This window comes from Falco rusticolus, chromosome 5, assembly GCF_015220075.1.
Source record: "Falco rusticolus isolate bFalRus1 chromosome 5, bFalRus1.pri, whole genome shotgun sequence".
NCBI classification, from domain to species: Eukaryota; Metazoa; Chordata; class Aves; order Falconiformes; family Falconidae; genus Falco; species Falco rusticolus.
Genome location: NC_051191.1, coordinates 38,873,389 through 38,945,477, shown reverse-complemented (window position 1 = coordinate 38,945,477; position 72,089 = coordinate 38,873,389).

Sequence of the window (72,089 nt, the reverse complement as noted above, 5' to 3'; positions counted from 1 at the left end):
TGTCTGTAAAAGAAGGAGGTGATGTTATTAATGAAAGAAGCTCAAAAAAAAAAGCTTTGTAGCATCTACAGAGGAATATAGGAAGAGTTTAGAAAAGTGAAGGAAAAATCTTATTCCTGAAATCTTTCATTTATAAGCTGACAGTGGAGATACTTAAACTCCACAGGAAATTCAGTTTAGTCTTTTTGCCTTAGTTTTTAGAGAAATGAGTTATACATTCATACTCTCCATACAGGTGTGCCTACTTGTCTGCTAATCCTTCTAATAAATTTAATGGCTTAAATTATGATTAAATAAAAAGTAAACATGTATAGTAAATTTCTCATATCAGATCAACCTCTGAATCTGATGATAACACTTGGCTTTTTAACAGTAGATATGAAATTGTGTTACAAAGGAGGTTAGTATTGTTTCCGTAGTGTCATAGATCAGAGCTTGAAAGGTCATCTAGCCCAGTCTGCAGATCCAAGGCAGAATCAGCTATAGCTAACCCACCCAAGACACATATTCATCTAATCTGTTCTTAAAAATCTTCAGTGATGGAGAGTGCATACCTTCCAGACAATCTACTCTATTGCAGATCTGTCTTCAAAGACGTCATTCTCTTTAAATGCCTCCCACAGTCATCTCTGATGAACTCCAAGCCCATTACTTCTTACTCTGTCCCTCTAAAAAAAAAAAAAAAAAAAAAAAAAAAAGGTTTTATTTTCTTCCTCTTGCAGCTCCCCTTTACACATTAGGAAACTCTTATCATATCTCACCTCAGTCTTCTGTCTAGACTAAGAAACTCCATTTTTCCCGGTAACTCTCATTGATCACCTCTGTTACTCTCCTCTAGACTGTCTCTAAATGGCAAACGTCTCTCTTTAAGCACAGTCTCTTAAACCTGAGCTTCCAGGTAAGGTCATAATGCCAATGGGTGGAATGAACAGAGTAGCTAACATGTTTCACAAATGTTTCTTTTATTCATACATAGGTACATGAGGATTACTTATGTAGAAAAATCACATTAAATAATTTGAAATCATATACAGATCTTTTGCTGGTCTGTGTTAAGGCAAAGCTGGAAAGGAGAAATTTGTTGAAGTAGAAATATGATCCTGCCTGATACTATATGTGTTAGTCTTAAGTGTAGATTATTCTTCCTTGTTGCCCTTCAGGTATCAGGGCAAGACAGCTTTTTGTATTCAAAAGTGAACGTAAACTAAATCACTGATGAACACCATGAAGATCAGACTAGCCGAAGAATATTTGATTCAGCAATTAAATAGGGATTTTAAGGGCCAGCAGACAACTCGTAGGTGAATCTGGTGGGGTTTTGGATCTAACAGAGTTCTCTAATACCACTTGGCTAGATGTCCTCATCCTCAGGTCCACCCACTAGTGAGGCTCACACATGCACACATACAGACACACGCATAACTGATCACAGCAACCAACAGGGAGAGAGCAGTGCCTGAACCAGTAACCAGGTGAATACAGTGAATGCAGACAGCCCAGTCCATGTGCAGCTGCTCTGACATCTGGTCACCCCAGCAGCTGCCTGCAGACTCTTTCACTTTGGTGGCTCCTAGACGACTAAGTCCTTTGTAGTCATGGTCCCTTGTTGGCAAGGGCACCTAGCATTTGCCCAGGCTCAGAACAGAGAGGACACTCACACAGGGATAAGGTTTAGTAAGAAGATAGGATAAACAGAAATGATTAGACACAGGGTTGGCCAGAGAAGCGTGCTGACCATCAGCCTGACTAAATTTACCCATCCAGTTTTATTCCTTTCCCCTGCATTTTCCCAGACTCTTTTTCCTCTGATTCACCTTTATCCTTCCTTTTCATTGCCTTAGGTCCTTTCTCCAAAACATCCTGTAATAAATTCTACACTTTTCCACAATCTCCTTAAAACACCCCATAGTAAGATTTATATGATCCCAAAATTATCTGTGCTCTATTCCAAATTTTATCTTGCCTGTGCTTTCCAAAATAAGTCCTATACTCCTTTAGGCAATAATCTCCCTTAGGTTACAAGGCAATTGGGAAACAAAATTCTCCTGAGTCATCTTTGGTGGGTTTCACAACATGAAAATGGTCCAATCATTCTCTTCTGAAGGTTTCAGCTGCAGCTGCTGCATAATGCACCATTTTCACTGAATCCTTTAGTAACGTTCTGCTGCTGCCTTTGCTCCCCTTATCCTTACCTTCTTCTTTAATTTGCTTAGCCTTTAGTCAGACAACCTAACAGTATATAACCAGCTCCCCTCTCTGTTATTTGCGTTGGATTTTGGCTATTTCCTCAAGGTGTATTTAAGCTAGTAGACTTTTCTCATTGAAATACTTTCTTTATGAAAATGAACTTCAATGGGAAAAAAGTAGGTTTTGAGATTATTTTTCCCAAACAGAACGCATATATATATATGTGCATCCATATGTGCATAAGGGGAAACCATATTCAAAACTTTTAACTTGTCAGACAATGTCTAAACTTCTTGTCCTCTTTTAAGACTCCATGTTATGAACTGCTGAAAATGGAAAGAGAAAACAAATATTGGCAAATCTTAACAGTAATCAATAACATAAAATTTGTACCTAATAATTTCATGATGAAAGTATATTTTGAATTGACATGAAGTGCAATGAAATAAAATTATTCTACCTTGTGTCTGAAATAACTACTTTCTACAAAAATATCTGATGTGCTCTTCATTCTTACACAGTCAATCCATTATATGTAACCATCTCCCCACCAGTGAGAACAGTAAGTTTCTCTTCACTCCCTTCTCAGCTGATAAAGGATAAGTTGGCTAACAGAACTCCAGAGGAAAATTGAACTCATGTTGCTGTGAGTATCTTGGGTCAAGTTGTCTGCTCTTTGTATGTGTTTGTTTCCTCCCACCTACTCTAAAATCAGCCTAAGAGGTAAGGCAAACTTCTCTATTCATCTGTTTCTCTAGCTGATAGACACATAGGTTAGTACAAGTGAATGACATCCACTGAAGCAGAAAATATAATTTCTGACACAATCTTGTAAAGCAGGAATTTGACAAAAAAAGCTGTATTCTCTGTTCCAAATCATTGAATGGTTTGGGTTGGAAGGGACCTTAAAAAGCATCTAGTTCCAACCCCCCTGCCCTGGGCAAGGACACCTTCCACTAGACCAGGTTGCTCAAAGCACCAACCAGCCTGGCCTTGAACACTTCCAGGGATGGGGCATCCACAGCTTCTCTGGGCAACCTGTTCCACTGTCTTACCACCCTCACAGTAAAGAATTTTTTCCTAATATCTGATATACACCTACCTTCATTCAGTTTAAATGTTCCATAATCATTAGTTGGCTCTCCTTCTTCCCCAAATGATGAAGATTACAATAAGGATATAATTAATTACAATGAGGAGATATGTATTGCATAACTACATTTTAATGAAGGTGTCATTAAGTTGATCTGAGAAAGAGCACAATTTATTCTTGTGTTTGCTTCTTGAAGTTTGAATCTTTATGCTGTTCTGCAAACACTATTGACAGATTTTCTTTAAAGGTACAGAGCAATTTTTTTTCTTTTGTTTGAAAGCTAAGCTTTTCATATTTCTAAGAGCTGGCCCTGTAATGAGACAAGTAGTAATATTTGCAAAACCTACCACCAAAAAGGTTTTCATTTGTTCTTTTATTTGCTTTCTTGGAGCTTAAAGTCATTAAACTCTAGCAGGCCAGAGGTTACAATGCCAGAGGCAAAAGTAATGGATGAGAATGTAATTAAATGTTGATGTTAAAACATTCTCCAGACAGCTGGCAAGATTAGGAATCTGTTCTACTTTGATTTTTCATGTCTATTGGTGTTATGCTATTGTTATGTATTTCTATTCAAAATACTAAAATAAACTCCATTTTGTTAGGTGTTAAAAAAACGTTCTTATAAGATAAATTGTTCATTATAGAGGCACTGCCTTCTGTAAGTACCGCATTTTAGAAATCAATTACAACAAATGGATTTTTACAGTGAGTCTCAACTTGACAGATTACTTTTGAACATCCCCATACAAGAATTCTCAGCTGTACTCTGCGTTATGGAAAATACATCTTAATTTTATAGTTAAGATTGCATTTAGATCCTTGGAGATATACATATTTCTTTGTTTACTGGCAAATATTCATTTCTTTTGTGTTTAGAAACATTCCCAAGTTTCCCCAACTCTTGAAACAACTCTGACTCTGAAAAGCTGAATTTTTAGGCTCATAGGAGTCTCATAAGTGCAGAGCTGGAAGTTCTGCAATGCAGCCTGAGTACTTGGACACTGATTCTTCACTCAGGTTTCCTATCTCCACACCTTCCATCTCCTCCTTCACCCCAAAACCTGGAGACCTTTTGTCAGAATTTGGAATAAATATCCCTTAACACCTTCTACATACCGTGTACTAAATGTGATGGCAGTTGCAATCTTGTTTGAAATCATAATTCAGTTACTGATTCATAGCATAATCAAAACTTATTTTTGAGAGAATTGAAGTTTAAATTTCAAAGTCTTTTTCAAAGGCTGTGCTTGAAAATGAGTCATGTTAAGTGTTCAACACAGCCCAACAGCCCTGTCTCTCTCAAGTGCTTACTCATTGTTACAGAATTTTATTTTTCAGATAGAACTTTAATCTTATTCCCAAAAATACTTAAAAACAGATCTACAGGCAACTCGTTTAGACATGACAGTCAATTAAAAATATTAATTACAAATATTTACTTTGTGCTGCATGCAGTTTATCAGCATTCAATGGTACTATTAAATGGCTGACACTAATCACCTGGAATTCTCAGTTCCACACACTAATGGCAGCATTTCTGTTTTTAAGCCCATGGATATTGAAGCTTTGTGATATGAACATGTATTTGTGAAGTAAAAGAAAAATAAAAGATCTGAGAATCACAACATGTAATTATGCCACCATTCAAGATCAGGACCAAATATTTCATAGTATTTTATAGTTACTAGTAACAGCAGGTTTAACTGTTTTTTTCATCCTTGCCTTTGTTGTTTAGATCACTTGGATGTGTTTCATATTGTTGTTTGCAAAAGCTTAGTATTCTCTCAGATGTTCATATGCCTTCAGATCACTCCTCAATAACACTCTCACCTTTGGCTGATTGATTAACGGAATTTTGAATCACATATTAATTACGTATTTAAGCAATGAAATTTTTGGGTTTTTTTTTTTATAAGGAAGTGATTTTTCATTTTGAGTGAAATCTATAGCTCTGAGAACTAACGGAAACTTAGCAAGGCTTAATAAAATGCTTTAATGGTTTGCCAGTGTAGACTTTATATTTAAAGCAAAGAAATTACATGGTTAGGTCTCTTTAGAACTGCGGTCATAAATTACTAATCTTTTAAGTAAGCCTTGCAGCTAAACAATTATGGATTATGTTGTTTAGGGTAAAGGAACAAAGGAAAAAAAGGAAGAGATGCTTTGATTTCCTGATAATAGCAATTAAATAGTTTTATCATCTTATTTTTCTTTCCACTCCATTTTTTTGCTGTAGGCTTCTCTCATTCTGTAGAGACCTCAAGGGGCAAAATCTCAGCTGCTGGGGTTTAGTAAATTTCTCTATTTAAACAAAGGATGGGAAGTGTAATTTCCAGCTATAAGTTGGAACTCAACAGAGTTCAAAGAATTTGCCCCAAAGAAGCAGGCATTCACAGACTTAATAAGAGGGAAAAAGGAAAAAAAGAAAAAAAAAAAAAAAGAGAGAGAAGGAAAAAAAAAAAGAAGGAAGAAACACCCAAACTCTCATGAATTTTGCTTTGCTTTTCCAAACATAATGCAATAAACAGATCAAGAGGACTGTTGTTTGTAGAAGGTATTAAATCATTCTGTAGTACTGCATTCTTCTTTGGGCAGGTAGAAGGTTCACATGTAAAGGAAGGGCTGGGATTTGCTGGGATTGTCAACTTGTTTTGAAACCTGCACTCTACATTTAAGTATCTTAGAGAGGAAGGTGTCTGGACACTGGCTTTGTCACATACAGGGGTTGTGTATCCATATTATCCTCATGCAGCATAGAAAAAAATATCTATTCTTCTTTTATCAGCCTTTGCTGATCCCTGCAATATATGCAAAATATTTAATACCCAGTTTTTACTGGGAAAAATATAGGTAATAGTAAGACTACTGGAAAAATAATGACAGATGTGTATACGTATATGTTTTTCATCAAGATTATATGTTTAAAAAGCTTATACATTAAATTAACAAGAAAGGTTAATTTTCTTAGGTTGATCTTATGCTAAGTTAAAAAAGGAATTTATTAATATTGTTCCCCGTCACACCCACGTAACTCATCTTTGTGTGAAATCATCCTCCCTCCTCTCAGTTTCAGGTACACATACCATTTTTCTTAGCTGGTCTAAAAAATCTTCAAAGAGAAGATACTTTTTTCTCCCTTGTAATTATATTTAGTTTTGGTTTTGACAGGTTTCTCTTCCTTGATATTGTCAGCCTGGGTTTTTTCTGTGCCATTTTTTGTTGGAACCTATGTGAACTATTTTTAGAAATGCATTTTACTGTAGTCTGTTCAAATAAGCACTGCAAATATGCTAGTGAGGTCTGGGCCTGGATTTTACATAGACAACTCACTCTGTATGCACTTTTATTTATATTTTTATTCCTAATCATAGAACCACTGAGCTGATATGACTGGAAAAGACCTTTTGGGTCATCACTTTTGATCTTTTTGCACATAGGGTTTTTTTGGTGTATGTGTGTGTGAACACATGAACACATGCACACATATACACAAGTATATATACATCCCTAAAATTTAATGTAATCCTCTGTCAAGCAATTGCAGCAACCATACCTCAACTTTCTCTCTGGGAATAACTTCATTACCTGATTTTTTTTAATGCTAAAAGAAATCAGATGTAGTTACCTTTTTTTTTTTTTTCAGTTTTAAGTACAGTTATGCTCTCTCATACACTGTATATATTCTATCCCTCTCCTTCGAAAAACTATGTTTAAAACAGGATTCTAAGATATAGTTGTACTCTGCATCTTCTCTTTCTAGAAAAAACTGATTATGTGACAGAAAACCCCATAAAACAAGAAATATTATAGAGAATATGATTGTGGGTGGCCATTCAACCACCTGATACTCTCATTCCATCTCCCCCACTTTCTACACATTTCAGGTATTAATGACTGCAAGTAATAAAACTACTTAAGAAATACAATTTTCTGGTACTGCCTTGGAAAAGGACAGAAAGTTCCTCCATTATTCCTTCACAGTAATGCAGGTTTTGCTCAGCTATAGTATAAAGCAGCTTTAGAAAGGAAAAAAAAATCTCAAAAGAATATTCTTTTAATAATAATGGTACTCACAGATTACTGGACTCAATGCGACTGCTACTTACAGAACAGGAGATTTAATACTCTCGCATTTTCAGTTTTTTCTTTGAGCCCTTGATAAGCTAGGAACTCTCTTTAAACAGGAAGCATTTAATACATTACCCAAATAGAGGGTATCATAAAGGAGCTGGCTTAAAATTGCACCAGAAACTGTAATATAGGCATTTTATGACCTGAGGAATTTGTATTTATAAATTAAATATTCTAGACATATCATTGTTTGAAACATATTTTTTTTCCTGCAACTTTTAAAACTAAATGTTAGAAATAACAAAAATTACAGTCTGGGTAACAGTATCTTCCTCTATCAGGATGATACAGTAGTCAAGATTGTTCAACTCCAAAAGTAATTCTGTATTTATCTAACACAAGTCTATTCTGAGAAGCTGATCATCATCTTTCGTTGATTTGTTGTTTAACCTCAAGCTTGAAGGCAAAGGTATCATCTGAAATTCTAGCATCACAGAACAACAGAATGGCTGATTCTGGAAGACACCTCTGGAGGCCATCTGATCCAACAACCTGCTCAAGCAGGGCTGACTAAAGCTGGTTGCCCAGGCCATGTCCAGATGTCTTTTGGGTCCCTCACTTCATAGCTTCTCTGGACGTGTTCCAGGTCTCAGTCACCCTCAGTAAAAAAGTGTTTCCTGAAGTTCAGACAGATGCTTCTGTGTTTCAAGTTGTGTTCATTGCCTCTGGTACTGTCACTGGGCACCACTGAACAGAGCCTGGCTCCCTCCCCTCATTGAATCCTTCCTTTGGGTATTTGTACATATTGATGAGATCTCCTGGATCCTCAACTCTCTCAGCCTTTCCTTAGATCCTTAATCCTTTTAATGGCCCTTTGCTGGATCCCCTTGAGTAGCTCCATATCTCACAGCCCACGACTGGACCATTCAATACTCAATGCTGAGCGGAGAGGAAGGATCACCTCCCTTGACCTGCTCACAATGCTCTTCCTAATGCAGAATTAAATTCTTTCATTGTTTTATAACAAAAATAAAATAGTTTAAATGGTGAAGGGCACCCTCAGAGTGCTTTGTTTCATGTTTGAGGTTTTTTTTAATTCAAAACATAGCATCTGATTAAACTTCAACATGATATTTTATTTCTCATTTTTTTCACTTATTTTTATGTATGATCAAATGATTTAAGCATACAGTTTTGCCATGTTTCTGGTGAAGCAAACCACTTTTTCCTTTTATGTTTTAGGAAAAAAAAGTGTTGTCACAAAATATTACCTCAAGCAGTAAAATATGAAGACTATTGTTTTTAACAAATAACAAAGAGATGCTGATGCAAAAATAATGTATTCATTTCCATGTCCAGCAGGGAGTATTGTCTAAGTTACAGATGTATTGTGTTTGCTACCACACAATTTTCCCTGTTTTCACAGAAATCTCCTCAGCCTCTTCTAGTGGTTAAGTTCACAATTCTATTAGCTCTTCATCATGTTTCCTCAGCTCACATGCTCTTGCTCCTAAGCTCTCCGTCTTGTTCCCTTTCAGCCCTACGTGCATATCTCCTATCTGGTTACTCCCATTTTTCCTGATGCTTACTTTATCTCCCTTACCTTAGTCTCTCTAGTGTAGCATGGGACTGGAAAACCATCTTTTACACACTGAAAGCACAACAGGCTTTGAGAATCAGCTTGATAACGATTTATGTGCACTAAGAGCTGGCAGGGGATGAAGTACATTTAGCAAGGATCAGCTTTTGTGAGGAGTGAAAAAAGCAGTCTCTACTCAGCATACATAAACTGAGTTTGCAGAAGTACACAGTGTTTTTGCTAAAGACTGTAGGGCTTGGTAAATTTAACACCCAGTGAATCATTTCCTGCCTATATAATGGCATATTGTCAAATGCTCTGATTCATCTCAAGAATTTTGGGGTTTGTTTGGAACATGGGCAAAACAGCACCTTCTCACCAACAGCTGATTTTATTGAAAAATATGAACTTGAGACATTGCTTCTTGCATATACTCAGCTTACTTTTTGGTTTTTTGCCCAAATTTAACAAATTTACTGTACAAATCCAAGCTATGTAACAGCTCAGTGATTTGTGGCTGTGTTGTTTTAGAAAACTTTCCAGATATTATTTAAATATTATTTTAATTATTATATATAACTTTTAATCTAATATTCTTGATGCAGTTGTCCAGAGAACAACACTTTCATTTTGCAATGATTTCTTAAACTTCAAAATATTTTTTTCTCATCAAAGCAAATAAATACCTTTTAAAAAGTATTTAAAAGTACAATTTCTTGCATCTTTTTTAATCGGAACTGGTGGTATTGATTTGGAGAGAAAAAAAAATATTCTGTATGGTGCTTGGTGGTCACTTCTGTTGAGAAATAAATTCACACGCTTTTAATCACTTCATTAATGCATAGGTCCTGGGTAGAGGAAATACACATTCAAGTCTCTGATCTTCTTGTATCAAAAGGATCTGATATGAGAAGTGCTTCACAGCAGAAAAAGTGACATCTGAGTTCCTCCATACTCAGGATGGATGCTTTGGTTAGTTGTCCCATAAAGGATGGTAATCGCTTTCTTATCATCCAGAGGAAATTTCTAAAAATCAATAGGATCTTTGGAAGAATGGGGTTTTGGCTTGATTACAAATGCTCTGATGTTTCTTGCCTTTAGATTATGGATGTGCTATTCTGCCTGTTAAGAGGACACAGATTAATTCCTCTCAGAACACCATGGATGAACGTCTCGCTGTCACAGCCACAGTCATGCTTATTTCTGAGTTAACAAAAGGAGGATTTATTGGAGTTCACAGAAGAGAAAAAGAAAACAAAAAATTAAGTAGCTGAATGGTGCCTGTGACTAGGGCAGAAACTTCTCTTACACAACCTCATGTGTTGTGTAGCTAAGCCTTTATTTGGTTCATCTCATTGTCAAAGTTTTAGTGACAGTAGTTGGATAAGTACAAATGTAAGTGAAAGGAAACCCTTCCTTTCCAGTGCCCTTAATCGCTTGGCGAAGTGGCAGAGAAGACAAAATTGAAGTTATAATTCATTCTTTTTCTTCCTCAAGCACTGAACTTTTTTTTACTTACTGGATTATATATTTGAGAGCCTCCCCAATCTTACCCTGTTTTATTCCTAAAAATAAGTTATTATCAAACTGGAGAAGACTGTGTGCAGGTTTTGTGGATTTTCCATCAAATGAATGCTAGAAGAACAAATTAGACAAATGTGAAAGATCTAGGTACAGATAAGCATCTCTGAGACAGAACATGGAATACATAAACTCCTAAGGTCCCTTCCAGCTGTAAGATTTGATAAGGAAGAATGATAAATTACTAACTCTTCCTTATTCATCCAATTGTATTATTTTTTGTTTGGAATATGTGCAAAACAACAGCCACAGATGAAAACCTGAACTGTTCCAGCACAGAAGCATAGACTTTCAGCCTTCCAATACAGAAAACCAGACACCTTACTGATAAGTTAATCAACCCTTCCTGATTCTGGGTAAAGACTGCCTCTCTATTTCTGTTCTGTTGGGCTGATGAGGAGGTGAACTGATATATATTTCAGTTCCTTGCCAGTTTGGTATCAACCTTAGCAATGCCTTTCACTGAGAATTCACAGATCCAAAAGCTGTCCTCAGTACTCTATTTGCTGGTACTCAGTCCAAGAGAAAGCATTCAGAATTGTCAGAGAGAAAGGGAATTTTTTACCTTTCCACACATACCAACACATAGTTACAGAGCTGATCTTGTAAAGTAGAAGTCAATGATGCTGCAATGGTAACCTGTAAGTGGTCAGGCAGAAGCATGCTTTGCAAACAGGTGGAAGAGTTACATTCCCAGCTACTCATTGCCAGCTCTCCTCACTAGTGATTATCACTCCCTTAAATTTCTCAGCACAGCTGCTCATGTCAAAATTGCAGTCAAAGTGAGTTAGGTTAAGTTAGCAGGTTTAAATACAAGATTTTTCCTAAGACAGAACACTGAAGCTGTCTAGGCAGCAGCAGAGCTAGCATATCAGAGTGACAGTGAATTCTGCCTGTGCGTCAGGATGGACAGAGGCAGTGATAAGCAGCTGGAGATGTCCGTAAGGTAACATAGATCTAGAAAAGAATGTATGTCCAAAGAGTAATGATACATTATCACATTGAAAACAATGTATTTCTTTTCCCTTTTTGTTCACCCTTAGCTTTCTCTCCTTTCTCAGTATCATACTTTCTCTTAGCTAGATCAGCTGTTTGTGCTGCTATGTACTGAACCAGCTAGCCACATTCACTGACTTAGAGAGAAATGTTTTATCTGTGGTTACTCTATTGTTCATGTTATGTTTATACACTGTCAGATCACCTGGGAGGCATTGATAGATTCTCGATTGCATTACTGTTGAATTAACAGGCCACAAGGGTTTTTTCCTGAGTTTATGCTTATACATCGTTTTACTGCTGGCTGCAGGAAGATGGGCATGATGTCTGCTTGTACCAAGCTTACCCACTGATTTCTGTTTAGTAAACCGAACTGCAAGAGTTAGTTTGTGCCAGATGAGTACTTCACTAATATGGTACTACCTCATCTTGCTGAAGGATTCACGCTAGATTTAAGCATCATTGAACCACAGTATTTTTCTTCCAGGATCTAATTCACAGCATGGGCTCACGTCTCTGAATCTGTTACACTGATGGGATGGAGAGATGGAAGAAAGGAACATCATCCAGATCTTGCAGCAAAGCATTAGTAACAGAAAGAGTGCCTACAGAAGGACTTTCACTAGCTGCAGTGAACTAACTTGGCAGACCACAAATTCAAAAAGAGGGAGTTCTTTTCCATCTCACTTTTCTTTTCCTCAGTCTTGTCTGCATAGTCCTTGCGCAGCTCACCTTGATGTTTAGCTGAGGCTTTTGTGAGTTACTTCATTTCAGTAGCTCAGCAAAACTGCTAACAAAACCGTAGCCCAACTGTAGCTTATCAGCTTTTTGCCAAGCTGATAAATAGAATTGGCTCAGCAAGGTATCCTCCAAGCTATATAACACAAGGGAGGGAACGATGCTGACAAGGAGGGGAATGAACAGTGAAATTGTCACTTTTGCTGGCAGGAAGTCACTCAGGCATCTCTGCTGCTCAGGGAAACGCACCAGAAGACTTTAAAAAGGTGGCACTGCTCCTGATCACCTGGGACATCATCCAAGTCCCATTAAAATAATTAAGTTTTCATAGTTATTTAAATGACACCTGGATCAGATGCTGTATAAACAGACTGGTAAATCACTACTAGTAAGTTATTAACATGTAAATGAACTTTGATCTTTGGTATGGGTGTACATTATTCAAGGATGGTAAATAGTTAAGAATCAAATGCACACTCCAAATTTATGAAGCACTTTGTATGTACCTAGTAACCTTCATATCTAAATCTCAAAGTAATGATTTAAGAATCATCTTTGATTAGACATCATCACTACTACTTATTTGATAATTTTAATTCTTTTTCTCTAAATTTCCTCTGATTAATGGGCTTGAATTTTGCAAGGTATTGAAATTTGTAATAAGCATCTTAAAAGTAAATGTATAACCTTTTAAATATTACAGACAGACTTGTTCTTCAGATGGTAAACTGAGGTGTTAATAACCTCCCTTGCAGACAACTTAAAAGTCTTCTCTGTTAACACAGCCTGAAAGAGTTCTTTTCTTTCACACAGCCATTTCAATTTCAGTGCTATTTCTCAACATTCCCAGCTTTTTTAACTCATGCTATTAATAGCTGACAAACAGCAGAAATTCACCATACAATGCATGTGAGGGAACGCATTATTGCATGCAACTGGTTTTCCCCATTACTTTCTTTTTCTCTTTGCCATGTCAGTTAATACTTGGATGCTACGGTCATACTATATGTGGTCACAGCCAAAAAAAAAAATAGCATGACACTCACATGATTCAAAGGGCTGATAGTGAGTTTTAGGATGAATACTGCAGACTCAACTTATTGCATGTTCTACTGCTGACTAGACTTTTCACCTCATGCAAACCTGAGCACACTAAATAACCTTGGAAACACACCTTGGAAACAATCTAAGATAAGCAACATAAAATGTGGAGACGGCTAAGATATTTAGGACCGAAGGGGCTGCAGATAGACACTTATTCTTAGACATAAAGTGTTTCCTGTCATGTTCCTGCCCCTAAAAATTTCCCTAGTAAAATGTACTTGGCACTTACCTCTATTGTACTATAATGTAATTTGTATTCATCGAAATTTTACATATATTATTTAAGGTGGCAGCTAGTGTAATCCAAAACTATGTAAGCTAATAATTTAAATTGTGCTATTGAATGTGTTTAATGTATGAAGTGCTATTATTCAATAATTTGGCATGTTTTTTGCAGTGACTATAGAAACTTGTTTAGTGATCTTAATGTTATTATGTGTTTAGCATTGTTACTACTTTCATCCTATAACTAACTTGTGGAGTTATTGCAATTAAAATTCTCTATGTCTATTAATATGGAGATTGAAACTAGTAACTCAGTCTGTGTCTTTGTCCAGTTGCTTATTGAATTCTGTTTCCATTTGTTTAAACACCTTCCTTCTGTTCTGTGTATTTTTGCACGTAACTGTCCAAATAGTAGGACTAGTAGTTTTGCATGCCTCTTTGTTTAGTATATGGAGTACGCTGGAATTTTCAGTACCTGAAACTCTACAGCACTGTTATCTCTAAAGAATATTACTGAGTGCCTTTGTATAGGCTGCATACCTGACCAAAGAAATCCACATTACTCTTGAATTGATGTCATTTAGCTCTAATGAGATATGACAATGAAAAATGAGGATGCCTTTGAACTACTGGGAACTCTTCTTATCTTTTAACCTCACTCTAGTTCCATGTTGAACAATTTCAAGCAAGCCCAGCCCTGTGGCACAAGTTTTTTTTCTTTGTAGCTAGAAATAAACTCTTTCCTTTCCACTAAGATAAATTCCATAATTGATAACAAACTTGATCACATATCCCCCCCCCCCCCCGATTATTATATAAACATAGAACTGTTTATCTTGGAATTAGCTTGGAAGAGACCTTAAAAACCATCAAGTCCAACCATCACCATCAAGATGATTGTATATTTATTGGATATGTAAGCCTTGTATATTGAATTACTGTGGTGTGCCCTGTCTCCTGCCCTTTCCATTTTTCCATCATTTTTCCATCATTTCTGAACAGCTGGAAAGTGTTTTTTTCTCATTTTAACTGTTGTAACTTCACCTACTTGAAAAATGCTTCCATATCACAGCATCTCTCTCCATAAAAAGCTGAGTATAGGGAGTGTTATTCTGCATGATGTGAGCATAATGTAAACATTTGAAAGGTAAAGGCTCATATTTAATATCCCCCTGTTGCCTAACATTAGTCTTTGTCTTATGTGTAGATAGACAGAAAGGAAGAGGAAGAAGGAAGATACTGTTGAATCATAGAACTGTAGAATCATTGAGGTTGGGAAAGACCTTTCAGATCACCGAGTCCAACCATTACCCTAGCACCACCAAGTCTGTCACTAAACCATGCCCACAGACAAGGCATCCACACATCTTTTAAATACCTCCAGGGATGGCGACTCTACTACTTCCCTGGGCAGCCTGTGCCAATGCTTGATCACCGTTTCAGCAAATAAATGTTCCCTCATAGCCAATCTAAACATCCCCTGGCACAACTTCAGGCCATTTCCTCTTGTCCTGATTCACTTGTTACTTGGGAGGAGAGACCGATGGCCCACCTCACTACAACTTCCTCGCAAGTAGTTGGAGAGAGCAGTAAGGTCTCCCCTGAGCCTCCTTTTCTCCAAGATAAACATCCCCAGTTCCCTCAGCCGCCCCTCATCAGACTTGTGCTCCAGACCCCTCACCAGCCCCGTTGCCCGTCTCTGGACACGCTCCAGCGCCTCAACGTCCCTCTTGCAGTGTGGGGCCCAAAACTGAGCACAGGATTCGAGGGGCGGCCTCACCAGTGCTGAGTACAGGGGGACAGTCACTGCCCAGTCCTGCTGGCCACACTGTTTCTGACACAAGCCAGGATGCCGTTGGCCTTCTTGGCCCCCTGGGCACACTGCTGGCTCATGCCCAGCCGGCCGCCAGCCACCCCCCCAGGTCCTTTCGCACCGGGCACTTCCCAGCCACTCTGTCCCGGCCTGTAGCGCTGCGTGGGGTTGTTGTGACCCAGGTGCAGGACCTGGCACTCAGCATGGTTGAATCTCATACAATTGGCCTTGGCCCTTCAATCCAGCCTGTCCAGATCCTTCTGCAGAGCCTTCCTACCCTCAAGATCAACACTCCTGCACAGTTTGTTATCATGTACATATTGAAACTATCCTTAAAACCTGTAAAATTAAGTGTGACTTTTCAGTTGGCAATTTTATTACATCAGCTTCCTAAAGGTATAATGAAAGTGTTCTGAAATGCAACAGTACTAAGACCTCAGGAAATGTGATGGAATTCATGCCTGTATTCATAATTATGCATCATGAATGCAAGAAATGTAACAAGTAGGATTTTGAATAGTCATACTGGAAATTATTGAAACTTCAGTTTGAAAGTCAGAATAACACTTGTGAAAATAGCAGCATAATTCACAGCCTTTGTGCAGATGCATAAAGTGGCAAAATATTTTAAATAAATATTCAAATATATTTTTTATCTTAAATATAACATGAATATCCATATAAAAGCAGATACATCAAATCTGAATTTATACAGGCATACACCTACATATCTATATATACATAAACCTGTGTCTACATCTCTGTGTGTGTATCTCTAAATGCTTGTATATATGTGCAGTCATTTGTGTCTTTAGACTTCTACACAGCAAATAAAAGCTTAAGGATGGAAGATTGCCTGCAGAAATTGGAAAACGCACCAGCAAATTAAAAGAATGCAAACTGAAAATGTTTCTTTTTGTGGCAATAATAATTCTGTAACAGCTATGTCAATAAATACATTGTAATTCTATTATATATTTATGTAGCTGAGTAGCTTCACTCAGCAATATTTAAAATTAGCACATGCACATGGTATGCTTATATTTTGCTACTATTGTATCTTGTGTAGATAAAATACATTAATTGTTATATTAGAATAGCATTGTCATGGAATAGTAATCCTAGTTTCACTCCAAATTATTTGACTACAATTATCTTCAATGTAAAGAATACTATCTAGGCAGACGTGCCTGGTCATAAGTAAATGTTGCAAAATACATAGCATTATTTACTCAGATAGCAGTGCTTAGGTACTTTTACTTGAACTACATGCTGGCTGAAGAAATATAAAGAGAGGCTAATGAGCAATGGCAAAATGTGAATTTGCTGGAAGGCTTTTACTGGAAGAAATGAGGTCTCTGATGTCTCTTCTTATTTCCAATCTTTAAGGATCTAAAAGAACAAAGAGCATATTCATGGAATTCAGTGATAATCAGCTGGAAAGGAATATTGAACACAGTTGAAAGAGTGAAAACAAAGAGAGGAGATGTTAGAAAATAGCATCTACAGTAATATGAAGTCAGACATAAATATAATGCAAGTTAACATATATACAGCTAGACTGAAATAAGGTCACTGCTGAAGGAGGTTTCATCGTGCTGGATACTACCAGAAAGTATTGAGACATCATGGAATATTATACTAATCAACTACAGGAAGCATTTAGACACAGGGGCATGCTTTCCACAAAGGAGGGAAAAAAAAAAAAAACCAGAAGGAAAAAAACCATACAGCATAAACTGTGCTCATGATGTCACCTCAGAAGCTATCAGCACAATATGATTCTGCAACTGCAGAATTAAACAATGAAGACTATATGTTGATATTTTCTTCAACAACAGCACAGACCTCTGTCCCATCTTCAAAGCTACTTTTCCACTTGCACTCTGATCTGTTTAGGTTATGATCTCTTCAGAGCAGGGAGTTTATTTCTGCAGAAGCCTTGATTGCAGCAATATTTCAAGACACTCTCATATCATCACCATAGGTGCTGATAATTATGGTATAGTGTTGCTTCTTCCTCACACATTATCACACTATTACCTAATGATACCCCTGACACTACAAAGGCCTATAAAATCAACCTGTAGTTGACTTAACATAGTTAATATTTTTAAAATGTATATTGTATGTACTTCTAAATATTCATCTTCTGTCATTTGCACTTCCAGGTAGCAAAAGCCTTTTTGATTTTTAGTAGATTGGTAAACAGTTTTTCCATTACAAAACAACTTTTAATTATTCAAAACCTGTTTCTGTTTGATGTTAGAATTAAATCAGAACCTTTTGAAATTTAAATTTTAGTGGATAAAATAACTAGAGGAACTGCAGGATGCTGGAGGACAGCCATCATCAGCACAATTATTTGGGTCATAGGAAAAAGAGTTTCAAGTTCCTTCCCTGCTAAAGTTAAAATCAGAGCTGCATATTCTGCATGCATGTCTCTTTACCTGACAATTCTGAAACAGAAATCTTCCTTGCTGGAGTTCCTCATGATTTCACAAATAGGAGGCTAGCTGTATCTAAAGTGTAGTGAATAGGGTACTCTGCTAAACTAAAGCTCAACTAGGTCAGTGTCACAGCACTCTCAAAACTAGCCAGCTGCAACAAGGTCTTTTACCATCACATACCAAATTAACTTCAATAAGTAGTTCCCACACTTTGCCCCAGCACAGCCACCAATCCCCCACAAGGTTTGTATGGTTTAACTACTGTTCATGCTGTTTCTTCATACTCTTCAGGACAGTCCACCCTGTTTCTTGCCTCTACTGTATCACTTCTCCTTGACTCTCCTGCTTCTTCCAGGTCTCCCTTCATTGACTTCTCCTCTTCCATTGGCTATTTAACCTTTTAACAGAATCAGCCACAGCTGCACCCTATCTACATCAGCCAACCTGCTGCCCCTCAAGCCAGCCCACAGCTGTATATTATCAATGTTAATTAACCCAGCTTCATTCCTCTACAGGTCAGGACTTCACAAAGTTTTTGCTCATCTCCTGCACATCCATTTTGGTTTCATTCAGTATTTGGTTTCCCCTCAGCTATTTCCCTGGCCTGCTACAGACTCATATAAGATTGATAACCAGGGGCATTTAAACTGCCCCTTGGTGTTTAATTTTGGGCAAATGACATCCTTTCTTGCAACCCAGAACAGCAGCCTAGCCACTTTGTTAAAATCTTGTCTAAGGTACCACTGATTAGGACTGCAATTGTTCCCAGAACTCTATCTTAGAAATATCTAAACATTTTTTGCTCAAACGTCCATGAAAACTGGTGCATTATTACCCAAACATACATACAAATAATTAATTATTTAAAAAAAAAAACCAAACCACCACAAAATACCAAAAAACCAAATTCCTCCCTAATTCCACTGAATAGAGCAAAGGAAATAAATCACTTCATTTTTTTCATAACTTCCTGCTCCCTTCTCTGTCCCCATTTACAGTACCATCTGCAACAGGACAAAATCTTCCAATATAATTTAATAAGTGACACTTAAATATATGAGATATTGCAACTGCCTAGCAAATGCTCAGGCTTTTCAACTCTTTTGTATCTCATGATTAGTCTTGAATGGCAAAGAGTTGCTCTGAAGAAAGGTGGTGATAAAAAAAATCATAGAGTTATAGTGGATGACACCACAAATATTAAATATATTTACCCCAAACTTCCATGGCTTCTTTATCCATAATAAATGATCTTAAAGCACGTTACAAAAAAGCAGAGAAGAGATCACATTCTAGACCACAGCAAAAATCATCCAGCCTGTAGTATTAGACCTATAGGAATAACATATAAGCTGCTATAATTTTTAGTGTAGCTATGGACACACTGAAATAATTTATGTTGTCTCCAGATTCAAACTGTTTCTTTGTGTACATCTCCTTTTGCTAGATGAAATCTTCTTAGTATTTATTCTTTCTAATCTGATATTTGGGAAAATATCTCAGTGATTTATTACGAGCTCCCTAGGAGTGACCCATAGCAAAGCACAATGCCACGGGAGAGGGCAGGATGCAGTGTTTGTCGAGCAGCATGTCTGCAGCAGTCAGATCTGCTGGGGAGAAGCAGACTGTAAGTGCACATGTCAATGGGGCAAACATATTTTGAAAATTAAACTAAGCATATTCCAAACCAGCATGACATAGCTATGGGTCTTTTTTCCCAAGTAATAAATGATAAGACAAGAGGAAATGGCCTCAGGTTGCACCAGGGGAGGTTTAGACTGGATATCTGTTCACCAAAAGGGTGGTCAAGCATTGGCACAGGCTGCCCAGGGAGGTGGTGGAATCACCATCCCTGGAGGTGTTAACAAAATGCATAGATGTGCTGCTTAGGGACATGGTTTAGTGGTGGACTTGGCAGTCCTGGGTTAATGGTTGGACTTGATGATCTTAAAGGTCTTTCCCAACCTAAATAATTCTATGGAAGGAGTCCAGATTCACCAGTAGCAAAAGTAGGAAACACCCCTGCAGAAAAAGCCTTGATGAAACACTTTCAAGGACAAAAGTTTTTTTTACTGATGAGTTATCAAATCCCCTAAGATGTCCTATACAGCTATACAACTGGCAATGTTGCTTTCGATATACTTCTGACTGCATCACTATTTAGTTTTCTTCTTCAGTTTCTAACAGCACTCTCATGTGTATTTAAAGTAAATGATATGCAAGCGGGTGGACAGCAACATGAGAGGCAGATAGAATCAGATATGGTATTCATAAAATAAAATTCAGACCTTTTCCAAGTTCCTGACAGACACTTAAAAAGCTAATTCTATTTTAACAGTTTAAGAGGTTTTCCTTCCTAAATAAAGTAGAAATAAATTTAAATATTTGAGACCAGCATAGATGACAAAGTGTCAATAACTCTTTGCAAGGGAAAAAATTAGTAGTCCAGGAAATATTTGAAGATTAAAATTCTTTTCAATGCCGCCACTGGCAAAAGGCAGATACAAAAGAATTTTAAGATCAGAAGCAACCAGAAATCAAAATTCAGGGGAGTGGGGTTTGATGGAGAACTTCAGGTGATGATGAGCTGGAGGAAGGGAAAGGCATTATGTAAAATCCAGCTATCAGATTAAGAAGAGGAAGAAAATGCTTTTATTTTCTTTGATGTTGTGTAGCATTTCTCTTGAGGGCACTATAACAACTTGAGGACATTGCAGAAGCAGCATACCACAAACCGATCTCTCGAGAGCAAATTTGTAATGTGGTGCCTTCATTCTATCTTGTGATAACAAGTGAGATTTATAAATTTGAATATAAAATACGATTTTATAAGACTATTAATAAGATGGGACTTTTACAAGGGACCATTTTATTTGAATCCTTGAATGTGCCTTTTCCTTAAATTTCACCTGGGTGGTTTAAATTAAACAGAAAAACTTTTATCTTCTTTTTCACCATATCAGGATGTAATGGGTTTTTAGAAAATCTCCCAGTCTTGATTTGAACCTATCAAGAGATGCAAAAACCTGTCACTACCATTGATAGATTTTCTTCCATAATTGATGAAAATGCACAACTTATTTCCAATGTGAATATCTGCTTTCAATTTCCAGCTACTGGTTCTTGTTACGATGTCTTCCGCTAGATAAAAGAGCTCTGTAGTACTTAATGTATTTTTTTTTCCTGTGAAGATACTCACACACTGTAATCAAATCACCTTATAATCTTCTTTTTGATATGTTCTATATTTCACTTTAAGGTACTTTCTCCAGCGCTTCCATCATTTTTGCTAATCTTTTTTTCACAAACTTTCCCTAACTTCTATCCTTTTAAAATACCTAGAGACCAGAATTATACGGAATGTCCTGATAACACTCCCAGAAATGGTAAAATTAACTATGAACTCTAATTAACTTTTCTCTTCCTTCTCTTAGAAGCAGAAAACTTCTTATTGCTATAGCGTTGTTCTGAAAACTGGTTATCTTGCCACTATTGACACTCAGATCTTTTCAACATCTTCTTTTCAGAAAAAGAAAAATAAATCTTAATCTACAGCTGCAAACTCTGTTATTAAATTAATAGCTTTCTATCTGGCTGCATTATAGTTCATTTGGTTATGAACAGTTTATCAAACTATCCAGATATCTTTATGGCATTTACATTCTCATTATTATTTACCATTGTGCTAAATTTTATGCTTTCCATACATTTTGTTGCTGGTGATTAGATAACTACTTCCTTATTATGTCTCACTGAACAGTGTTCTGTGAATGTGGAACCCCATTCTCCTTTACAGTGATGATTAACCAGTGATGGATTATTTTTAAGAGGTCAGCTAACCAGTTCTTGATCCATTGAGCATATTATATTTTATGATACTGTACTGTGCCTACTACCTGGATTTATTCAACAGTGAAAATTAATGGCATGGAAACCTTCTTAGAAGTTCTTTCAGCTTCAGATTGTTCTAGCCTGCCTTCAACAAAGACTGGTCTCTTCATTAAGGAGACATCAGAAATCATAATTATGTAGTCTTCTTCTGCACTAGAAGGTAATCTATCATTAAAACACCATAATAACTTGTTTTCAGACAAACAAGTTTGACGCTAGCAACATAAAGGGCAATTTACAATCAGGCTTTCCTGCTTTTCCCTTCATGGGATGAAAACAATGGCTAAAAAAAAAATTCTAATTAAAAATTCTTCCAACATCTTGAAAATCTGGAATTGTGTCTGCATTCTGATGTAATATTCCTTTTATCTGTTCCAACAGATTATTACCAGTGATTTTCTTAACCAGCTTACAATTCTTATCAGTCTTGCAATTTCATCTCCTCTGTTTTTGATTGAGGAAGACAATGGATCATAATCAATCTATCAGAGAGCTCCTCTGTCTCTCAGCAACAAGGATGCATTGAAAAGAGGCTCCACCCCATCTTTAAGTTCTTCTGGATTAATTGTACTTCTTCAAGTAGTAGTGTTCAGCATAAGAAAGATCATGTACCTATATAACCTCTCAAAATTGCATCATCCTTCAACTTTGTGAAAGTTGATGAAAAAAAGAGGACTAAACAGAAAATTAAAAGTCTGTTCACCAATACAAATGTAGAAGTAATAATTACAAAATTATTTAGGAATATACTAGTTGCATAGTTCTGTTTTCAAAAACTGGTGACACTAAGCAAACAACATTTGCAAGATATTTTGAAAAGAGTATCTGGGATACTTTTAACTTCTGGGGGAAAAAAAAAAAAAAAAGCGCCAGTGTCCTGTTGGTATTAAAAGGAAAAAAACATTATACAGTTAGAGCATGGATGACATTTTTAGGCTTAGACTGGTTCAGGTACTACAAGGAGGAATATTCAGGTCACTGAGTTTTAGAAACCCCTCTCACCAATGCATCAATAGTCATGTTAGCTTACAGCACAGACCAACTAGTCTTCACTTGATATGATAGTGGTGCTGCAAGATGCACTGAGACTGTCCATCATGAGGACAGAGTAACATCTGCTGATGCGTTTTACAGCCTCTGGTGTTTTGTACTTCAGGCAATGCCTGAACCAGAAGTACTAATTTTGTCCAACCACCTTTTGAAGTACTGTGGACTTGTAGTAAATTGAAAGTACTTAAAGATGGGGATCTATAGTTTATGTAATGTAGAAAACCTTTACATTTGTCTTATTTACATGTGCTATACTGGTTTCATGTTATGCCCGTAGTTCACAGAGGGAGTGAACAATCATTGCCATTCATGATTTTTGAGATCTTCATCGTATTTGTTTGTACTATCTCATTTTGAGTCTGCAGAATCTGTTTCTTTTATAGAAGCTGTTCTTGCCATATTCTTTCTCTATCTTTCCTAGTGCAGTTCTGCTCTTTGTTTTAGTTTAATTCTTGTAACTTTACCACGTTGAAAAATGCTTCCATATCACAAGGTATCAGAATTATTTCAAATGTGGATGCATGATTGGTTTGTACAGTGTTGTAATGATACTGCCTCTGCTGTTGGCTGATCTTTTCATAGCTTCTTTCCGGCTCCACCTTGCTGTTAGAAGGTTTTCTTTCATGGTCATGGTAGCTAGAGACCTGTCTCTTCTTTATTTGTATAATGCAGAAAACATTCACTGATTACCATATATCAGAAGTGTATGGAAGTTTCTTATCATTCTCTTGCACAGCCAGCTAAGAGAGCAGGTTCTCCTAGAGGACTGTGTTACTGCCTTAGCCAATATAATTTCTCTGAGCTCCTTTCTCATAGGGTAGATCAAAAAAGATTAGTAGACTTCATGGGGGACCGTGGCCATTAGACAGTGTCAGTATATAATACCTCTTAAGATTTCTGAGCTCTAAAATAGATAACTGTGTTATCTACAGATTGGATAATTTGTCACTGCCATTTTTATGCATAGCTTAACTTTTTAAAAAATGATATTAATTTGCTGATTTTTATATTAATGTTAGAGAACATTTTCAAATCTTCATTTGCAGTTCCTATTTTCAAATCAACTTAAGTAAGCACTAGAAACAGGAATGTATTTTATGTCTTTTAAGTCTGTCCCCTGCCAACAACATTGCAGGCTGATGCATCACAAATACTATTTTTGTGTAATCTCTACTATCCAAAAGGCATACATTTTAGACAAATAAAGCAGTGGGATTAAGTTAGTGGATGAAAAAAAAGGCAGTAAATTCATTATATTTGAAAATATTACAGGAGTGAGCAAATTTCATTGCATTTCTCAGACATTTCAATCAATATCACAAGGAAGGATTTGATCTGTATTCCTTGCACTTGTTACAGCCTTTGTCATCAGGATGATGAATTTAGTTCCAGTGCCATGTATATTTCTTGAACTACAGTGGTGTGCCCTCTCTCCTGCCCTTTCCATTTTTCCATCATTTCTGAACAGCTGGATTTTTTTTTCCCGTTTTGTTTAACTGTTGTAACTTCACCTACTTGAAAAATGCTTCCATATCACAGCATCTCTCTCCATAAAAAGCTGAGTATAGGGAGTGTTATTCTGCATGATGTGAGCATAATGTAAACATTTGAAAGGTAAAGGCTCATATTTAATATCCCCCTGTTGCCTAACATTAGTCTTTGTCTTATGTGTAGATAGACAGAAAGGAAGAGGAAGAAGGAAGATACTGTTGAATCATAGAACTGTAGAATCATTGAGGTTGGGAAAGACCTTTCAGATCACCGAGTCCAACCATTACCCTAGCACCACCAAGTCCGTCACTAAACCATACCCACAGACAAGGCATCCACACATCTTTTAAATACCTCCAGGGATGGCGACTCTACTACTTCCCTGGGCAGCCTGTGCCAATGCTTGATCACCGTTTCAGCAAATAAATGTTCCCTCATAGCCAATCTAAACATCCCCTGGCACAACTTCAGGCCATTTCCTCTTGTCCTGATTCACTTGTTACTTGGGAGGAGAGACCGATGGCCCACCTCACTACAACTTCCTCGCAAGTAGTTGGAGAGAGCAGTAAGGTCTCCCCTGAGCCTCCTTTTCTCCAAGATAAACATCCCCAGTTCCCTCAGCCGCCCCTCATCAGACTTGTGCTCCAGACCCCTCACCAGCCCCGTTGCCCGTCTCTGGACACGCTCCAGCGCCTCAACGTCCCTCTTGCAGTGTGGGGCCCAAAACTGAGCACAGGATTCGAGGGGCGGCCTCACCAGTGCTGAGTACAGGGGGACAGTCACTGCCCAGTCCTGCTGGCCACACTGTTTCTGACACAAGCCAGGATGCCGTTGGCCTTCTTGGCCCCCTGGGCACACTGCTGGCTCATGCCCAGCTGGCCGCCAGCCACCCCCCCAGGTCCTTTCCCACCGGGCACTTCCCAGCCACTCTGTCCCGGCCTGTAGCGCTGCGTGGGGTTGTTGTGACCCAGGTGCAGGACCTGGCACTCAGCATGGTTGAATCTCATACAGTTGGCTTCAGAACAGACAGGGAACAGAAATAGTTTCAAAGCCACTTGGTGCTAGTATGGAGAAGGTGGTAGCCAGCAAAGGCTGCCAGGCACTTAATGTCTAAAAGTAGGGAAGGAGAAGGGAAAGAATGCAGAGATAATTCATAAAAGCATGTAGTTGTCTATATATATATGTGCACTGCCACGAAAACTATCATCATTTTTTTAATGAAAGGTCACAGATATATCAAACTGTCTTTGCCTCAAATATTATGAAAAAACCCTGAGATTCCTAGGGAAGCGGCATTTTTAGCTAGAACTGGCATGCACAGCAGGCCATTGTTCTTGCATTTCTGTAAGCATATACAGTACAGAGAATAAGCAAACAATGGAATTTCTGTGGACAGTGAGAAGGTTCTATCCTCCATATGTCATCGGAAATCTGGGTTCTTCACTGGGAGTGCAAGAGCTGATCCACACACAGAGCTGAGATATTTGTTTATTGCAAGTCTGCACAGAGATGGGTGCTTAGTGGTAAATTCACAAAGCTAGCACCCCTTTTAACACATAGCAAAACTTTTTATACCCTTTGAACTATTATTTACAATTACCTTTAGTCACACTTAGTTTTCATCGGTTCTCACAAGCCTAATCTCCATTTGAAGGTACAGCATTATTTTTCTTTCACCCCACTTTCTGTGGGGAGGGGGCTTTGTAAGTAGGGGGCTCTCTTTGCTTGAAGTGGATCTTTTATTATGCTACTTAGGATAGTCCACACATACTTCCAATAGTTTTCTGTTTAGTCTCATTAACCATTTGTTTCTCCTTGAGCTTATCTTGTTGTGCCCCAGCTTGATAGATTTATAGTGTCTAGTCCTTCTCCCAAGGCCATGTTTTGTTAATGTTTGTAAGGATCTAACATCCTCTGTTTTTCAAGTTCTTTTTTACTTTTCACTATAGATATTTATTTCCCACCCACCCCCCACCCCCTTTATTTTTCTTTTTTAAAGTAAATAATTCTTGTATCAAGTATTGGAACTGTGTTATGTCTAAGGATTCATAGAATTCATTGAACATTGCCATTTCCAAGAGAGAAATAGAGGCAGTTGCAGTAAGTTTCTATTATAATGTATCTAGTAGCTGCCTTTTGCTTTGGCTGTTAAATATTTTTCACCATAAATGATTTCAGGAACCTTCCTTCTGGAAAACAGTAAGATGTCGATTAATTCAAAACCCCTCAATCTTCAGCAAACTGATTTTCTTTATAGCAGCATTTCACCTGAAGTAAAATATATTAACCTTTCTACCCCTCTCCTCTTTCTCTTCATAAGCTTCGGGAAAATGTTGCCATGGAATATTTAAAACAGCTCAGTTTACTGTGGGCTCATTTCAGCTTGCCTCCAATAAAGAGATATTCTCTTAGAAGTTCAGAAGCATTCTAAGCACTAAATAGTAGCAGGAGTTGAGAAAAAAGAAAATTGGGTTTGTACCTTGTTGTTCTCCCATTCTTTCCTATCAACGTGTACAGAGAGACTGAAAGGTAATGGAGACAGTGTAAAACTGAAATGTTTCAAAGGTGAAAAAAATTTAAATTAATCTTTATTTTCAGCATGGTTTTCACCTGGACTTAGGCCATCCTCTCTGTGTGTTTAATGTTATCATTACAATTATTCTTCCCTCTTCACTGAATAATGAACTGTGATTTCCTGGTCCCAAAATAACTGCTTATGACTTGTCTTTACCAGCTTGGTCTCACTGTGTAAGATGTAAGTGCAGTAGCTTTCATGCAATATTTTTCCCTTTATGTTTTTTCCTTCTTTTCTTCTTTAGAAAAACTCATAATAAAGAAGTTATGTCCTCAAGACATTATCTTCTTCTTAACATTAGAGAAGAATCAGACAGAGATCCTTTGTGTTACAATTTAATTTTGAGAATTTTGTACACAATATGAATAAGACTTTCCCGTTTTTATCTTACAAATATATTAAGAAAATCTGGTCAACTCTTTGTAATAAAGATTCAGTGGACATGAGGATATACATGCCACAGTGCCTCATAATTCATATGTGCTTCCCCTTCCACAATGAAACCTATTAAAAGTTTTCACATGTGTAGTAAACCCATAACTTACTGGTTATAATCTTCTGCTGAAAGCAAATATGCTGTTTCTTATGAGACTTTTAAAATGTGGCGTGTAGGGTTTGAAAAGTATTTATACAACCATTTTCCCACAAATAAACGTCTGTTGTTCCATCTTGTAATGTCAGAAAATGATATATGACTGCGTATTTACAATGAGAGTAACACCTTCAAATTTAAATTTCTATTTCATTCCTTGCTTATAAAACTTCTTTTTTTTTTTTTTTTTTTTTTTGTGAAACTTTACAGTTAGAAAAGATAACATGGTAAATTCACCCCTTCTTAAAAAGGAATTGAAATTAAAACGGAAGTTTTATTAAGTGTACAAAGAATGATATTACCCTTAGTGCAATCTCTGGAACATAGAGGGCACTGTTACATTAATGAAAATAGCATTTTATAAACTGAACAATTTAGAATTGCTTTTAATGTTAGGAACTAAAGCACCAGTATGCTATAGGACAGTGATAGTTATGATGTAGGTGTTCCTGTATATAAACTGGCAGCTCATACAAGGTGTAAATGGAATCACGTATGAAGTGTGTTTATCTATAATGAGGAAGAAATAAAAATTTATATGTAGAGATTAAATCATCACCACCATCATCACCATCATTACAATTATTATTATTACAATTATTATTATTATTATTATTATTGTTATTGTTGTTGTTGTTATTTCTTTGAGTAAATTTTGCCATTTATACTAGTAAATTCTATGGCTTTATAACAGCTTCATTGTATTCTAACTTGCAGAGATACATCCTTCATCCTCCTAACACATTTTGGAAAGGATATTTAGCACATATCAGGGAGATTGCAAAGTACCTTACACACTAAAGAGAACCATAGTCACTATTTTACAGATAGAGAAACTGAGTACTCTTGCTTCTGCTCTGCTGGCTTCGCGAGCAAGTCTACTTATAGCAGTGCCATAGTTCATTGCTTTTATCTTATCCTCCCCCTGCAACAGCAGTATCAGAAGCAGAGGAGCTTATGCATACTGTTATTTTGGATGGCCATACTTTATTCTGTGCTCTGGAAGACCATGCAATTAAGAACTACACTTGTAGATCAGAAGACAGAAACCAGGCAAAGAAGCCATGTGTCACCAGACTGTGATACAGCAGAGAATAGGAAGTTTTCCATTTGGGGGAGTTAAGGAGTTAAATCTGAAGACCATACTTGAAGCCTTTTGGAGCTGGCTGCAAAACCTGTGCTGGGGCAGCACAGCCTCCTGAGGAGGGTCTGTGCTTGATCTCAGTAGATAATGTACTCTGCCACTGGCTAGAAACTTTTGTTTAGAACTACTCTGATGCTTTAGGTCAACACTGCATTTATTATTCAGTTTCACTAGCAAAAAATCCTCTCACAGGCTTCATTACTTCAGGAGGAAAGTTGCTAATGCTTCTACATCTGAAAGACTGAGAAGAAAGGTAATACCCTCTTTGGCACCATCTTGTGCCTTGTAGCCCAGTCTTTTGTGCACGTTTACTTGAAAGTGATGAACTGTATAGTAAACAAGTTCTGAATATTTTAGTTCACTCCTTTATGGAGGGAGCCTGGTGACTTTAGCAGCTATCTTACTCTGGGAACTCCCATGGCAATTGTCATGAATCTTACAGAACACATATTATTATAAGAAACCCCATTTTCCTAGCAAATCACATTAAGTGTAGGACTAAGACAATGGCCTGGGATCTACTTTAATTAGAGCTTCCTAAGTACCAGCATGTGACATACCTAGTAGAAGTGACTCTGTTATGTTGGAAAACAGTGACTGTGCGATTGAAACTATTTGCTTGCTGCTATTCTGTTGTTTGCAGGTAGCCTCGGGTTAAAAAGAAATATCCAGCTTCCAATGTTTTTTATTCTAAGTACTTAAATGAGTGTGTGTGTATACTAGTAGAATCAGAGGTGGTTGTTTTTCTTTAAAGCATGATGGATTAGGAATGCAGCCCTAGGCAAGAATTTAAGAGGATACAGTATTAGATACTAAAATTGTTGTTTAAATGTGTCAGCTGGCTAAGGATGCTGCAACATTTGAAAAATCATGATCTCAAAACTCTTCAAGTATGGCCTGCTGATTCTTTGGTCCAATTCTTATTATTAAGTCTTAAAATAATCCTCCAGAGACCTGTAGTTTCTCTGTATGCTGTTATGTACTTCTAGTGCCCTAAGACACCACAATAACACAAAAGTGTTATTTTAAAACCAACTACCAATGTTGGTCCCCGCTACCAAGTACCAGGGTCCACTCTTGCTATTCCCAGTGGAGACCATACTCTTCTCTAATTACCTTTTACAGAATCATTTCTGTGCTGCATACGACAACACTTCTACAATTGGGTATGAACATGTATATTGAAGATAAAAGGAAAAAAGGTACTTTTTAACTGAAATTTTAGAAAGTTGAATATAATTTACTTTTGTCTGTCATTGTAAAAACAGTGACTATGGTCCTACTGTGAACAGAAATTTTGCTGTTGCCTAAACAAAGACTATGACTAGACATTAATCTAATTAATCCTAGTTTAGAAAGATATCTAGAAATTAATAAAGTGTCATTCATGTTTGACACACACTTTTTCAATGCAGTGAAAATTTTTAATAGTCACATAGTCCATGTTGAAAGCTAGCTATTACAAATCAATTACCATTAGCAGACAGTTAATCTGAATTTCCATGCCCTTACATTTTCTAAAGTATAACAAAAAATTTTCCAGGAACACCTCTAAAAAAAAAATCTTGTAAATAATTCTGATACATAATAACATTCTTGTGACACCAGCTCCTGGAGTAAGGTTGTTGTTAGAAAAGAATTTTTGGGATTCTGATCAAGTAAATTTCTGGACATTTGTGATAACACAGATAAGTTTAAAAACTGCAAAAATCAAGTTAAAAGAACCTCCAACATTTAAATTATATTATGAATGGCATCAGATCTTGTAATGGTAGAAGTATGACTATGATTTTGAAATGCTATGAGTTATTTTACATTTCTGTAGTCCTATGCAAGAAATAAAAAATCTAGCTTCTTGCAACAAATTATGGCTATATTTGAGAAATATATTTATTAAAGAACCTATATTTAACTCATACAAGTTTCAGATCATTCCAAAATTGCTAAAATATATGGTTTTTCTACAGTATTTTTTATTCCATGTATCATATTACATTCTTTCTTTTCCTCTGTCTTTGTTTTAAATGTCACTTCTCCAAATAAAAGATACTTAATTTCAGGTCAGGAAGAACATTTGAAAAACTGCATAACCTAGACTAATGTCTTGTAACTCAGAATCCTACTTAAGAAACATTGTGAGCTTTGCTAGAAGCAGTGAGAATGATTTAAGAAGACTGATACTTTCTCATGTCCTCAAGACTGAAACACTGGACTCAAAAAACTGACTCAGCAGATTTTTTCCATGTCATAGTTGTGGCATGTTTTTAAACTTGCTAGTATATTTGAACTTCACACTGCACGGCACTTTTCCAAATGTGAAAAACTGCAAGATAGTCTATCTTAACCATGTCATAAGCGTCAGACTGAAAATATCCTTTTCAGAACTTCTGGACAAGACATGAAAGAAAAATTTCTCAAGCAATAGTTTAAGTATAATTCTAGTGAACCAAAAAACCCACCCTGAAGTAGTTGAAGGAGCCAGATGTAGGTGGCGTAGAGAGTTAGGTGCCTTAAAACTAATTAACTGCATTATAGACTGGGGAGACATGAGGAAACATTTTTCGTGTGATTTGGAAGAATTACACATATGAACTGGCAAGCCTTTGAAAAATAAGGCATTTTTATGACATTAATAGAAACCATAGATTTTTCTTAACATAAACTCAGCATATCTACAATTTATAGGCTGCAATTTAAAGTTTTGTTAAAAAAAACACCCTTACCATTAATATGCCTACTGATGAAAAGTGAGACCCACAGATTTCATATAAGCTGCATCATAAACGAGTTTCTTTTTTGCTTAGCACTATGTGTTCAAATAGACAAGGAAAAAAGGCAGTTTAAATGCTTATGAGCTTAATATTCCCAAATGCTTTTATTTTTTGGAGTTTGATTAATATTAAGAAGGCAGCTTTTTATCTTTAAGGTAACCTGTCATAGCTGATACATCTCCTGGGACAGTCCCCTATGACTGGTGTGTTCTATTCCGCTCCAGGCAAACCATAATAATCTCACATTCAGAAAACCTCAACTCTAGCACTGCAATTATCACTGTTTTTCTTTTCCAGTTCAGTTCACAACTCTCTTCACCCAACCACTTGCAGCAGACTTCATGCTGCAGTCTTTTCTTCTTTCACATTGACAAGATTCTTTGCTGTTAGCAGACTTTAAGCAGCAAAACACCAGGCTTTGAGGAATTTTAATCATAAATTAGAATGAAGAAAAGCCAGATCTGCCATGTTAAAACTGTGGAAAAATAAACCTCCTTATGCTAAGGACTGTATCTGGTAAGTGGGAGTTTATACATAAGAGATGGGAAATACTCAAATACCATGATCATGTCGCATCTTCTATGCCCCTGATTGGGTTAGTTTATAGTGACTTGCTTGGGACAAATTTTGCAAGGAAAACAGGAACGTATGAACTGTGACTGCATGCTGTCACAGTTAAATAACTCTTAAGAACAGTATATTTCACAATATGTTTTTATTGAATGAGAGCTGCTTCTTTCTGTCTAGAACTGCACACTGCTGAAATGTTTAAGTATGTAATACCTTTTTCCTCCCACAAACTCTGCCACCTCCACACTTCCGACATCCTCAGTTTCTTTGACAAGCAGTAGGTATAATAGGGAAAATTTTCAATTCACATATTCTGAAAATTGAATATGAAAAAGGCATCAAGAGAATATCCCAACTTTTACTACATTATTCAATTTAAGACAAAGTGAGATTGGAAAGTTATTTCATACCTTTCAGTTCACAGAACTACCCATATAATTTCTTCAAGACTGAAATACTACCCACTTTATATTTTTTCCCATAATGCAATCCATTTCACAAGCAAAAGCATTACAGATTGTGCATCTAGTTATTTACTTTGAAATGTTTCTGAGCATTAATTAGTGCTTCTGTCAACTTATTCATTTGTGCCATTCAGAAGACATGCAAACCACCCACTCCTGTTCTATTGCTCCAGCTCCAAGAAGGTTTGGATTTGAACAATGCAATAAGGTGCTTTTGAAACGGAGTTCATTCACGTTTGGTTTTGGTTTGTGGTTTTGGTTTTTTTTTTTTCTGTATTATTTGGGAACTTGGGAATTACTTTCTTTTTTTTCTTCCAACAGGCAAATTCTGCAAACTATATGAGTGAATATGCACATAAAATCATTTATTCCCTATACATTTCTCTTGTGACACTTATAGAGAGATATTGGTAGTAGTAAAACAGCTGTAAAAATGAAAGTTTACAGACATGTTATTCCATAATGGGATGATAAAAAGGCATTCATCAGTACTTAAAAGTATAGAACAATTACTAAATAAAACCTGACAAATTTCCAAATTCTGCTTTTGAAATGTTGGAAAACAGCAGAACAGTATAAAGCACAGTACTGGAAACAGAGACAGCCCAGAGTTGACTAAAATTTCCATCTCTAGAATGTATTTTACTGAATTTATTAAAGAGGTTCAACAAACTGTTACATGAAATAAATTAATCACAATATTTGTTTGTGTGTGTGTGCACAGATAATGGGAAAATACCTTGTTAGGAGGCTTGTGTTTCTATTTTAATTGAGACATGATTTTTGCTGACAGTTCTTAGTCTGTTTCCTTCATCCTCACAGTTTCATGTTGATATGACTGCTCTCTCTTATAAGAGCTAGCACAGCCTGTGGCAGATAGAGCTGCTCCCACACGGCTGCCCTGAAGAGCCATGCAATGACAGATGTGTGACAAAACTGTGGCGCCTACTCTGAACGCCTGAACATCACGTCCTGAGAGAAGGATGCCAAGCGCATCCTTTAGCATGTGCAATGTCAGAAGTGGGAGATAAGGTGAGACTGTATCTGCCATTTTGATGGACAATGTCTTCACCAAAAAGTGGGTGTCAGGTCAGCTGAAGATAAGCATGAAGGGAGGCAAGAGTATCTAGAAAATGTTATTAATCTAAATAGAGTTTCCAGTTAGATTGACTATCTCTTTTTGAAGAAAGGAGGAAATTATGAACATTTTTAAGTTACTGCTATTCCAACTGTTGTTTTTGAAAGAACTAGATTTTAATTTTTTGCCTGTTTTTCTGATTTTGGGAGATGTATTTCTCTTTAGAAATATTCCTTTTTCTTTTCTAAACACCTTTAACCTTTTATAGCTCTCCTTTGTCCTTTTCTGTTATCATTTTAAGAAAACAATGATGAAAGAGTAGAGAAAGGAAGTAGAAGAAATAATTTTTTTAGTCCTGGCATCACTTCCCCTATTTTTAAAATGAAGTTCTAAAATAAATTGATTTGAAAAAAATGTTCATATTTGGACCAACTCTGGCCATAACCAGTGTTAGCTTTCTTCAGATACAAAGATGACTATCCAACACTGTTGCTACTGTTTTCCACAACTGCAGCGCAGATCACACTATGGTACTTTTGACAGAACACAAATGCAGAATACCAGATTCTCCATCAGGCAGCCATGCGTTCTTTTTCTTTTTCACTCCTGGATGAAGTAATTTCCAGCTCTATAATAACATTTTCATTTCACTATTGTCTCCCCTTTCAATCCCTCCTTAAGCAACATTCATTCCCTGCTGAAAACACAACAGCATCTCTCATTCACTCTCACTTGCGTACTTTTCTCCCACCTCCAACTTTCATTTTACTGGAAAAGTGAGTTTTCCTGTTGTATTACCTCATAGTCTTTAGGAGGGGTAGAGGATAAATTCTGCCATTGCATTTTTTTCTTTCTTTTTTTTTTTTTTTTTTTTTTTGCTTTTATTTTTTTTTCTTTGACACAGAAGCTCTCTTCCCACCACAACTGCCTAAGTAACTATGTATACCCAAGGCAGGTTCATATTCCCTGTGTTCACCTAGCACACACATGGGTCTCAGGAACCCTTGGAATTAAATATTAGTGTTCCAGCAGAATCACAATTGGAATGGTGTGATGCAAGACCTGCATTATTTTGAGATTTTGGTTTTAGTTATGTTCAACATATTGCCTGTCATCAGAACAGAGCTGGCCACTGAATTATGTGTAGTTGTTCCTTCCCTGGGCTCTATATCATTTTAAATTGCAGAATAATGAGAAGTGCATAATAAATGACAAGTACATGTCTGATCTGAATTTGCAGATTCATGACAACATGGTAGAAATGTCGAGGATTTGCAGAACTTGGAGTATGAAGTTGGCTGGTTATTTTTACAAGTACTGTGGTTTGTGAACTTTGGCAAACCAGATTTAGGTACTTGGGAATTACAAATTGCATATATTCTGGTCTCAGGCTGGTCTAATAGGACCCTCACATTATGTGAACACATATGTAAACCTAAGTGTTCATTAATATGCCTGCAAAAGCCTTCAAAAATAAAATAATAATTTTAAAAAGCAGTTGGAAACACATTCATTATCTGTTTTTTAAATCTCCAAAAGATTTCTTCCTAGTCAGAGCTTTATTAAAGTTAATATAGAAAATTTTTTGCATATCATTGAATGCTTGCTCCATTGAAAACTTTCTTTCAGACAAAGATACTGCAGTTTTCTCTCTTCAGATAATAAAGCTGCAATTTAAAAAGTGTTGTATAATAATATTTTAAATTCCACACAAGTTTCCAAAGCCTGATACTTCAAGCTTATTTATAGTTTTAGCTCATTCGGCATTGTAATTCCCTTTTTGTGGCTTTTATATAGACAATGACAACTCTTCAGTTCTTTGAGTATACACATGCACATGTCCGAAAGAAAAAAGATAAATGGTTTGCTTTATGGTAATTTTATTTTTAGCCTAATGAAGAATGCTGCAATTCTGAAAAGCATGCAGACATCTAAAGTCAACCAGATTTTCATGAGTGTGAGGAGACTGAGTGCTTGTGAAGATGTTAGGCCAAGTGACTAATAGGACAAATTAGATCATGACAGATTTCTCTAAAGTACTTAAAATAATCACAATCTTCAAATCATTCACAAATATAGATCTGAGACAAGAGGACTAAGTATTAAAGAGCATATTCATTCCTTCTGAGAAAATAGCTCTTTACACAGGCTGGCATAATATTTCAGAAGCTGGATATATTTTAGAATCATCACATTTGTGTCAAATTCATCAGAGGGGAGTAAGAAAAACAATTACCTCAATTTTAACCATGACGAAGGCAAGCAGCACTGCAGAAAGTTGGTTATATCCACAATGATTGCATGAATGTTGATGGGAACAGTGCTGTGTTGTGTGAGACTGATACAGATAAGAAACCACTGTTTTGCTTTCTAAATTTTTAGGACACTGTAAGGGGGTTAGAGGGTTAAAGAAGATTTACATGTGAAAGGGGGAATCCTAAAAATGTCTATGAGGACCTAAGTATCAGATGCACTGGAAATACAGATAATTTTAAAATCAAATACTGAATTACTTTTCGCATCCCATTGGTTTGTGCATTCTCCTAGCCTTTGGCAAAGTTTACTCTTTACTATGATATAAACTGCAGATTGATTTGCTGAAATCTTGTTACCTCTGCTAGTGTTTTCCCCCCTACTAATGTTTATCCAAAATGACAGATGGAAGTATGCTGTGTGCTTGAGATGTTGCAACAGAGGGGCATTACACTTCTGGATATTACACTTTCTTATTCTCTACCCCAGCCTTATGCTGTCATGCTCAGGTCAAGGCGAAATAACACCATGTATGTTAGCTGGTCCTAAGAAGCTGAGACTTTTTGTTTCCAGGCTCCACATCATTTCTTTCCATCTCCTGCATCATTTTCAGGGCATAGACAGGTAGAACAGCTACTTGTACATAAGTTAAAATCTGTAGGCTGCACAAACTAAGGGGCCTTCAATTCTACAGCATCATAATCTTGTACTCTCTTTTTAATGGCTCTAAGGCTTTATATAGAGCCTCTGAGCAAAAGAAACAGGAAGGAAAAGAGATCCAACACCAAAACAAGTTCTGAGTTACAACTTTCCCCAGCTGCAAGCTTTTCTTCCAAAATATTAGAAAACCACTCTAGCACTAGGAATCATGTTTTTGGAATACACAGTTCTCTGAATGTCTTGCATATTAAATGCATTTGTTTAAAAAATCTTTAATAAAATAATTATTTTAATAAAACATGTATTTCAACCACATATAGCAAGAAGGATTTTTTTTATAAAAGGAAAATAAAGAAACTTTGTTATGGGTTTTTAATTTTTTTTCCACAACTGAAGGTGAAACAATTATATTTACTTATACTGCATTGATATTGCTGAGAAAGGGTTTTCTCTGGTATATATGGTGCTTTTATATCTGTTTTAATTTCTATGCCTTTCTTGCAGCACCTTTTGATATAACAAATTAATTCCCTTCTTTTTAGATGAATATACCTTTTGTATCTCGTACATGTCTGCTGTAGGTACAAGAACAGTCCATTAAATTTTAATGTAATATATCAGATTTTAACTGTGATAAGACTACACTGTAGTTGAGCTGTTCATTGTAATCAGAATAATAGAATATCTTAGAAAAATGGTGAAAAAATTAAGACTTTTATTTAAGTGCCATTTTGTAACAAAAGAGGTTTTTTTAAGGAACTTCTTCCATTCTTGTTACTCTGATGGCAGAAATCCACTGGGGCACAATTTAGCAATTTAAATCCTCTGTGGATTTTCTGTCATTCCTACAGTGCTGTTCACCCAAATAACACAAGCTTAAACATTTTCTGTCCCTTGGCACATTGCAAAGGTTAAGAAACTGTAGAATTTTATTAGAATGAGAAGATCTGATTCAAATCTTGGTAACCTCTTCCCAGGTCTGGGCAGTTCTCTACCACCTAGTCTTTATTCCCAGTAAGGATACATCAGTGTGAAGGCAACATTCACAAACCTTAAGAGTGACATAAAAGTTTGTACTGAGAACAAAGAGAGGGATATTAGAGGGTGGCAGGAAGTGTAATGAAAGTTGTCTTTTCTGAGCAGTTTCTGTATGCAAATCTTCTTTGTACCATAGCTTGATTTGTTCTTTGCTATCAATAGAATACAAATCCTTAGAAATACCCTGAAGTACATTAGGGTTTTTATTTTCTTTTAGGTGAGTTCTTTCCAGACAATTTCCTCCCCATCCATGTCATAGTGTGACTCACAGTTTCTTCATCTTTCTTTTAATAAGCTGAATAGGTAACAAAAGAAAACTAATTTATTTCTTTCCTCCTTGTAAGAGTGCACAGGACACAGAGTGTTGCAGAAATCAGGAGAAGAGCTTTAATTCCAAGCAGTGAAGCCTAGAACAGCTTATTGTGCTTTTGATAAATGAGTTTAATTTAATATCTCCTTTTCAGATGTCCTTCAGATGTTTCTTTAGTACTAAAGAGAACAGGCTGACAAAATAATATATAAAAGCAGTACATAAACAGCAGTGATGAGGATTACGGTTAAAATAAAACTTGATTACTGACTCCATATTTAATGTATTTGGAGGACCAAGAATCATCTCAGAGTTCGTGTCAGCCCTGCTGCTCTTCCTGCCACCATCTCTCCCGATCACCATTAGTGCAGCCCAGCTGCCATGGGAGAGCTCAGGATGACAATATTATGCTCTGATGTTGATGCTGGGAAGTATGCAAAGGCTCTTAAATTATTTTATTTTTCTTTTCTTCCTCATCAGCAGTACAACAGCTATTTTATTTCATGGTGAAATAAAGCTCTTAAGCATCATAAATCTTTATTTGTCTCAAAACTAAAACAAATAATGAGTGGGAAATTTAAATCATGGTTGTGCTGTGTTTTGGCAACATTATTCAGATACTTACAATAGTTAAAATAATATCCCTCTTATTAGAATAGCATGAAACATTTATATCTTAAGCTTTAAATCTCCAGCTTGCTTAAACTAGACTGCTGCCAAGGTCTATATATGCTTTAAGACTTCCTCAGCTTAAAATCCATGACACATTTGACCTGTAGGAGACAGTGAGTGCCCATCCCACAGTTAACAGTTGTAAAAATAAAGCATGAATCCAGAACAGACATCTCCCATGGAATATCTGCTCTGGGGAAATCAGCTAGACAGCAAGAGTCTGGATGTAAACAGAAAAAAAAAAATATCTGAAATTCAGAATATGTAATGCATCTCTATGGTAAGAAGACTTCAAAAAGAAAAGTGCATTCTGCCAGGAGACAGTTTTGGGTTTTTTTTTTTCCCTAACTGCCATTTGATGCTGTTGACTAGAACCGTGTAGGATAAACATCTGTTTCTTCTGATTTGTATTCAAAATTAAGGTACAGCATTGTCTTACAGTGAGAAATAATCATGAGCTGGAATTTGGCCTCAGCAAATCTCCACTGCTTGCAGTCAGTTCTCAGAGCAACTGGATGGAAGGAAGAACAAGAATCTACCATTGTAACAGGTATCAGACCCTGCTCTCCTCCCACCTGACTTCTCGTTAGTCCCGTTCCTTATCTGCAATGGGAGTACCCTTTAGTTGTGAAAGCCAACTACTTCATCCATTCTCCAAAGCATGACATTTGCCTCAGTCATTCCTAATATTTGAATTTGAATAAAATTTGAATAAACCTTCCTTAAAAATAAAAATAAAAAATTGAAGAGTTGATAGTGAAAATTTTTATCTGTTGATGCAAGTTAGAACTCTTCTGAACACCATCATGGTCCTCAACAGAAATTGGCAGGGCCAGTTTGAAGCAACCTCCTTCATACCTCATTTTATATATGTAATTAATGGAACCACTAAAAGTTCCACTGAAAAAGTATCAAGTACAGGCAATAGTAGCAATATGATACACCAAATCTAAAAGATCTCATTGCTTTATCTCTACGGGCAAATTCAGAGCTGCCTTCAGCAGTTGCTTCCGTACTCCCACCAGAACTCCAGGGCAGGGCACCCTGCAACTTCTGTGGGCTAGTGAAACTCTTCACATTTAAGGAAATAATTATTATTAGCCTAATGAAAGGATAAGTAAGCTATTTTAAAATATTATTTGGTTTACAATGACACTAAGTAAATTGTGTAATTATTGCAGGAAAAAAAAGCCTTTTTAATAAAAGATTTAATGTGATATACACAAACCTTTTAGTATCTAATCCTTTCTTTGGTGGTATGCTCACTCTTCCATTACTTCTGTGGGTCCTCAGGTTGATGGTATCATTCTTCCTAGAAGCAAATAGTATGGCTTTAAGGTGACACATGAACATCTCAAGTCCTTCACCAGAAACATGGCACTGTTGTTTTCATTCACTCCAGGATCCACTTGGTGCTATTTTTTTTTTTGCATATGACATCCTTTTTTTTTTTTTTTTTCCAATGTATGGTGTACTTTGCGCATGTTGAATACTTGTTCTTTGTTCGCTTTGTTTTCCCTAAAGCCAGTTTTTACTAGGCTTCCAAAATTACATTAGTCCAATGATCAGAAATTGTTCACTGAAGGTCTGCCTAAAGCTTTATGGCTTGAAGCCTCTTCTTTCATCCTGTGCCCACACTGTCAAGATCTCTGCTATCATTCCCTATCTGCACAGCTCTACGCTGCATCTTCAGTCTAGTGTTACACATAATTCAGGCTACAAATGATAACTACTGCATATTAATATCTGTCAGTTATAACAGTATGTAAAAATGATTGTATTAATAGAAATTACACCAATCATACTAAGGTAAAACCAAAACAAGTTAAGTAATAGCAACTTGCTCATTATATGACTGTTATTACAAATAAATTAATAAATCACCTAATAAACAGTTGTCTTCTCACCATGACCAATACCTGATTTTAAAATGGAGGTATCTCTTCCTCTGCCTCTCATTTGGCTGAGTTCAAGTAGAACACTGTTACTTCCAGTTAGGGAATTTTTTATGGTTTCATTATCAAGTGCAAGTTATAAAGTGAAATTTGGTAACGTAATGGGAAAAATATCTGAGAAGGAATTACAACACAGAATCTTAACTGAGCTGTAGACAGGAACAGGTGAATTTTAAGTCAACTTCTCCGTAAGTTTCATTAAGTAATAAACTACATAAAATCCTATATAAAAATCCAGATTTTATATAGATTTTATATATACAGAAAAATTCTCTGTGGTTTAATACCACCTTGAATTGTCGTTACGTCAGACGAGAGCAGTAAATGATAAGGGTTTTTTTCTTCATAAAAGATAGAAATAAAAAATTTTACTCCCTCATGTACTTGTATTTCTGTACAATAAATTGATATTTGCTTGCATCAAGCAGCATCCTGCCTCTCCATTGTAGCAAATTGGTGACCCCGACATGATGGGTTTATGAACCACCAGGCTGAGAGGTAGGTCGCGAGTCCCACAGAACATTGAATGAGCTGCTGAAAGGAAGCAGGAAATGAAAAAAGTCCCTCTGGAATTGAAAGGTGAGCTGTGGGAAACATGGGAATCAAGTGTCTTCCCCTATGAGAGATGTATATGGACTCATAAAGGGTCTTCTAGTCAGATCCGGGAGTCCGTGCCTCAGTCTCCTCAAATGGTGACCCCTATGGTGGTGTTCCGAAGCCTTGGAAGAATAAGGACGGAACTGGTCGATAAAAAAGACAGCTCGTGGAAGAGGGCTGTGTTCTGGAGGAGACGTCTTGGCTGAACAATCGTCTTGCTGGCTGGACCAGGCAGACAACCTAAACCCCAAGGATAACACCTGTATGCATCGAGACAGGTGAGCAGCCAAGAAACTTTAGAGACTTTGAAAGAAATGAAAGTGTGTACATACAGCAGACAATTGTATGATGCTGCTGCGGAGGGGGACTCCGCGTCGGGAATGCATTTAGCACCTTGGTGGCAAATTCTGACTACTCTTTGCCAAGTGTGGACTAATTCTACTAACAGTGCTAAACCAGAGGAAGGTGTAAATTCCACCAACAGTGTAAGCACTGAACTAGAGCAGGCTGTAAATTCCACCAACAGCACAACTCTTCTCAACACACTGTCAATGATGGGGATTCTGTCCACACTTCCTCTGCCCCCAAAGCTTCTGTCACTGATTGCAGTGAGCCTCACAACACAGGACCAAGCACGGGAACAGGACAACTCGGACAATGATTCCATTGACACTGATAAACCTTTTGATCCAGGTCCTATAGATTTGGAAAAGGAGATAGACCTTACCCCTCTCCCCCCTCCCCCACCCCCCCTCCCCCGATGCATTGACTGTATTTTCAGGGAGAGTGAAAGGGGGTCTGAGGGATTGGTGGCAGGAATGCAAGTGGGAAAAGCTTAAGTGAGGGGTTTTGGGAGTCGCTATGGCATATTCAGTACTTTGTCAGACAAATCAACCTCGAGAGTGGCAGCCCGTGCAATACGAGGCTGTTAAAGAGTTAAGCAAAGCAGTGAGGGAAGGGAGGATTTATAATACATCTGCTATGTCCCTTCTTGAAGTGATGGCAGAGCCTCATACACTCACACTGCATGATTGGAAGTTATTGCTTTGTATGGTACTAACTCTGATACAGTATATGATGTGGTTATCTGATTTTTGTGAGCTGTGTGTAGTGGCCTTGATTGAAAACCTTAATTGGGGAATTGCTGTTAACTATGAGCAGTTGGCTGGAGAAAATTATTGTGCCAATTCTGTGACTCAGGCAAGGTATCCCAGGGACAACTATTTGCAAATGAAGGAGATGGCTATTAAGGCAGTCCGGAGGCAGGAGTCTTACCACAGTCTTGCAGGGTCCTAGAGAGCCACTAACTTTAATACTAACTTTATTGATTGCCTTCAGAATATTTTGCAACAAGTCGAACATAAGGAAGCTCAAGGGTTGCTTTTAAAACAACTAGCTATGATAATGCCAATGAAAATTGTAAACGAGCAACTTTCACAATAGCAACCCCAACATGATGTGTCAAATGATTGTAACGCAGAACTCGCAGCAGACTGTAATTCTCAGGCTGAGTTCTGGAATGCAGCATAACACATTTTTGCTTCTCTAATCTCTTCTGTAAGAATAGTACACACTCTTAACTTGCTTAGTAAATTAGGCTGCTAGCTTGCTAAACAAAGTTATACTACAAATACTATTCTTTTTTTTCTGGCTTATTAACAGATGTTGATTCTGTCTGTCATATCTTGCTACAGAACCGAGTTGCTATTGATTTTTATTATTAGCACAGGGACACAAGTGTGAAGACTTCGATAGGATGTGTTATGTGAATCTGAGTGACCACTCTGCATTGATTCACAAAAGTATACAAAACTTAAAAGCCTTAAAGAAAGATCTGCAGCAGAGCCAGGGGCGGGATACCTTTGGTCTCTTCTCACGGCTGGGAAACTTTGGGCCATGACTCAAAAGTATTACAGGATTTATTATAATTATCTTTAACGCCTTATTGATGTTTGCCTTATGTCTCCCATGCCTTTTTTCCTGTATTCAGTGTTTAGTTGATTGTAACATAAATCAGGTCATGGTCACCCAGCTACACGCAAACTTTGCCTCGTCGCAATTAACAAGCAAAAAAGAGGAGGGTAAAGAATGTCTGAAGAGAGATATAGGAGAGGAAGCTGGAGAATAGTTGAGCTAACAAGAGATGAGAGAACAGCTAGGTATTGTGAAGGAGAATAGAAAAGATAAACATGGTTATCTAGTGTTTAATAGGTGTCTGCATGCTTGTAGTGATATATAGCTATGTAACTGCATGAATGATTTCTGCCCTGATCCTGGTGGTGCATACAGCTGCGGTTTGTGTCCAGGCTCAGAGATGTAAATATGGGCTTCTCTGTTACAGTAAAGTGTCTCTGGTTGCATATATTTATGTATATATATATGTGTATATATATTAATAATAAAAGAGGGAATGAAGGGAATGACCCCAGAGGCACATTCAGAGAAAGCATGCTGTTTTGAACTTTTTGACTGAACCAGTTCTTGTTTGGTGTGCCCTTCCTTGAAACTGACTTGCAGACATTGTTGCAAAAAAGTGAATGTATGTGAGGAATGAAGAACCTTACTGAAAGCCTTGATATTTGGGATAATTGATTACCTCTGTATAATGTTAATGCAAAAGAAGTTGATACTGTTTACACTTTGAATGTCGATAATTGTCTTTATGTAGATGCTAATGTAGTAGGAGGCTATGATGGGATTGCAGTAGTTCTTCTCTTATCCGGAGTAACAGCATGGAAAGCATTAAAGAGTTAAACCACCTTGTTTGTTAGGCAGTTAAGAATGTGAGTCAAAATTGCCACTGCTTTTTGTTGTTGGTTCAAGGACATGGCTGTGAGGATTTTGATGGTATGTGCTGAATGGATTTTAGGTGCCCCATTGCAGTAACATGTTATCAAAATCTGAGAAAATGTCAGCCTTTTTGGCATCTCTTCACTCAATTGGCAGTATTGTTTGTTTGCTATTACCTTGGTTGCTGTCATGTTTGCAAGGGCCCTGCAGAACATGGCAAACCTGGTACTAGTTGTTCAAAAACAAAAAAGGGAAACTGTAAAATTGTACGGAACAGAGACAGTGGGTTGTTTTGACATTGATAATGTGCAGCTTTGGCCTTGCCTTGACGATGTGCAGTTGCGAACCTGCAGCAAAGAGTTAAATAACTTTGAGGAGTATGAGAAGAAAAACTAGGATGAGACAGAAACAAAGGAGGAAGGTGATCTCACCTCTAGAAGATAAGGAAACAGCATGAACAGTAGAGAGTATCCTATAGTGAACAGCACTAAGGAAAATGTTTTATGAATGTCACTGATCACTCGATCTCTATTCATAAGCAGCTTGCTGAGTTAAGAAAAAATGTACAGGCCATAAAGATTGAGAAAGGGTTAATGGACTGGCTTTCAAGCCTTGGGTTAGGGGGCTGGTTACAAAATATAATCAAAGGAGCATTGATGGTATTGACAGTATTGTTGGTTTATTTGTTCCTTGTTTGTTTCAATGCTTACAACGAGAATGCATGTTTAAAATAAACAGGATTTGGATTGCTCAAAAACAAGAAGGGGAGATGGAGGAAGGGGCCTGGAAATCAGGGCCATAAGTACCAATCAGTTAGCTGAAAGGAATGCGCTAGGGCTGGTAGGCCACAAACCCTGGGAGGACAAGGAATGTGAATAGATAACAATTAACAGGATGAGTCATGCCAAGAGAGGATAGGGGAGCAGGGAAATGATAGGCCAAGGAGAAGTAACACCTTGCTGTTAATTGATGACTGTAAACACTTACTTAAAGTGTCCTTTGTTTGTAGTTAACCACCAATCAGGGATTGCCTAGTATGTAATGCTTAGCTTAAAGAACCAATCTGTTTAAAGCCTGCAGCTTCTGAAAACATATATAAACTCGTGATTGCGTACAATAAATTGACATTTGCTTGCATCAAGCAGTGTCCCATCTCTCCATTGCAGCATATTTCATTTCTTCAAGAGGTACATGTGTCTACAAAGGCAATAAAACTGCTCATACACTAATTCAATTAAAAAGCTGTGCAATAAACCAAGCAAAGGACTAAAGAGAGAACAAAAAAGTTCAACATCAAAACAAAAACAAACCAATACTCTAAGTCCATTACTTATGATAGGTAAATGTACCTAAAAACAGAGTGAATATGGATGTGCTTTGGCCTAGCTTTCTATTAACGGGGTACCCCTTTAATGTAATAGTTGGTGCTTACAGGTAACTGAAATAAGACTACATTAGGCAGTGGTTCTTAAACCCTCTTCTGTTGCCTTCCAGTGTCCTGTCTGCATTTCCATTAACATTTCTCTGCATTTTATTGTTTGCAGGGACTTCCTTCTTATCTACTGATGTTTCCAGGTCATGATGCTCAATTTAGGAGCAACTACACTAACCTTGGTACATTTTTTGAGGTTCCGGTAATTTCACAAAAAAGGAAAAAGCAAGCAAAACCTTGCAGATACTAGCATACTTCACCTTTCTCAGATAATGCTTTAGCCACGCCAGTAAGAAAATGAAAGGAAAACATTCAGGCACGACATTAGACAGAAAAGGCACAGAAAGAAACAAAACTGTTTCTGTAAAAACACATCTGGAAATTAAAAGAAAACACAGTCATTCACCTAAGGTTTTTCTGGGCTACTGGCCCGAGCTGATCCTAGCTTTAAGGAGCAACTACTTTTGCCAGAAATGCTGGAAGGTTTCTTGCATATATTCACTCCGGTTATAGCACTACCCTCCCACCCCTGAAGTGATGAATAATTAGCCTTTGTCTCTCTGTAATTCTGTATAGTCCTTGGATGATGAAGTGGCTGCAGTGTCATAGAAAGAGCGGAAAAAATAGGGGAAGCCAGAGCTAGACACTTTTGCAAATTCATTGCACATTGCATTTTCTCACCTGCTCATATATTACACGTATTCATAAGCTGTCCAGAAAAGAGGTGAGTAGTGAGGTGACAAAGTTTTCTGGTAGTATTAAATTATTCAGGGTAGTAAAAGCAAAATCTAGCAGAAGTTTACAATACTGAATTAGCAGTAAAAGGTGAAACTCAGTGGTGATAAATGTAGAATAATGAGCAGATATTATAATCTCTATGTATATAAAGAATGAGAGACCCTAAATAACTTCTTAGCATTCAGGAAAGAGGTTCTGAACTCATCATAGAAAGTTCTACAAAAATATCAGATCCATCCTAGGAAGTGCTCAAAACCAGCAAATATAATATTTTGAATGACTAGGAAAGAAATAAACATCAAAATTAAGAACGTATTTAGAGAAATGCATAAAAACCTTGCAGTTCTGTCTCTTCTTCCAGGCTCAGGTAGAACATAGAAGAAATAGAATATGGTAAAATGAATAATGAAACTTATGGAATTTGGGTGGTTTGGTTTTTTGTGTGTGCAAACACAGTCTATATAGATGGAAAAAGAGGTAACTGGAATAAGTTAAAGGTCAACAAGATCCTGAACAGTTTGGAAAATGTGAATAAGTGTATCTAATAAACTTTCTAGGAAACAGAGCTTGAAGAAAACAGAAGGCAGTATTTGTTACACAAAACAGCTAAATTTTGAAACTTGTTACAGGATGTTATAGATGACAAAAATACAAATAGCTTGATAAAACAGACAAATCTGTGAAAGAAGATTGCATGCAAAACAATCTACTTACACAGACAGTGATACACTGTAAAGAAGTTTATTTGAACTATTGATTTTTACCAGCAGAAGACTGCCTGGCCCTTTTTGAGTAAAGTTTTCATTTCCATTACTGCTGGAAGGTTTAGAATTCTTTGCCTTATATTTGGCACACAGTATAAAAATTCACAACTATGATTTTAGAGATAATAGTAGAACATTTTCTATGCTGGCTAAAGTTGGACATTAAAGCCCCCAAAAACGCCTTTTTTTGATCTGTAGGACATTAAGCAAATGCATATTTGGGGTTCTGGAGAACTATGGAAAGGTTACTAGATATGCTAAAATATGTTGTAGAAATTTTAGAATAAGTTTAAAAATTGAGTATACATACATTTATTTATCTACTGTATAAATGTGTTCCAGCATAGGCAAGAATGTTTTCTCTGTGATGTGTCACCAGCTTTAATTAGATCTTATAAAACATAGTTTTAAAATATATCAGTACGTAGAAGAACAAAAATAAATCAGACTTTGTGTGCAGATTAGTTTTTTGGTTTTGGGTTTGTTTTTTTTTTCCTAATGTATAACTAATTGTGTAGGATGGTTAGGATTAATTGAAAAATGTTTGGGTTTTTTTTGCAAAATTTTATGTAACACTGGGCAATATATATGTCTAGTTAACACCAGTGCACAATGTATATCTAAACAAATATGCTACCAAAAGAAAATGTATTCTTTTTTAAAACTGTAGTTACCTAACCTGCAAGGAAACTGGTGACTTTTAAATGTGAATTTCAAATGAAGACCTCATTTACTATGGGGATACTGTCCAGCACTCAAAGCCAGACAAGATCCCTCTTGTTACTGGTGGAAGAAAGAGTCAAAAGAAGAGTTAAGTACCTAGAGACAGCAGTGACAGTTTTGCCATAGGAAAACATCTGTGGTTTTTTTCCAAGAATACTGATAAGAAAAAGACAAAGTACAGGGAGAAACTATGAAAGGCTGGAAAGTTTAGTCTTTCAAAATTACCCATAGAGACAGTGTTGATCACATGATTGCAGCTGGTAACAAGATGATGGTTTTTTTGCCTATGACATGAACTGTGTTTCAGCTCACTAGAGAAGTAATTTTGTAGCATGAAATGAGAAGTATGTATTAGATGCCCTGATATGTGCATGAGGGCATGTGAAAGTACAAAGTCAACTGGAATAATGTTGGAGGAGTGTGCAGTATGCAGTTTCATCCATATTGTCTGTGTGAGCAGTCCTAGAGTGAACTATCCCAGAATGAGCTCCTTTGTAGAATACTAATAAGTGAAGCAGCAGCTGTGAGGATCAAAAACTTGAATAGCTTAAAGGAACTGTCTCAGCACAGAAATGAGGCAGATCAGATACTACAGCCAAGCTGATGGACTTGGTATTGCTATTTCTAGCAAGAAAGACTTGTGCTTTTTTACCTTTAAATCCCAGACAACAATCCACCATGAGATAATGCCATTGGAATACTTAAAAAGCACCACGACAGAGATAATTGAACTGATCATTGTCTTTAACCTGACCTACCTTCAATGTGGCATTCATATACCCATGTTACTCTTCTAAACCCCCCTTGCCCACCTATTACATATGACAAAAAGAAGAGCACATAATATATCTGTTCTTGAGTGAGGAAATATGGCTGTTCTCAGTGTTCCAAGAGGCAAGGCACAGTAATTAGTCATTAAAAATTACTGCAATGTAAAAAATACAAACACATAAACTTTCTGTTCTGCATTCTTTATTTCTCCTAAAAATCTGTTATAATGTAAAAGTAGCAAAGATGATGATCCTACATTTTTGAGCAGTGACCCTCAGGCAGCACATGAAAACTGATTTTAAATAATTTGACCTGACTTCCTGGCATAAACCCCTAGTGTGAAATTGACAGGCAAAAAAAAGTAATAGTGATTTGTATAAGAATTTTATGTAAATTACAATTTATGTATTGAATAAACTCTGCCTTTTCTTGCAAAATTTAAATACTTTAAACTATTATGCACTACTCACCTATCCTTAGCCTTCTGTTATGATATTACCAGAGGATATAGAATAAACATGCAGCTATTTGGCTGTTGTAAAAGGAGTCATCTTACTTTCAGAAAGGACAGTATTTTTTCTAAATATGTGTAATAACCCTTGTAAAAAGGTGCTTTCTTAATTTTTCCATAACATTATCTAATCTTATTTATACTTTATTATAACTATAGATTCCTTTACAACATTCATCTCTATGGCATTTCAGTGCTTCCATCTAACCTATTTTCTGTAATATAAGTGCTTGCTTTTAGCACATATCAGTTGATAGACTAGTTTCACTGGAAGGGAGATGAGGATTTTTAAGAGATGACGGAAAAAGTCCTGGTAAAATAAAAGGACTGATTTTATTCACTCAGACTATAAGCGATTAGTAGCATGAAGGATTTGTCTGGATATACATTTTTTAATGGTACATAAAAGAATCGAAGTCTAACCTGTACTGTGTAGTGCAAAACATGTCCATCATACAACATTAATATCACCATCTACAGGCCATCTTTCATATACTTTCTGCACAGCAGCGTGAATAGGTAGTTAAAGAAACTTGCTTTCGTCTTTCATTTGCTTTTGATTGTGACTGAAATCCCCGATATTCCTATTACCACTTATATGGGAAGGACTGTCTTTTCCTGTAGATTTCCAAGGGTTCAAATCCTCACACATCCACTGTATGTACATGAGATAACATTTGTCTGCCTTTTCAAGTATCCTTTTCTGGCTTGTCTTCCTCAGCTTGATTTCACTCTGTTGCCCCTTTTGACTCTGAGGTATGCATAGCTGCTATTCAGACAGCTCTCAACCAAAATAAATCTCTATTGCTGTTTATAGAGTTGATGGCCATGTACTAGAAATTTTCATATGAGATGAAATCTTTCGAAGAATCGATTTACAGAAGTTAAACATGATTTCCTTAAAGCCTGTACAAATTTCAGACTTCCCAGCTCTACCACAAACTGTCCTGGTGCTTCTGAGTAGCTAGGAACCAAGACAGAGAAAGAATTCTCAGTCTGAGAAAACACAGGCTAAAGTTTCTGCGGAATCCTTGTCAGTTATGCTAAATATAACTTCAGGCACTCCTGAAAATTATTTTCACTCTAGTAGATCAATGAATTTATATAAACTGACTTGGTCTCAAATGTTATTTTTAGAGTATTTGGAAAAAATACTGAGTAAAATAAGTATAGATTACATACTAAGTATTGGAATAAGAAAATAAGTATGGATTACAGCATTCTGATTTAAATCTTCTGGCACTCAAGCGTGACATTTAGGATGAAGAGCTTGGATGTAAATCAAAATAACCAGAGGGAGTCCCTTAATTTTCTGATTCCAGATGTTCACCAGACTGTTGTTTTTAGAGTAATTCATGTGGTCAGTGCTACCAAAAGGAGCGGTAGCACTGATGCTGTTATCATTATGCTGTTCTAAACCTTCTTCAGAAGATGTGCATTTACAGGTAGATTTAACTGGCATGAGTTATTATGAGTGAACAAAAAGATTCCACTATTCCTGAGGTTCTTTAATGAGGATCCCTAAGCCTTCTGTTATCATTCCACCTTCATCCAGAAAGAGGTCACAGAGTTTTCCATTCTAAACAATTTCTCATTTACTTCTAGGCCTTTTTTTTTCTTTCTTTTTTTTTTTTTTTTTTTTTTTTTTTTTTTGCTTCAGCATGCCTGTGCTAGCTTTAAAGTCAACAAACACAATGGGTGATCTGTAGATCTGTACAAAGCTACTGAAACAGTAACCCTTTTTAGAACCATTGAAAATAAAATGGGTTCTTTACTTTGTGTCAGCCTTGGCTGCATGAGTGGGAGGAATTCAAGACAGCGCAAAAATGGCACAGAAACAGCAGTCAGAGATATACCATAAAACACCACAGATAAAGCCCTTGTTCATGAATTACCCATCAGCTGGGAAAGTCTTATTAACAGAAAGAGGCTCCTTGCACTGTTCAATAAAGCTGGGAGAGGTGAATCTCAGGCATGTACTGAGTGGTGAACTCAGTACACTTATTTGTCCATAATTAGAGAAAAAATATGAAAAGGTATGTTCAGAAATTCTACTCTCATGCTAATTATGTGTTGCTTTCTGTAGCATAGACTTGTTTAATATTCTCAGAGATACTATAAATTTTTGCTGAAGTTTAAGGCTGCCTGCTGAGAATTAGTCAAAGCCAGCACTGAATAAGAATACCTGCTAATAATTCAAACATAATTTGAACATTAAAGCATGTTGTGAGTCCAGGCTGGAGAATAAAGTTTAAAGAATAGCAGCAAATATAAATTATAAGTTCAACTGAGTCAACAGTCTTAGAACCTACAGAATTCAAACTCCCAGGGACCTCCTTTTTCAGTGTTCACAAAAAAAACCTGCTTGTGGTTTGTTACTTTGGGGAATAACTTAACAGGGAACTGTTAACAATAAGGAGAATGATAAGGAGTGGATGTGTACGTAAGATGAGTTGGGAGCATTAAGATTATATTAAAATGGACTTTTCCAGTTTCCCACATTTATTAGATCAAAGATAAAGATTACCTTACTAAGCTTTAAGCATTTAAATCTTCTGGATTAAAGCAGACATTTTATGCATCCCTGAGAAAACTCGGGTTGAAGGGAGACTTTGCACCACATCCGCATACTCTAATACACTTGGACAAATAGTTCTTCCATTGTACACATATATTCTCCCTTGTGCAAACTCATAGGCTCACAAAGCAATAAGAAGTTATTTTGTGAGTTACTGTGATCGGAGAGCCTCTACTTCTTTGTATGTCTTCACTCTTACAAAAGAAGCTATCACCAAGCAAAGCTGCAGAGGCCCTGAATCACTTCTGTAGACAATACCCAGTTACAGTGTATTCGGGGATTGTGCAACTGGCCAGCAAAACATTTTAATGATATGGAAAAGATCCACACTGATGATCTATGGAAGGAAAATTATGTTGTTTTATCTGACATATTTGTTTTTCTCTTATTCTTTTCTGTAGTACACTGCATTTACTCTGGCTTTTGATCATTGTACTGAGGGCTGAAATTTTCAAAAGAGCATTATGTGATATATTGTGATGTATACAGTAGTCATCAGGGTAAGTATTTTACCTGCGCCATATGCTCCTATGCCTTTTGATGTCTTCCAGTCTCACAATCGTTTAATATTCAGGTTTGCTTTCTTTCTAGCAAAACGAGTTTCAGGTCCACAGATTATACACTATTAGAAAAGTGGTAGGCCAAGAATATCTGCTTGCAAGTAAAGACAACATAGAAAATGACACTAGTACATAGCAATTGCAAATTTTATACTTGTTTGTAATACAGGAAAAGCTGTATTAGGAACCTAACTCAAAATACAAGCTTTAATTTTTTTTATTATTAATTTATTTTATTTTATTACAGCAGCATCTCTTAGCAGTCTAAAGCAACTGCCAATTAAAAGTGTTTATTTTGTATATGGCTATACTTGCATTTTTATAAAAATGGAACTGTGGTATTTAACATTAGTATGCATAGGATATCAATATTTAGGTGCTGGGTGTGGCTTAATTCTGTATGGAAAGCCTTATGCTGTTTATTGATCCAGTCAGGGTTCAAGTGAGGCGTATGTCTTAGATTTTAATTATTCATTGTTACAGAAACCTTTAAAAATAAATTGGAAGTGTGTCTTTTGTTTCCTTTTACATTCTTTGAATTTTCTAATTTGTCAGTTTCTCAGGGTCTGCAGCTCTTCAGAGTAAATTTAACCCAGACATTCCCTGATACTTAGATAATAGGGAGGTTGCACAGAAAGTAACTGTTTTGGTTTTCTTGGGCAATACATGATATATTGTTTCAAACTTTTGTAGATTGTACCTTTGAGCTGTATGAGTTTTTTCTTCCTAATAAGACAAATGGTCTTTCATATTGATACATGATGATTATTCAAATTAATGCCAGACAAGGTAGTTCTGCTTATCTACTTTTTTTTCTAAAAACCCTTTTTTCACCCCCTTACTAACAAATAGATCCTAGTTTCAGATCCATATGATTGCTTTCACTTGTTCTTCAGTAGTACAACACCCACTTGAATTAGCAGTGTTTTTTCCCATTTAGGAGGGCAGATGTAAAATTTGTTTGAAGAGTGTCTGAATACATGGCCATTATCATCGTATCAACTTGTTCCGCTATATTGGTCTAAATGAAACAATGGATTAAAGATTTTCAGGTTAGATGTAGAAGCACTGAGGATAGGTTTATTCTTGTGTAATTTAAAAGCTGTGGGCACAGCTGATTTTACTAATATTGAAAAAAATAATAGATGTGAGATCTATTTTTTCACTCAGCTGAAAGCCCTTTGGATTATAACAATTTAATGACATAGTGCTTGTAATTTGCCAAGAAGGTTCACAGTTTAGTAGGGAAAGTCAAAGCACAACTTTGGTATGCATGCAGTGCATGATATATGCTTCTGTGAAAGAAGCAGAATGTATGGATCATACTGCTTCACTTTAGCAGTTTTGCAAGAGCCAGAAAATTTCTTACTTGGATGTCAGAATGTCAAAAATGTCAGATTCTCTTATTAAACACTTCTATTTACTTTAAAAAACACCCTATTATATACATACTTTTAGCATGTCTCATCTTTTCTATTATGTTGGACCGCCAGTTAAACACCCATGGGAAAAATCCTCTTTTTGATATCAGCAGATGTAGATAAACCCACTGTCACGTTTGTTGCAATACTTCTTCAGACTGTCTGCACCCAAGCCTAGTTGATGTTATGCAGGAACAAGAAATGTCAGTAGTTTAGTAGTTTGATAAAAGCATCACATAATTTTAGTTTATTACTTTTTTTTTTTGTGTTGTGCACCTACATAATTTTTTTTTGTTTCACTTTCAATAGCTAGAACAAAGTTCTGGCCAGAGATGTCTATGACATAGATACCTGAGTAGAAATCTCATCGGGTTCTTCTTCACTGTGATCCAACTGCCCATTTTTTATTGCTTTATATGTAGGAACATGAATCAAACATAAGGGTCCCATATTGGCTGCTTTGTCTCCCACACAAACATATCAGCAGTCCACTGAACAAAGTACCCCAGTGTAAGCAGATGTATTAGTTGGCTAACCAATATCTGGTGAAACATTTTCTGGACCAGTTCTTTCTTGCAGTGATAGCTTTTGTACTCCCTTGACTTTTCTGAATTTCTTCTAGACTACAAATAAGATTTTTGGCAGATTGTCAGGCACAACAATAATATAACATAACATAATATGATATGATATAATAATACAATATGATATAATAATATAAAATAATATAACATAATACAATATAACCTAATACAATATAATATAATGATATTTAATAAAATATAATTATATATGTAATATAATAATATGTAATTATATATATTACAAAACAATACAATATGATACAATATGATGTAATATAATATAATATAAATATCCTTAGGTTGATTACACATTTAGATTACTAAAGAATGATAGCTTCTAAGATTATGCCTCCTTTTATTCTAGTAGGGGTTACATTTTTTTCAATACTCATTGAAAATATTATACTGTCATTTTATTCTTGGTAGTTGAATTACACATAGTGGGTCTTCCCATGTTTCTCAAGGGTTTGAGAAATTTGATCTTCCTTGTAACTCTTGTGGAGGTTGAAGTACAGCATTTTCATATTTTTCCTGTAATTGTGAATGATGATAAATCTTTGTATTGCAAGTAGGATTCTCAGACAAAGTGAAATTAAATTCCATAAATGACAGGAAAAGCGGATTGATGGACCATTTCTTATACCTGACAAACTGGCAGAGCTTATTGATGAAATACATAAGTACAACTATCTGGTTTATTTTATTTTATTTTTATTGGTTTTCTTCTCTTAGTCTTTGAAGCCAAATGAAGTGAGGTGTTCAAGTATAATCTTTAAAAGTCCTTAACCAGCTTTGTACGAATGTATCAGCATGGACAGCATCATCAGAGTTGAGATGCTTTGCCCAGTCTGCAGGGCAAAGCTGCTTAAAGTCTGTAAGCTACATATGCATGTTGGCTGGGGCCCAGGATTATTATAGAGGATGTACAAAATTTCTGACCTAGAACCATCTCACAAATTACTTGCCTGGAGCATAGACAGAAGAGTTCAACTGTTTCTTTTGAAACATATCACCAGCCTCTCTGGAGTACTCTAACCCAAAATGGGGTGGGATTCATTGCCCCTTACATTAAGCATCTAAAATGCAGTTTAGCTTTTCTATCTAGGCAATAACAAAGTTAGCTTCTCTGGGGGATTTTTTTCGTTGTAAGACATGTATCTAAGATACAAAGTTTCTGTCCTGACCGTTGAAGAAATATAGTTGTGTTGCTTAATAGTAGCTGCCTAAGATTTAAATGTCAGATGAGTTGTATTAATGGCAAGCAAATTGTTCAACTTCTCTGCAGAAGGGGCAGAGACAAATCTACCAGTGTTGTGTTTTAGAATACTTCCTTTTAAGCAGACAGAGCCACATTGTATAAAACATGACATGGGTATCATTCTGTAAATCATTAAAGCATGTCAGGCTTTATCAGTCTTCTTCATGATACAGTACACAGCAGTCAAAATGGGGTGGTGGTGGTGGTGATGGTGGTGTTTCTGATTATTGCTTTAAGTCATTATCCAAATTCAGAGTAATTTCTCCTCAGTCCAACAGGTGGACTGAAAGGGCTTTACCTCTGCCATGTTCACAGGAAATAGTAAATGAAATTGTATGAAGAATTATACCATTTAAATACAGAATGATTCCAGCTTGAATCTTTTGAATTATGCAAGTCACAAATAGATATCTCCCTGGAGATTTTATTGAAATTGTGAATTTTTAATCTCTTTCTTTATGTGATGCATTTTTTATGCCTACTCTTAAGTGGTTTGAAAGTAAAGTTATCATATCCTTAACTGTTTTTTTCCCATGATAACTCTTCAGGGTCAATATTTTTAAGTATTTATCCTTCCTCACCTGTTTTCAAGGTCAAATACCTTTCTGGTGGAAGAAAACTCATAAACTGTATCTCATTTTGGTTTGCTGTTACATCTTCACAAAACGGTCAAAGTTATTGAAGTTGTTATTGAAGACTGTGCGCATAACATCAGACCGAAAGAAAGGAGCATAATCCTAGTGATGATAACTAACTTTTACATTGTAGAACTTCCATAAAAATTCTTGGGAATAAATTCATACTAACAACAATGTGGAGAAAAAATTATTAACTAATTTGTTAAAGTAACCATTAATAATCCATTCATCATCCAGAATGAAAACCCACCACAGTCATTTTAAATTTAACTAAACAAAGCTTTATATGAGGATTTCCTTGCCCCTGTCTACCTTGCATAAGAAAGATATGAACCTGCTCCTTTTATTCTCTTAGCAAAATACAAGCTAAATGTAGTATAGTTTCCACAATGTCAACGGTACTAATGACCATTCCATTAGAATGGAGTATATGTTTGTTATTATTATACTGTTTCAAAAAAAATTGTTATTTATCAATAAGAAGAATAAAAACATCCCCATCTCTCAAAGTAACCAACCCAATATTAAAGTATTCATTCCAATGTTTAAATAATTCATTAAATCAATGCCAGTGGGCGAAATCCTCTTCACAGAGGCTTTTTCCACTGAGCAAAAGGCTACAGCTGGAGTAGCAACCAGGCGCCAGAGACCTTATGAATGTTATGAAAACTTGAGACGATATTTTTCAGAAGTCCATTCAATACAGTTGAAAACAAAAAAATGAACAAAAAACAACTGGCAAATGAAGGTAGTCAGGTTGTAATATCTTTTCAGAAATTTCTCAGAATACCTTTTAAAGAGCTTCCAAATTCTCTCAGCAACCACTTAGTTTTAAAATGGCTGAAAGAAAGGGTGGAGGTTGCATTACAGTTGCTCTGATCATCACCTTTATAAACATTTCATTTTTATTTTCCTAGAAGAAGGAAAAAATGAATAGAGCAAAGATTTATGCCATTAATGTCATAGCTGATTACCCCTAGAAATGAGAAGAATGCAATTTTTATGACTTTATTTAAAGCTGAGCTATTTTTCATAAGCAAATATAGTCAGGCCAGACAGCTTTAATTTTTAAGAATGTATGGTACACCCTGGTATAAATTTGTAAATTATGATATGTTTTTAGAATCAGTGTTTTCCTAAATAAAACATTCAGCACAATTCTAGTATGCATAATATTTCTGTTGTAATTTGCAATGATATTAAGACAATAATTTTTCTTAGTAAGATGCAGGCTCTATGAACCATTTCAAAATACCATTCACTGATAATTTACTTCCAGGGTTGACTTATGGTTACAAGAAACTGACTTCTTTTTCCAGCCAGTGGAATGAAATTGCATGGAGAATTAGATGTGAGAAGAATGTGTAAAAAGTTAATGAAATTCAAGGATCACTGCTGTTTAAAACGATATATAACAGTTGTGTGTCTGGCATTCATTTTTATCTTTATTTTTGTAGGACATATACAAATAGTCATATTTATGTTACACAAACTACCTGTAAATAGCCAATATAGTCAGTGGTTCCAAACACCTATTGGTTCCCTGCTAGAAGCCTACCTCTATATACAGTGCATGTCCAACAATATACTCTCAAAAACTGATCTATATGGCTGATGATTTCCTCATTCCTGAACACACACATTCTTTGTAAGAGCGGAACAGAGGACTATGTGAAAAGACAAGCCCATACCCGACTGTGTTCATGGGAGAGCAAAAAGGATTTAAAAGTATATCCCATGTAGGTGGTGACAGTCATTGGAAGAAAGCTCTGCTCTGAAAGTTGTGTGTATAGTGCAGTGTTCAGGTTCAAAATCTTAAACATCATGTGTCCTAACACAGTGATGCCCAAGAACAGGAAAATAGCAATTTTATTGTTGGTTTAGCTATCAAAATTTGTCTATATGATCATCAAAATTCACAGTGAAACGGTGAGTGCAGCACATATATTCTGGGAGTGAGCATAGAGAGGTATGGTTATTTGCTTTTATTTGTTTAACAGAAATTCTGGTAGAATGACAACTAATGCTGATCCCCCTGTCACACACAGATGCCTCCATTTTCTAATTTTATCTTTTCTCTGAAACCTCATTAAGAGACTCTTTACTCCCTGTAGTCGTTATATTTCCCAGCAGGAAGCACGGAATTTCCAGTATCACCCGTCACTGACCAAAAGGTAGAGAGAGCAGAAAACAGAGATAATGTTATCACAAGGTTTAATCTAACAAAAATCTACACTGCAGATTTTTAAAACTGTACTGCAAGTTAGTGGCAGTCCCCTAACTTAAAGCTGCAATGGAGCTCTGAAGTAGAGCACGCTTGAGTTTATCTTAATTATTCTATCTAGCTTTTCAGCAGCCTGTGGGGCTCTGATTGCTTTGCACATGTTTGCTTTCAGCAGCGAATACAGGAACTCATTCCCCATTGCCAGGCTCCAGTAGCTACCTTGAATAAAGCAATGTCAAAGTCTGTAATCTTCAGAAGTACAAGCAGGTTGCACACTGCTGTACCATAATTTTCTTTTCAGTGCACTTGGTTCACCCAGGTTGAAAAGTTCATCCACCCATGAAGATGGAATCCTTACTGGGCCAGAGGTTTGAAGATTCATCTGCCCCTTTCCTTTAAAGCACACTTGAAAAACCTGAAAGAATTTCCAGTCTCTGCAACAAGTTTCTATTTGACCAAATACTGAGAAAACGACCTATTGGATGAAAAACTAACAGTGCTTAGAAACAAACTTCCCCTTGTCCATGTATCCTGACAAAACGGCCTCCTTTGACTTTGGATCTCAACCACCAATTTTTAGGAGTCTGTTAGGTTAGTCAGCTTCACAGATCCAACTGAAGTCCCTAGGAAATCTTTTTTCCTGCCACCTCTGAAACCTCACCATGTATACCACAAGAGTCTCAGTCTTTTGTTGTCTGTGGTAGGATTCCTGCTTACAAACATTCCCCTTTTTATCTCTATGCTGTCAAGCTTTAGGAAAATTTCTCTCTTGTGTGTTTTTTGCCTTTTAACAAGATAAAATCTTCTCCCCTCCCTCACTAAAACTTTCCAAAAGGCTGGCAGTAACTGCCACCAACTAAACAAGGATCCTCCTTTCCTGTTGTCCAGCCCTGCCTTCTTTATGTAGCAACAAACAGGAAAACAGACAGCAAGCAAAGCAGACACCATGCCTTGCAGGCTGCTTTTCCTGACCTCAGCATCATGTTGTGCCTTCAGAGTACTTTTTTTTGGTCACTGCAGTGTAGCTAAAACACATCATTTATATGAATATGAAATGGAAAAGGATTTTCTTGGGCAAATTGATGGGTTTTCCCCACATCTCCTACTAACAAGCAAGATCCTGAAATAGTGAAATGTTGTGGGATTTTTTTGCAAAAACTTACATGACATGAACATTCAGCTCATCAAAACAGCCAATCCACAGAGAAATAACATGTCCTTCCGTATTAAATTGCATACATTTGATATGAAATGACTTGTAGTCCATCACACAAACCCTCATTTCACAAATTCCGGTAGATAGAAATAATTTAAATATTCCTATTTCTCACTTACACACCAGCTATTCATAAAATGTAATCTGCTCAGGCAGAAGGATAGGCATTGGGTTAGAATAATGGTTGCTTATTTTTAGACATCATCCTTTATTCTTTCTAGAGCCTGAGAGCTGTGGTTACCTTAATTGGATATGATTTTTCTGGTTACTGATATTCTGTGCAGGTTGGTAGCTTCAGCATTTTGTGTCATGCCACACTATTGGCATGTTATGAGAAGAATAGACTCATATCATTGGTGGGAGTTGAGGCAATGGTGAGCAAAAAGGTTCAAAATGAGCTACAAACACCAAAAACCACAGATGGCAGGGGGAAGTTTAACATGCTAAGAATTTTTAAACCTTGAGAACAGGGACGGTTGAAAATTGTTCTGCTTGAGAAGTCTTCTCCACTAACTCATATTCTCAGATTATAATGAGCATAGAATTCCTATCAACTCAAACACAACTACTAAGCAATATAAATTCCCTATTACAAGCTTATAAGGTGAAAACACTTCACCTGTAGATTATATTTCTGGAAAAAAAACCCCAGTCTCTTAATTCTCTAACTGGAAAGCTGCAGTTTTATTGGGTAGTAGTAGTTTCTGAAAGTTCTTTAACAGGTGTGGAGACACATGTGAAGGATTCTGCCAGCCAGCCAATGTGGCTGTGGTATTTCAGTCGTATAACTTTTTGCCTACATATTTTCCCAGATGAAATCGCAAAGGACTTGTTTGTTTGTCTATTTCTATGAAAAAGCACTGATATTTCTATTCAGTTCTATACTAATACTCTTGATGCCTTCCTGTAATATTAATCAACCATAGAAAGAATACAAATCAATACAGCTCTGAAATATAACCATGCAGTCCCAAAAATAAGCATGAAAAAAAAGAGAGCCTGTGCAGTGTATTTCCAAATGTTTTTTTTTAGGATTGTGCTAGCATTGCAAAGAGCAACTGGTTTTTTTATCTGTAGGCAGCTAAGCCTATGCATTTTATATGGTGTTTGATGGTAGGTGATATATTCCCTTAGCATTACTATTAAAGTCTTAAGAATGGATTCTGTTCACAGATGCTCTGGTAAGCATCTGGCACAACTCCATAGAGGATCTTTGGAGTTATTCTAATTTATATTGGTGTAACTTGGTGTCACATTGATGAAAATTTGGTCCTATAATCCTCCCTTCCACAAGCTGTTGATGTTTGCAAGTAACAACAATTTTTATGCTGGTAAGTAATTTTTCCCTAATTCTGAAGTTCTCAGTAAATCTCTGACTTTGTAAGGATGCATGGGAAAATTGTGTTTATCTTAGAAAAAAAGTAATTCTGGAGCAACTTTAGGCATAATACACAAAAAAAGAAATTAAGTTGCAGAGTATTTTCTGATATAATTGCATAGTTTAACCATTTGATCACAGTAGACCATAGTCCAGTTGATAGCATCTTTGCTTAAACAAACCCACCTTCTGCTGATACAGGAAAATCTCAGAGCATATTCTCAGTAAAAAAGGGTGGGTAAAGAAGGAAACAATAAAAAGAATATCCAGTCTACTTAGAAGTATGCATTAGCTGTTGGCTTTTAAGGTTTTACTTCTCTAGTCATTGTTTAATTTCTAGATTCTTTTTGTGGAGGTTACACCCCTCTGTGTGTTATGGACAGGCTTATAGTAGCCACACTTGCAATTAAAATTGTAGGTTATTATTGAAGTTCATATAAACTTTGCTTGCTTCTCTAGAAGACAGAGGGTAAAAGTCGCTGTGACTGAGCAATAAACCCCTACAATGAAAGAAGGCTAAGAGGAGATGGGCATAGGAGATGTGCTCAGGAAGTTGAGCCCAAGCAAGAACAACATAGGAAGTGATCCCAGCTACTGTAGGGAAAGCTTGACTTAGCTCAACAAAAAAGGAACTAGAGTGATCTTTGTTTGAGATAAATAGCTCTATCAGTTGACTGCATCAATTAGCTGTATCAGCTGAGTGGATCTACCAGCTGTTGTGAATGATTTTCCCAGCGTTAATCAAAAGGCTGTGAATGTATTCTTGAGCTAGCCAGAACAGCATGGGGGAAGTGTATGTATGGCTCAGACCAGTCCAGCATAAAAAATGAACAACCAATAGAATGAACTATGAAGAGAGCAATGGGATTGAGCCAGCTTCAATCCCGGTACTTCTTGCATGCAGTGTCATGACAGCAAACATATTGAGACTATTAACAGGAATCACACTTGTATTGTGATCCAACTGTATATTACAATGCTATAGTCTGCTAAGTGTACTTCCATTATGATTTCAGCGCATTGATGTATCTCTCTAATAAGTCAAAATCCTGTGTAATGTCAAATATCTACACATAAGTGAACTCGGCATTAAACATTAAACTCTTGTCATATAGAATACCTAGAAAGAACCTGGTCAAATAGTTTTGGACTCTGACAATCTGTTGACAGAAAAACAAGACTTTTCTGATCACAATTTGACTAGAAAAGTCTTTTCAACATCAGTTGAGTATTTTCTTCTCTAGTCACCTACTGTCCACTCATGACAGTTTCTAAATACTAAATGAACAAGCAATGTGACCTGTTATGTGAAAGGTTAATTCAAAACAAGTGTTCAGATTTGGGTGAGTAGAGCAGAGGATAACAAGGTGGTTTTTGCTAATATCAACCATGCAGTCCTGATGTTTGCAAAACAGATGAAAAGATCTCTGAGCTCACGGCAAATGTCAGAATGCAAATATTTTTCCATGGAAGTATAGTATTTCTTAAACACTTTCGATGTGTTTTCTTATCCTAATATTTGTATCACTTTTTAAACACTAATTAATCCTCTTAACATTGCAGGGATGAAGTTCTGTCTTCATATGAAGGAATTTACACTGTTAAATCTTGCGGTTTTGCTGCAAGTTGTATAATAGTTGGTGTGTATAGGTACATGTAAAAATATTCCTGTAATTTAAATTGCTAGTTATGTATTAAAGACTTTCAGTGATTTTTTAAGGCAGCTAATTCAGCATATTTTTTTTTCCTAAATTTTGGCATTTAGTTTTGCATTGTTTCCAAAAATGGTCATAAGTGGATGCCTCATAAAGAAGAAAAGTAGAGCAGGTATTTCTAATATTTTCCCTTTATTAGCCTCTAAGTTTTCCAACTGTATCCAGCCGACTGGATTTCCTGAGCCTGCTAAATTTTCTCTACTTCCTCACCCCATTTGCCTTCCTGTCATGCAATGACATTCATTTAGACTTGCAAGATTTTCCTCTGAATTTCTTGAATGTCTCCCTGTATGCTTACAGAATACCCTACACGTGTCTCTTCTCTTGCTGTCAAGTAAATCCTGGTCTTTTTATTCTGTGTTCTTTTGCATCAAAGTCTGCCTTCGATGATGAGTTGGGGAGTGTGCTAAGTATCTTGACAAAGGTTTCTCTGTCTCATAAAACACTGATGGCACAGTCCTACAGTTCACAGTGCAAATGTTACCCTTCTAATGTTAATAATAGCATAGAGTAACAATTAATATTAGCCCCACTCAAAACCAGCCATTTGGGGAAATAACTGATCTGTTTCCATAAGCTCAAAGGTGAGCTACACAGGGCTTGTGTAGAACACAGGGGAGAAGGCCATCAGTTGTCCTGGTCTCTTTTTCTGTTTTCCTTTTTGTATGCCACAAATTACTGCTAAATGAATGCATTCTCTCCTCTCCGTCCTCTCGATGAATTGGCTCATGTTCTCCATATTCTAGCTTTCTAAATATCCAGATTTCTGCTCAGGCTCTTCTTGTATGCTTTTGTTGTTGCCTCATAAAACCTTATACACCAGTCAGCTTTTCATAAAATTAGCTGCATGCTTCCCAATGTGGATTAAATAATCAAAGCCGCTTTTATGCCTGGCAGGTCATGTTGATTATCATAAGACAAAACCAAAACAAAACAAAATTGACTCTTTTTTTCTCAAACGTCATACTCTTCATGAAATTTGTTAATGAAATGATCTTTAAAAACTAACCTGTAGTAAACCAATACATATATCTGTGATGTCACACGCTCTGTACAAAGGAGTTGAAACAAAATGGTGTTTGGAGTTTTTATTTACATACATTATTCTGGTTTTCTCTATCCTTTTTCAGTAAGTGCTTGATTTATATTTAAGCCGTTTGTAGCCTGCTACAGTGAGATGCAATATTTGTGATACAATAGTGTGCATAATGTATTATTTGACAGTATGTTTACTCTAATCTTTGAGGAAAAGCTATTTATTCATACAGCTTACAAGAAAGTCTACCATTTCTGAAACAAAAGGTAAAAATAAATAATGTTATTTATGCACATGCCCCCCAAATTAAAAGTAACTAGTCCCTGTAATTTCAAGAAGGTCAAGGTACCTCAGCTATAAAACAATTTAGCATAAAAGAACTTGCTTGGAAGCTAAATGTTCCCTGCAGGTTTCCACGTAATAGTTAAACCGTTACATCCTATTTAGGAGGATGCTAAACTGACAGAGAAAAAGGGAGAAATTTATAGAAATGTTCATTCCAGTGATCACGGTTTTGATGGGCTGTGTGGGCTGAAAGACAAATCCTTTTTAGGAAGCCAAATTACTTTCATTGTTATGTTTCCTTTCATCATCCTTCATTAAGAAAATCACTGTTTCAATTCATCACATTGAGAAACAATAAAGTTACACGAATCTCAGGAAATATAAAATTAGCATAGCTTTCCTATCTGAAATTATGTACGTATTTTAACATCTGAAATTACAGAAATATTATTAAATTGCTATGATTTTTTAAATAAGAATTTTTTGCCTATTTTCTGTCATGTCTGCTGGGGGGTTTATGATGCACAATGTGATTTAGCTCTTCAAAAGCAGACATAAATTATGAAGGGAACAATATCTGGTCCAGATGTTTAAATTTGTTCTTATAGTCAGTGAAGAAATACGGGTTGTTTCAGCACAAAACTATTTTCATCTTATCAATGTCTACAACTACTTGAAAGAAGGATGTAGCGAGGTGGGTGTTGATCTCTTTTCCCAAGCAACAAGTGATAAGACAAGAGGAAACGTCCTCAAGTTGCACCAGAGGAGGGTTAGATTGATATTAGGAAAAATTTCTTCACTGAGAGGGTGATTAGGCATTGGAACAAGCTGCCCAGGGAAGTAGTAAAGTCACCATCCCTGGCAGTGTTTAAAAGCCATGTAGATGTGGCACTTAGGGCACGGTTTAGTGGTGGACTTGGCAGTGTTAGTTTTATGCTTGGCCTTGATGTCCTTAAGGGTCTTTTCCAACTTAAATGATTTTATGATTCTGTGGTTCTAGGTGTCCTCAGATGAATCATTTCCTAAAAGTAACATTATTTTCTTCATTCACTATAAGGCGAACCCTAGGTAATTAGCTCAGCTATAAATGTCTGTATCATGGACTTCTAAAATTGAATGAGATGAATCCCCACCTTAATGAACTGAGGAGCAATTAAAAACGATAACTTCACACATCTTTCCAGGACTGGCAAATACTCTTTTAGAAAGGCATTTGGAACCATGAACCAATAGTCAGGAAAGAGCTTCTAATAATCTTTGAACTATAAATAACAAAGCAGTTCCGTTTCCTGGTCACCATATATTTCTAATGGTACTGCATATAAGATGGTTTGAGTATCCTTTGATATCTTAATATTTCAAATCAAAACAGGAAAGTGCAATTTTAGCATCACAGAAGAGAAAGGTAATCCATTTCTCTGTCTAAAACTCCCTACAGAGCAGTGTTGAAGGCACTTCTCTGAGACGACCAGAGGACTCGGTTCAGACAACTTTTCCAATTAATTATCCAAGTGAAAAAAAAGACCCAAAAACCTGCTAAAATGAATGCAGGCCTTTTCTTCCAAGGTGTCTAAAATTTTTCTTCTGGGTCAAAACGGATTATTGACATTCATTTCATAATTCAGCTGGTATTTTTCAGGATTAATATTTTAGGCTGAACCCATAAAATGCTGCTTTCATTCAGGTCAGCAGCAAAACAGAAATATCTCTTATTGAGATGTTTCTCTTTGAGAAAGTATCACAGCTCATTATATTGCTGCTATCAATTGCTGTACACAGCTGTTTCACACCTGAGTAAAATGAGTCTCAGGTCACACCACTCATTACTGGGAGATTGTGTGAAATGCAGAAGAGGTGTCCTCCTCACTCTAGCTGACACGGGGGTTTAGGCTGATGCAAAGAACCACTCTCAGCATTTGATCCCTGATTACTGCGTTGATCTGGCCATAGCTATAAACAATGGAACACATCAAGTTTATCTGGAAGGAACAAGCCTGGAACTGTGAGGAAGTTCAGAAGCAAGCTCTATGTTATCTTTAGGCTTGAATCCTCTGCTTTGTTTGAAACCCTCAGATGCTAATAAGGAACTATATGTTGTTGTTTATGTTACTACTTCTTTCTTTTGCATTTACAAAGGACTTCTTGAAAATATAGGTGTCTAATTTCCTTTCATTTCCTTTAATGGGTGTTTATTTCTTTCATATTTTCCTTGTACTTTTTGGCTCATCCAAGCAGACTTTTTTCTCCTTCTAGATGCCTGACACATTTCCTTTTCTTCCAGTAGGGTTAGTTTTGTAGCAAATTTGTTTGTTCATGGTATGATAGACAGGAGGTTCCTCTTACGCACAGAAACCTGCCTTTTTAAAACCAAACAGAAAAAATGATACTGCAACTAACAGTCATCTAGTAGTAGACTGCAACTTTACCACAGGAAAGCATCTCTAATACAAGAATTTATTTGATTGAAGTGTGTGGGATGCAATTGGATTATAATGGAACTTTGGAGCTGTAGTAGCCCTCATTCATCATGCCTCATGTAAAGGTAACATCAGATTTTATCATGTAATCTAGTCTGAACCTGGTCAGTTCTTGTATAAAATACCTTCAAGGAAAATGTCAGATCGTATGGGAACTGGTGCTGTTGATTTCTTCACTCTGAACCATTATCAAATTTACAGACTAGGAGAGAATACACAATGGGCTAGTGAGAAAAATGTCTTTCAGAAATGATCTTCATTGAATGTTTAAAAAATTAAAGTTCTACTGGAAAAAAATTAAGCTATATAGTAATTTAAATATAAAAAATAAACGTGTTTATTTTAGCACTGAGAATATTCAAGTGTATAGAACAAACAGTGAGAACACAAGTAATAGCACAATAATTTATTAGTGTGGAGTATGGTTTGCTTCAAAGAGATTGTGTAATAAACTCAGTTCCAAAAGGTTTTCAATTTACAATATAGTTGTTTCAAACGGGTACATTACATAATTCTACTAATGCTTTCTTAATACATCAAGGATTAATAGTAAATAGGTGTTTATAGTTTTGGGTTTTTATAAGACTACAAATTGTTACGTGTATGGCAAAACCACTCTGTCCTCTGATATGAAGTATTTCTAAGGAAAGCTGATTTTAAACATGTCTTAATGGATTCTTGTCAGGACTAGTAGGGTTGTAGAGAACATTTGTTTGGCATTTTATTTAAGAACCTTATCCCCTTGTGTACCCTGTGAACTTTCTTTGCAAGTGTATATTCACTAACAAGTGTATTTTCTTAATATCTTGAGCTGGGAACTCTTCCTAAAGAAAGTAGAATATGCTGGCAGTGACAAGGCATGATGTTATAAAGTGACATAATGCCATTTCCTTTAAGATGAGGGCATGTCTATCTCATCACAAGGGTGAGCTATATCATGTTTATATAGAAGTCTTGTTTTCCCAGACATAAAGAGTGCAGGGGAGCAATCTAACATAAACAGTTTCTTCTTACCTAACTTTAGTTATCCAAACTCCTTGTACATTCAGTGATGAGAGGACTCTGGAAGACAGTTCATCACAGCATAAGAAAACTGTTCAGGAAAAACAGGAGCATCTCTGGAGCTCTCCAGAGCATGCCTGCCAATCTACACCTTTATAAAAGAGAACCAATAGTCCTAGATGCTTAGCCCAGGGCAGTTAACTCATAGAAATCCAAAGTCTGAAGAGGTGACCTTTTCTTTCTTTTTAGCTCCCCCCTGTAGAAGCAAAATAATGGACTCAATGACATATCAATATGATCCTAGTTGAAGCCACTTTACTTAAGTTTCTGCAAGCTTATATACAATTTTCATATTCATAAACACATCACACCTTAATTCTATTTGTTACATACACTGTTCACACCCTGCTATACAGATACTAATTGGTTAAAAGCATACAGTTGATTAGTCCCATCGTTAAAATTGTTGACATTCCAGGTCATCAGTTCCCAGCTCAGCTCCTGTTTCTCTGCCTGCTTAACTGCCAAAGATCCTGGTTTCTTCATTCCAGGTGTCTTTTCACACAACCCTGTGGCCTTGCTGAACAGATAAAGCTTTTAATCATATCAAGCTGCTAAAGCAAGAGGGACTTTTGATAGGCCAGATGTCCCTTTTCTTCCAAATACATTGCCCCCCCCCCCTTTTTTTTTAATTTCCTTTTCTAACTATTTCAAGAACATTTTTCATCAGCTGTTCAAAGTCAACTCTTCCTTGTTGATGCACATTGCACCTACTGCCCAGAAAGCCAACCACATGCTGGCTGGGCTGCATAAAAAGAAACATGGCCAGCAGGTCAAGGGAGATGATTCTCCCCCTCTGCTCTCATGAGATCCCACCCTGGAGTACTTCATCCAGCTCTGGGGCCCTTCTAAGAAAGACATGGACTTGTTAGAGCAGGTCCAGAGGAGGGCTACAAAAATGATCAGCGTGCTGGAACACCTCTTCTATGAGGAAAGGCTGAGAGAGCTGGAGAGAAGGACAGACCTTATTGTGGCCTTTCAATATATAAATGTGGCTCATCAGAAAGAGAGACTTTTTATGAAGACCTGTAGTGACAAGACAAAGGGCATGATTTTAAAATGAAAGAGTGTATGTTTAGATTTGACAAAACGAAGGAATTTTTTACAATGAGGGTGGCGAGACGGTGTCACAGATTGCCCAGAGAAGCTGTGGATGCCCCGTCCCTGGAAGTGTTCAGGCCAGGCTGGATGGGGCTTTGATCAACCTGGTCTAGTGGAAGGTGCCCCTGCCCATGGCAGAGGGTTGGAACTAGGTGATGTTTGAAGATCCCTTCCAACCCAAACCATTCTGTGGTTCTAGGATTCTATGATTCTTCATTCTTTTCTTAGAGATTATTCATTTGCACAAACACAGTCTAGGGAAACAATGAAAGACTAACCCAAAGAGATATTTTTTTCTCTCCTCATTTTTTTCTACTTTCCTTGCATTGTTGTTTTCAAACACAGAGGCTTTGACTCCATTTTTCTGGACCTGTCCAGTTTTGTCTGTGTCAGTGTTCCCTTGCAGCATAGCAACAGTCTGGCTTTAGGCTTTAACTGTTTTAGCAAGGGTAGATGCTCTAGATCAAATAGATTTTTTTATACAGGAAAAAAACACCTATATCTGTAAATTCCTTACTTAAATGCTGAGTCTTCTCTTCACTGACAAGAATATGTCTCCCTAACTTACATTCATATATTTTCAAATGACCTTTCACTCACTCCATATTTTATATTAATGTATTTTTAAATAAGCTTTCATATAAATGGTTAGTTTGTTTCCCTTTGTGTTAAATTGTCCTTTGCCCCATATGCAAAAATCTGCCCAGCACAGGTTCTGACTCAGAAGAAATCCTTTTAAACATGCTGTTGAATGTGCAGCAAATTCTTCAATCAGATTTCAGACTGCAAGTCAGAATACTAATATATGCACGTACCTATGCCTTCATGAGACCTAAAATTTTGGTTTCACTAGATGAACTAGTGGTTCACCTTGTTCATGCCTCCCTACTATTTTATTGTCTTACCTCCTTTCTTTGTTGGAAAAAGCAGGTAAGTTAGGTAAAGTAATCTTTGTTTCTTTAAACTGTTTTTGGAGAGAATATGTTAACATTTCAGATTTTTTTTTAACTAACTTCCACGTAGCACAGCAGAGAACATGTTCCTTCAGCCTTATAGTTTCAATTATAAGTAATTAATTTCTCAGTGTGTTCTCAAAAAACACCCACAGCATTCTTCATATTCATCAACATATTTAACTTAAGAATGTAAAAGAAATGTCATATTACTTCTCATTTCTTTATTTCGAGGTGAGTTTTATTGAAACTTGTCAACACGTCTTACACATTACAAAATACATGCTGTCAATTAGCCATTAAAATATTACTAAATGTGTATGTTATCACTGAATGTTTATATCTTATTAACTGCATTTCTGCTCTGTAACTATTAGTGAAGTAAATATAAGACCAAGAAGCAAAGACAATCCTAAAAATAACCCAATAAAATAAGGCAACATAAATGTGTGACAAAATCAAATTGCCATCCAACCATGAAATGTCCACCTGAAAATGTTATTTACATATAAAAAATATGTTATAGTTCCAGGAAAAACTAAATTAACCTAATTCTGTAAGTGACAGTATGTAGGTGTTTTCCTCATTTTCCATGCATTGCCTCATTCGATTGCCTCCACTTTCCTGCTTTTCAAGATATATTTACCATACTACTAAAAGATTTTTTGGTCAAGTCTACATATTTGCCCTGAAAACTTTCTTTCTCTTTTTTCTTATCCTGTTTCAATGTTCCTTGTTGTTATGGGTTCTATATCAGGTTGTGATTTACCTGCCTTTGATGAACTCACACATTTTCTTTCAAAAGGAAAACATTAAAAACAGAAGCTCAAAGATCAATACATCGGTGCACGTGAGTAAGTGTCACTAGAGATGGTGACTTACAGTGACCATTACTGAGTTATTAATTGCAAACTGTTTCCAGATCACTTATGCTTTAGTTCAACTATTTAAATCATCGGGGCTTGCCCTGTGTTTATGTTCTTGGCTTTATGACTGTGAGTATGCAACAAAAATCTCTGCTTTTCTGAATGCAGTAAGATAAATTATTTCAAAACTTTTCCTAGACTTTGGTGTAGTTTATTCTCCTGACTCAAAAAAAAAAAAAAAAAAATTATTTAGGGGTGCCTACTGCTTCAGCCAGCAGTTGAGGGCAATGTGTTTGGACCAAAGATTTGGTACTTAAAATCTGCAACAATCTCACCTCATGCATTTAAATTATTGGAATGTCTATCTCCATGACTGCAACATAGAACATACTGAAATAAAACCACTAAGTGTCCCTGCAAGTGATACTGTTCTGCTTATAAGAGGCTATCAGTCAAGTTGCACTTATTCTCATGCAAAACTTCACTGCTCCTTTACATTAACTGAAATGTTTTTACCACAAGAGGGATAATTTTGTATTCTGCATGTGTTCTTAGAGATCACATTAATCCTGGGATGCCCTAATTGTTTCAAGAAGTCTCCTCTGAACATAATAAATCTGCAAAAGTCACTGAACTCTAAATTTATTTTTTTTCTTCCAAATCAATTACAGTGCCACAACAAAACAAACAAGCAAACAAACAAACCCCGCTCTTTGCTGTACATACAAATTGTGCTTTATGTGAGAGAGTATTTTGTGCTGTGTGCCAAGTGTGGGGGGACAGTTAATGTCAATATTGAATACTACCTGTGTATTGAACATTTATAAACCACCAGGCATTTCAGTCAAACAGCTGTATTATTTCTGTAGTCCTTTGACATGTTTTTCCTTGTTTTCCAGAGGAATTGAAAGGTTTTTGCTTTCATTGCCTTTTCTTGACAGAGATGCCACAAGGTATCTATACATCTCAAAGGCTAACACAAAATCAATCTGTGTGATTATGCAATTTAACTGCATTTGCAGTGCTAATTTATCTTCTAGCATCTGTAAATTACTTTATTATAAAAAATTCAAAGGCTTAGCTGAAAGCCAAATTAGACCTGGTAGCAACACAAAAACATTATCAACAAGGGAAATCTCTAAAAGCACCAGCAGACAACAAAACATCAAGTGATGTGTAGAAAGACATAAAATGTGATATAAATTCATTAAGTGCTGACTACTGTTGTTTTATTTGAGATCTGAGTAAAAAAGTATATTGCTGCATAGGTTTTCCAAGTTGCCCTACAGGGAACCAATTTGCCCTTTTCTTTTAACCTGCACTATTTGGGTACTTTGTAGTTATATTTGTGTTTATCAATAAATTACAGTTTCCCAATTAAAGTGGGAGGGGCAGGGGATCATAAGATCTTTGCTAAATTAAGACCAAAATTTTCCCCCCATTAGGTGAAGCTGGTAGATGAGTCTTTCCTCCAGTTATTAAATGACAGACAGTTATTAAATGTTAAATATTTATGCACAATGAAAAAGGAACCTATGAATTCAAGGTCAAACACATATGTCAAAGAGCAGCATGTAAAAAAAAATGGAAACTTAGAAGGAAAGTAATGACCTTTAAACATCAAAGGCAAATTTCCTGTCCATTAGGAGGTCAGTGTGCTAAAGTAGCAGAAAATGCACTGACATGATTTCTGGTGTCACATCTGATACTGAAGGAAACCCTGTTGTCACAGAAAAAAAGCCTTTATCCTACAAGGGGTAAAGATTTTAAAAACCTCTTTCTTTTGCCTTTACAAATACTACTTGAGTTTTACTTTTTTGCAGTTCTGGAAGAACTTGACTTAAGACTTGACATACTTATTAAGCTGAAAGTCTGGCAAAGATAAATCCACTTAATATTTGGATATCAAAAAGGTATTAAATGTAATGACTTGTCAAAATAAAGACACACAGAAGGAGCCTAATGCTCCCACATATTCTTTTTACCATGTTTTCCATTCCAAATGCCATAAACAAGGTATCTGCTAAAAGAATTCCAGATTGGAAAGCTCCTTCTGCAGA